This window comes from Coloeus monedula, assembly GCF_965178545.1.
Source record: "Coloeus monedula genome assembly, chromosome: 1".
In the NCBI taxonomy this organism is placed as follows: domain Eukaryota; kingdom Metazoa; phylum Chordata; class Aves; order Passeriformes; family Corvidae; genus Coloeus; species Coloeus monedula.
The window spans coordinates 13,305,168-13,360,727 of NC_138781.1; the positions used below are offsets into that span (position 1 = coordinate 13,305,168).

Here is a 55,560-nt window from a genome sequence, read left to right on the forward strand (position 1 = left end):
ACAATAGAGAATTTTCAGAAATAAATGTCTGTCTTCCAGAAGACTCCTACTCCTACTCCAGAAGACTCTCCTACGGAGAACGGCACTATATGCTCTAAATGAATCCCTTTTTAAAAGCTTTTTTTAAAAGCGCTCATCTCTTCAGTTGCGAGCGCTCTGAGCAGCAGACTGGGTGTCCGCAGGACGGTGCGAAGCCCAAGGGCTCCCAGAGCGCGCCCTTGAGCCCAGGGCACGTGAGCACGCTCGGCTACTTCGTCTCCACAGCGACTCTACTTTGTTACCGCCACTTAACAACTTTGTGTTGCGCCTTTCTGCCAAGGGCCCCAAGGGGACGGCGGGCGCTCCGCCGGGGCCGGGGCCCTGCCCGGGACCTTCCGCACCGGAGCAGGGTGCTGGAAGCTGGGGCAATTCCCTGCTGGGGGCCGGCGGCGGGACGGGGACACTTCCACCTTCTGAGGTAAAGGCGACCTCCTCACACGAACCCCGGGAACGCCGCGCCCGGAAGACAGGCCCGTTCCAGCGACCGTCCCGCCACCTCCCGCCCGCCCGCCGGGACTCCATGTCGGGAACGCGCGGGACGGGAGGGGTCCCGCCATAGAGGTAGAGTGGCGCGTGCGCGGGGACCGCCCCGCCGCTGGGAAGTGCGGCCGCCCGCGCTCGCCGTACATTGCGGGCTGTACCAAACCCCGCTGCTCCGGCGGGGGTGGGTGCGATCGGAAAGTGACGGAGCGCCGGGACCCGTCGGCTCCAGCCCATCCCGCGGCCGGCGGAGAGAGCCCGGCGGGGAGAGCACGGGGACGGCGGCGCCGCGGGTGAGGCGGCGGCGCGGCGGCAGCTGCACCGAGCGGGGCCACGGGGCCGCGACCCGGCCCCGGCAGTGGCGGCGCCGGCGGAGGGGCGGGGCGCGAGCGGCTTTGGGTAATGGCAGCGCTGTGAGGACGGAGCGGGGCAGCGACCGCGGCCGAGGGCAGGAGCGAGGGAGGCCGGGCGGGGGTCGCTGACTCGGGCCCCGGGCCGCCAGGTAACGCCCTCGCCCGGCCCGGCGCGGCGCGGCCGCCGCGCTGAGAGGAGGGAGCGCCGCGCTCGGGGGGAGGTGGCGGTCCCGACCCCGCCGGGTGTGCGCGGGGGCGATCGGGCCCTGCCTCCCGTCCGACCCCGGCCCCGCCGCTGCCCGCGCCCTGGGCCCCCGTGCCCCGGCGGTGTCCGTGCGGCAGCGCCCGCTCGCCGCGTGCTGCCCCGGGTCCTACCCTTGCCCCGCGGGGAGGGCGCGGTGCGGCCTCTCCGGCGGGGCCGCTCATTATCGGCTGGCTGAGCCCTAAGCCAGTTTCGCTTTTGTTTTGGTGGAGGGAGAAGGTGGGGAGCAGGGCACGGGGCGGGGGCGGGCAGCTCTGGTCACCTGTTTCACGCGAGTGCTCCTGCCCGTGGCTGTGCACCTACCACGGGCTTGTAATGTTGCTTATCGAGATGGTTAAATAGGTTGGAAATTTGGGGAGTTCTTTGATGCTGGACAGAATGCTATGTTTATTTGTGTGAACAAATATATGCAGTATGACAGCGGTATGTTTTAAAGAATGAGGCGATAGAAGCGACATCCTTTCATTATCCTGCTGTGTAAATATATTTCAATAACATCTGTGTACTTTAGGGCTTATCAAACAGGTATGGCCTTCCAACCCCCTGAATAGTCTAAACCCTAGGGTAGATATTCTGCCCTGCTATAGTTCTTACCGTGATCAATACAAGACGTTTAATAATTGAAGTTGGTGAGCTTGTGCTTTGCTGACACTGGAGCACAACATACCCCAAAAAGCCCAGTGTCTTACAGTAAAAGTTACACCATATTTGTTAAAATGTCTGTAAAAGATGAAAGAGAATGCCAAATAACAGTTATGTTAAACTCTTTAACTCCAGAGTACTTAAATGACCATATGGATGCTTTACATATTATTAGGTTTTAATCATCCTGATCACGGTGTTACTAATTCATGACAGTGGGATGTGCTGTGGGGAGGACTTTTTCTTCACCCTTCCTTCTTTCCCTTGGTTTTGCTTGTGTTTGAAGAAAGGGCTCTTTTACCTTGGACGTACAGCGTGTGTTTCCAAGACAGCAGACCTATAATACAGCACAAGTGCAGCTTCATTACCACAAGCACTTATTATGATTCTTAATGTCTTTTGTGGACCATGATTATTTTTTCTTGGGGTCGGCTAGAAATGCTCCCGTGTTTTCCAGAAGAGGGTATTAGAGCTTTTTGAAGATTACCGCTTCCCCTCCTGGAAGTGAGCTGTTGTCTGCCTCTGCTGAGGTGCATGTTTCTGTGAAACATCAGTGTGTTTTTCAACTTATTTTCTTTGATGGATCTTTGTTTTGTTGCTTCTTGCTGATTTTTCTGTGTAAGCTTCTGCCAACATATGGACTGAATTAATAACCATGTTACAAATATGACAACATTTACAGCAGTTGAGGAGTTTGGTTAGTTAGTCAGGGGGGCAGGTTGCATGCATCCATGCTAAAAGTTGCATCTGATTGCTTTCTTCATAAACTGAGAAGTAATATATCCTGTAAAAGCCAGTAGTGGTTAAGGTAGTAAGCTGGGTGGTTAATAGTTTTTTAGCAGGACATTTGATTCTTTCCCTTACAGAGGTCTGCCTCTTGTGCTTAAAGTCTTTCACTAGCATTCTGCTTTTCCTTATGACCTTGAAAATTTGGAAAGACAAGAGTCACTTGTCCATCTATTTGAAATGGAAATAGAAGTATTCTTTCCACTTTTTATTGTAGTCTTACAATGCCATGATTCTGAGCAGGAACTAGACTTGCTTTGTGCGTGGAATGTCACACATCAGGTCCTTTCTAGATTAGGTGCCTAGAACAGAGACTAGTTGAAACAAAGAAGAGGCCTTCACAGTTGTCTCTTTTTTAAAATCAGCTCACCTTTTCCCTAGTTTTATTCAGATAATTTAATGCTGAGTGGTTTTTTCTCCAATAAATCTCTTCTGGTATTTTTGGTATGAAATTACTAACACAGCTTCTGAATTTTCAAGTCATGTCTTACATGAAAGATTTCACTATTTGTCCTATTGCATAGTGCAGTAAGCTGCACAAGCTCTGCATATTGCCCTGTGCTCTCTTTTTCACATCCTGATCAAAGCTTTCAGGTTTTGTGGCTTTTCAAATGTAACACCAGAAATGTCTCATGAAAGCCTGAGGTGAGCATAGGCTACAAACTGACAGTAGGAATTTCAGATACTCTGGTAATAGTTATTGTGTTCTTAACCCAAATTTTCTTAGATATAGGTAAAACAGTCTTTGAATAAATGTAAACAAATCAAAATATACAGGAAAGTTGTTTTCTTTATATGATATGGTTTAATGAACCGCTTGGTGAGATAATGAACTTCACAAAGCCTGATGGTGTTAGATTAATAGATGTTAAGTTGTAAGCTTCTCATGCAACATTAATGTTCCATTCCATAGCATTAAAAATGAGGGATTGTGAGCTTTATTTTGGTGGGGGTGGATGTTCTCTGTGTTGCTCTATCATAGTGGTGTGACAGTGTACAAAGTTTAAATTGAAAAATTCGAAGGAAATGTATATTTTTTAATGATTGTGCAATGTTGTCTGACATGTTTAATTCTTCTACAGATTAACACTAAAGCCCCACAATGTCCTTGAAACCACGAGTAGTTGACTTTGATGAAACATGGAACAAACTTCTAACAACAATTAAAGCTGTTGTTATGTTGGATTATGTTGAAAGAGCAACGTGGAATGATCGCTTCTCGTATCCTTTAAGTGAAAAATCTGACTTAATGTGTTTGTGTGATGTGTTTAACACAGAGTAAACCTGTGTTACATAACAATTTCAGTGATCTTGAGTAGCTTGTTGTTAGCCTGTACCTGTTATTAAGACTGTGAATAAGTTGAAAGGGATGGGAAATTCTGCATATTTGGGAAGTATTCTATGTGAAAATCACCATGCTGATAAAAAGTAAACTGTCCTCAGCTTTAGTCACTTTTGGTAGCTGTAATACTTAGCTTATGCTAAAGCTTTTCTTACAGGTATTGTAAGAGTGTCCATTGAGTGTCCCCTATTCTGACAGTGAGGTTTTCTTGTATGTTTAAATGTGTGTGTGTAGCAGGGGAAATACCCGGGACAGAGAATGCACATCTTTAAATTTGGGATGTGGAGGATGATGAAGTTGTTCTGCATAAAGATGTCTCCCTCTTCTTTGCATTTCTAACTGCACTGATAACTACCATACTAGGCATTTCTACAGCAAGGGTTTGTTAAAAAGCCTTCTTTCTTTTCCTCCACTGTTATTGCCTCATTACTCCTGACAGTTAAACTATGTTTAAAAATAACTACTATTTCTGCATTCATATGGTCTTGCTTTTCAAGTCACAGCTGTACATACATTGTTGTAGTGAAAAGGTTTGTGTTTTACATGTAAAATGGACTTGTAATATTTTACAAGATTTAAGTTTCAGTGAACTTCTTTTAAAAGAAGTATAACTGTTCTAACCAATTATACTGTGCCCTGTGTCTATGTGTTCATTAGCTATGGTGAATAATTGGAGACTTTTACAAGGCTTTGCACCTGTTCTGCAGGAATTCGTTACAGTTTGGTTTATTTATTAGAGGGAAGAATCATTCAGGCTTATTTATTGACTTGTTAATTCTTGTGGGTGGAAAAAGAAGCACCTGAGAAGATCTTTGTTCGTAGGTTTTTTTCAACACAAGCTTATCCTGCGTGCAGGAGCTTGACTCTGAAGTCTCATCTTGTTCTAACATGTTACCATTTCTCAGAATTGCTTTCCCACATGCCTTTGTTTTGAGTGTGTGCATGTGTGTATGTACATAGCTCATAGTTCTTGTGGAGCCTTTTTGTGGTATAATAATCTTTAAGAACTCTTTCATTTTAAAATTTTGTAATTAATTTCTGGGGGCATGACTTGCCAACTTGTACTGAAGTCAAGTTCAAGTAACTTCAGAATTTCCAAACATTTTGAATTAATGAGGTGGGCACTTACTTGCTGAGAAGTTGTGCTGCAGTCATTTTTTCTAAGCAGTTTTTGAGGATTACATAATTCAGTCTTTAACAAGTGGTTAAATTCTGTATCTTAAAACTCTAAACATTTAAACAAGGGCATCTAAAATAGATTTAAATTAAGATAATAATTGTTGCATGAGATATTGTATTGATTCCTCTTGTCACACTGTTTCACTTAGAACTTCTTATGTGGAGACCTTGCACACAAGTCTGCTGTTGATCCTCTTTTGGGATTTACTCCAGTTGATTGAACATCAGAAAAGGATTGCTTATGAATAGCAGATTCAGGAAGCAGTCCTGGAATAATCATTTGGCATGTAGTTCTTAAGACCTAACTTACTATCATCTCTTAATTATGTTCCTTGGAAAGTGGCACTATTAGTGCCTGATTTAGCACAGGCACGAGCCTTTTGGCTTGTTATCTGTGGCTGAATGGCCCAAGGAGTTTGTGTGACTTGAAACTTCCTGCTTGAATGCTGGTTGTTTAGTACTTCTGCTTCCTGTAACCAAACTGCTTTTTAACACAAACTGCTTAATGGGTATTCAATAACTTGGTGGAACTGGTAGTTCTGTACAGCTGGAATGAAAACTTTTTCCAGATTTTATATAGAAAGAAGACTAAAATGTTAATAATATTTTTAAAAAGATTTGGCATTTAAAAATACGTCTTCTTCTTTGTTAACTTTTTATTCTCTCTTAAATTTAATTTAATTGGAGTAATGTTTCTAAACATATACAGGGACTTTAAATGAAATGTTGTATTAACTTTTTCTTATTGATTAGTCAGCGCAATGGAAAGGTGGCAAATTATTTGCACTGTTTTAATAAAACTCAGGTTATTTCATTGATTATAGTATCACTTGATCTTTGTACTGTATAGTTGACACAGTGATGTGGAAACAAAGGATAAGACACAGCACAGAATCGTGGTTTCAGTCTGCAGCGGTGTATTCTAAGAAGTGTTAGCTTTCTCTTGTGCTGTTTGAGGCAGCTGAGATCAGTGGAGTATGGAGGCTAATAGTATTTTAGGGATAACAGGCTTGTACTATGCATATTCCACCTCTAGAACTAATTTTTGCCCACTAGTTCCCCAGAATTTGTTTGTCTCGAATATAGTGTTTCCTTTGTAACTTAGGGTAATTTTATTGTTAAACGTGGCTTATCTTTAAAAAAACCTTTTATCTCATACTTGAAATGCTAGAATGGCAATGAGCTGGGAACCACAATGGTATAAGAGTTAAAATCTTCTGGAAAAGATCACTTGAAGACCATATGTCACTTTATTTAAACTGTGAGTCATCCGGAGCCACCTTTGACCTTCAGATTTCCTTTTAAGATTCTCTGCAGAAAGAAATGTGTATGAACTTGTTTCATTGTCTGCTAAATGAGTGACAGTTATGTCTGTATTGGAGGGGTTATTGTGAGTACGTTGTATCACTTTCAAGACTTTGCTGTTAACTGTTCAGTGGGCATGGGAGTGGTTTTTAAGTTAAGGCTTGGTTAGAGAGTGGTAGGTAGTTCACCTGTGCTTTGGTAACTGCCTTTTACCTAGAACTTTTTTGAAAAGGTGGGACATCAGGCTCTTCCTGTTGTTGTCTTTAGTTTTCCACCCAGTAAGTTACAAATAAGATGAACAGTACCCAGGGGTAGCTGTACTTCAAACAGAATTATTTTAGAAGTATGCAGCATGGCCATCTGGGTTTTTTTCCCCATTTTTTCTCCATGTTTCTTCTCACTTCTCTAATGAACTGTTTTACAAGGATCCTATGATGAACCAGAAACTTAAACATGTATCTTTAAGAACAACTGGCCCAAAGAGAAGAGTAAGTTAAGTTCATACGGTCATGATTCTTTCTGACTGAATCCTCAAATCCTCTACAAATTTTGGTTCTGTTACAGAAGATTGATGAATAGAAATTTCCCTAAACCTTGCATTGGTCTCCTAGAGAAGTCTTAACTAGATGCTTTTTTAACCCTGAGGACAATATTTGTGAGCTTGTATAACCTTGGATATAGTATTTTCTGGCTGACAGTAATTTTGTTATTGTTCCTTCAGTTTCCCATTGCTGGGTGATGCCCCTCAAATAACAACTACCAAAGCACTTAAATCACAGAATGGTTTTGATGTTCTTGTTCTCAATATAGAGTGGAGGCCCCTAGGCAGCAGTTTGGCTGCAGCTTCCTCTGGCCTTTCTCACCCTGCAAAAGTGCATGCTGAACTGGAAGGACAGATGGTTTTCACTATTAAAGATAAATTATTGAACAGTAAAGGCTTCCTCCTGTTCTTCTAAGGGACAGCAGCACAAGAAAAATGTGCTCTAAGTTTATGGAGTAAAATACCAAGGATGATTAGTGATTCCTTTCCCCTCAGACTTTATTTTTTTTGTTAAGAGAGTCACAACATTTTGAATATGACCCTTAAATTTGGATTCTGGCCTCAAAGATAAAATGAATAAAGAAACAGGTACAAATTGATCAAGAAAAAGCAGTTTTGCTACAGTCAGCAGTTTTGTATTTCAGTCTCATGAAAGCTTTTCTTTTGTAGAATTCCAGAGAAACTTGCTATCCAGCAAATAGTACTTGGTTGATACAGGAAGGTGAGGTGCCTGTTCAAGTGCTTCTGTGATTAAGCTCTTAGGTTGCATATCTGCTGATATTAAACACAGTGGCGTATGTCAAGGAAGAATACTAAATTCAGCTTTCTTCATTTATAAGAAAATTTATTCTCTAGAAAAAGGAAAGGCATGTTTGGAAGATGTGCATTTTCATGAAGGAGCAGAGATACCATTTGTAGTGTTAGGCGTGGTTATTAAAACTAAGAAACTTCTTTACAAGATAAATTCAGAAATACTTGTTTGCTGCTTTCATCAAATAAACTGCTGTTGCTATTTTCTTGTGCTGCTGTGGCGAAGACTGCCTCTTTCCTCTAAATTTGTTGTAAGTTGTTCTTGTAGTAGAGATCTGTAATGGTTTTGGTGACAGATAGTGCAGTTGTAGATCTAAAGAGAAGAGGTATGTCCCCTTTGCTTGTGAGTAGCTTCTGAAGATTTCTAATTCTGAGTTTAATTTCTCAAAAATATGTTTGCATAGTGAAGAGGCTTGTGGTTTGAATTATACTGAGGATGCATTTGACTACTCGCCATCCTTAGACTGAGAAAATTTGTTGGGGAGGGGAAAGTGTAAAAACCAATTATTCTTTACAATCTCTTTAATAGAATCTTTCATTCTTCACTGTGTGAGTTTGTTTTGATACTTTATTGGTCATAACTTTACAAGCTGGTGTAGTGCAATGGTAGCTACTGTTAAAAATTTTGCCTGTTTTGTTTCTCGGTGTTTCCATTTGGTGCTTCTTGCTGTTTTAAGGAGAATTCTAATAAAAATGATCTATATGAATGAAATAACTGTACTCAAGATTAGATTCTGATTGGGCTATCTGAGATTCCAGTTGCCAGATAAAGGGTTTTTTCCTAATTAGTTCTCCTAATCAGAATCCTCTTTGTTTTGAGTAGTAATTCCATATAAAAAATGAAGCATGCATTTGGACAAGCTGTGTGATGAGAGCTTGACACTGTTCTGTAGATTAAGCAGGTGACTCTTCAACTGCCTGTGTCTTCTACCTGCTTTTGCATAGGTATGTGCTTTTTTAGGGTAGACTAGAGGAAAGCAGATCTTGTGTCTTCTCTTAATTTAAGTGATATACAATCATTGATTTCTGTCATGGCTGGCTTTAAAAAGTGTCGAGGCTTAGTGGTTAAGCATAATGTTTTAAAGTAATTTCTACAGAACAGCATGAGGTTGTTCATGTGAAGCTTGACCTAATCCTTGCTTGACTTTTCTGAAAGCAAAGTTCTTAGTCATAGCTTCTCTTCCTCAAATTACTCTTAAAACTTGATATAAACCAAAGGTGTAGCTCTGCAAGGTAGTTCAGGGACAAAATCACCTTAAGGGTGGTTTAGCAGTTTGCTGCTGCCCATTTAAGTTAGCAAGTACGACTGTTTTGTGTGGCTGTGATCTAAACAGGATTACTGAAATTACAACAATGGTTAAAAGAATACAAACTTTTTTATCCACGCCGCCATTGTGATTATTTAATTTTCAGTGTTCTCTGAATTGTTTTACCTGTGCAGTTGAGGGCAAAATGCAGGGATAGTAAGTTGTTTTGGACTCCAGGAAGGAAAACTTGAAGCTGGCTTCACCGTGTGTTTGCTCTGCTCTGTACTTGGCTAATCATGTTCTTAACCTATTTAGTGCTTCTTTCCATTATATGAGAAGAGTTTAGTTCATGTTGGCTGCAAATACAGAAGAATGGTGCATAAAAGCTGTTTTTCCACTTTGAGATTATTGAATATTGTTTATAAATGGCAAATAAAGGGTAGAAGCCACATCAGTATGGGGCTATCAGAAGTTTCAAGATCTTAGCTCTAACGTTCCCTCAGCATCCACTATTTAAAATTTAATATTGATGCTGTAAACTTGGATTCTGTACGAGCCAGTACTTACACTAACTTCAGAAAATGTTCCATTTTGTCTTTTTTACTTGAATGTAAAAAAGACCCCAAAACCTAAACTTCTTGTGTGGGGAAGAAAGGGTTCTGTAAATCATAAATTTTGTTGATATGTTTTCACACTTTAATACAAACCTTGACTTTGAGCCCAGAGACATTTATGCTTTGTGTGTGGCCTATCCTGAACCTCTTGGAGAGAGACTTTATACTGAGACTAAAATTTTTTTGGAGAATCATGTACGCCATTTGCACAAGGTAACCTGTACAGTTACTGATGTCCATGTAGGTGTTCTTTGTCCTTCTTTTGACTGTTTGTAGGTTTTTATGAGACTAAATCACAGATGGCAGAGTTACAGAGACACAGTACTTGTATATATGAAATATGTAACACATATCACACAACAATGTAGGCAGATACAGATATGTTGATATGCAACACAAAATAAATAATTTTCTTTCTAAGCCAACAGTTATGGTTTATGCAATATATTCATTGGCTTGAAAAGCAGGTTCTTTTTTTTCTGTTGAATGCTTATAGTCAAACTAGTTTGAGGAACATCTTCACTTTGAAAATGTACTGTAGTTTGTCATTAGCCTTCTGTTTCAGCAGAAAAATATCTACTCCAGAGTCTTGGAAACTGATTGTATATACTCTGTTAAAAAAAAACCAAAAGAAAACCTTCTGAAATATGTGGGAAATAACATAAATGCTTGGGAGGAGAGGAAATAATGGCTAATTATTTATTATGACAAATAACAATATTGGTATATCTATATAGCTGTGAGTTAACTTCTGTTTCCTCAGCTAAGACAGCAAATTTAATTAGAATCATGATCCTCGTGTTTAATAGATCAGATAGATGAACGGTGCCTCCTTCTATATCAGTAAAAAGAGAGGTAGATTTAAGTAAGATGCTTACCTGTCTTTAGTGTCTTTACAGGGGATAAAGCATTGCAAATTCTGGATAGCGCTGCTAAATGGCTTCATGCTTAGGTACCTGAGTATTTGACAGGATAGGCTGGGTGTCTTAATAGGCAGTTCCACAGGTTACAGAGAGGATGGTTCTTACACTCTGATATACTAAATCAGTTCACTAAACTAGCAGAGAACTCTGCCAAATAAGTTCTTCCTCATTTATTTAGTGAGCTGAATGAGCTCACTTAGGATAATCAGGCAGGTGCCAGCACAGTAGAAGCTGTCGGAAGTAGCTGAAAGCATACATCCATTTTTGAAATAGGCTATCCACCACTCGCCTCTGAAATAACGTTGCAAAATCTTTGCAAAATGCATACTGCAGTGGAAAGCATTCTCAAGTCTTTTTTGTCTACCAGTTTTCCTCTTTCATGATTTTTTTTACCTTTTTTTTTGATTTTTTGCATAGGCTTCTTTGCTGCTTGAGCCAGATTTTAAAATACAAACTCTAGAGAGAATTAAAGTTGAATTCCTAGGATCTCATCCCCCCTCACAAATCATACTAATTAGTGTAAATTGTTGAATTTACATTGTTGAATTAGTGTAAATTCTCTGAAGTATGAATCTATTTTGAGACATTCAGTAGCTTTTTAGATGATGATTTGCTTAAATTTCAAAATATTTGGGCCTAGATTTGAAAAACTTATATGCATTTCACATTTATATGTATCTGTGCTTTGTTAAAATTGTTTTATTCTGTGATTCCTGGTAAGTATAAGGACTTGTCCATCCAGTAAGGCATAGTGGTTTTAAGTGGTTATCGTTGGTCAGTTCCTCCAGTGTGCAGTGCAAGTGGCTGTGTGAATATAAAACTGATCTGTGTCAGTGAGAGAATGGTTCTGTGAGTTATCCCACCAGTATGATGTGAGAATATGAACCAGGCTTATTCAAGTAGGTACTTCTGAAAAGATCAATAGAAAATAATACAGTAGGGAGATGGCTATTTTTAAATGCAAAATCAAGCAAGTCCAGATGTTGTAGCTGGCTTACCAAAACTTGGTAGTATTAAGATGTGTTAGCTTTTTGGTCATTGCCACAATTCTGAATATGCAAATACTATTCCAAAATTATAATCCCATGATAACTTTTTAAGTATGTGTGCTATTTTCATACTAATTCTAGTGTGGGGGGGTGTGCCTTCACAGAGAGTTCTGGAAGCTGAAGAACAAGTACTGGTTATGTATCACAGATACTGGGAAGAGTATAGCAAAGGGGCAGACTATATGGACTGTTTATACAGGTAAGCTTTTTAAAAGAGTTGTTAAACTTTTGAAATTATTAAAATTATCTGCAGCTTAAGTTGAAGAGTGTTGATTAAAGAGAGCAATAGATGAATATGCCTCAGGTCAGTTTTGGAGCGAATATAGTTATGGTAGCAGAACATGAGAAAGAAGGAATAATGCCTCAACAGGTAAGTATCCAAGATGGTTCCTAAAGTTCTTTCATTACTGTTGTATTCTACTTGATGTTGCAGTGCTGAATGTGTTGGTGCTCATCAGCCCTGCAGCGTATAAGCTCATAATTCTAGGAGTTCTACAAGGATGGCACTGGACTGCAGTGTGCGGTTGAACCAGCATTGTTTGATTCAAAGCTTTGCCACATACCTTGGCAAAACCACAGTTCTCCCTTCTAGTGGGGCCTTTCAGACAAGGTGATGTGCTCTTTATTTTCAGGTGAATGTTTGAGCTGCAGGGATTGGAGAGGGAGTGAAAACTTCTCCTTACTTCTTTTCTGAGAACTTAAGAAACTAACAGTTTGTATACAAGCAATCCATTTTACTCTCTTCTCTTTTTTTCCAGTAGATTACAGCCAAATCTATAAATAACACAACTAAACCCTTTTATTTTTATAAGTCTGCTCTTTCCTGAGTTGTGAATGTATTTCATTGCTAATAATGGTAGCTTGAGCATAGAAAACTTACCCATTTCTGAGTTGCTAAAATTATAACAGTGTTGATATGGCTTTGGATTTACTAGGATTTGGATTTTAATCCCACTGGGACTGTAGGTTGAACATTCTGATGTCTATTATGCATGTGATACCCAGTAGGTAAATATAATTTAAGAGGCACTTTCCATTGTACTTAATTGATGGTATGATGTGCAGATTTACAAAGGATTTCAGGACCTTTACTAGTAAGTTAGGAGATGTATGTGTGATCTTGTAAACTCTATTAAATTTTCACTATCACACTGGGAACAGATGTGATGGAGTCTATCCTGAGCTTGCAAACTTTAGTTCCATAAAGTGTCTGACTTAACTGGAGAGTAGATAGAGGAAAATACACGACAAGTACGTAATGTGTATACATCTCACTGATTGTGCTTCATGTGATGGTTTTTCTGAGAGCTTGTGTGCCTCTGGTCATAAACAAACAAATTAAAATACTTCTCCCATGGTGGAACTTAATTTTTTGTTTTATTTTTAAACAAGTGAGGGCATTTTTTTCCCAAACAGATATTATGTGCATAAACCAACCTGTACATTTACATAAGCTCATATTTCACACCAACTCGCCCATCCTAACTCTTTTTCCTGCTTTGTATATTGTGTTTTGGTCCCAAAAATGTACTTGTTAAGGGTGTTCTTTTAGAAGTATTTTCACGTCAAAGTTGTAACTTCGTTGTTTGTGCTGAAATTCTGAATTTTGTCATATCTCTTAGAAGTCTCTAAAGGTATAACTTTGTGAAAGAATGATCTTTCTCTTCAATAATAAAACATACATTGTAATGGGACCTAGAAGACCCCACATGAGGACAAGAAATAATTCAGTGCTTGAGTAGTAGAATCGTAATGACTTTCATGCACTGGAAGCCCTTCATTAACTGAATGTCATTATGTCACTCTTTCATTTTTTGAGAGAATATTTTGGATGAAAATACTTGTGAATACCATAGGAAGATATTCTGCTTTTTATAAAGCAGTTGGAGTTCTTTTCTTACTTGCATGCCTGCTCTCAGAAAAGTACCATAATTTAGTTGACTCTCTTGTATCCCAGGTTCTAGTTTGTATAATTCTTCCAGCAATTAAATTAATGTCTACAGCTAGTAATTTGAAAGTTATTTTAAAATAGATTCCCTTAAAATTTAATTAGGCTTGCATCTCTGCTTCTAATCTGATAGGCAGTATTTGAAACAGTACTAAAATGTGAGGCACTTTTGAGCAAAATTCATAAAATGCAAGATCAATCACTTAATTGGCAAATGAGTTAAATCTTTTCTTTCTTCAGTGTTGATTTTGATTTGGTTTTTTTCACCCACTCTCTTCAGTGCATTTTGGTCGGAAAACAAACCTGGATTCTATTTGAAAAGTAAAACCCCATATGTGCATGACTAAACCAAGGTGATAAAACTGATGGAATAAGGATCACTGAAAGAAACTTTTTCAATTGTTGTTTTTGTTAGTTCTGATGATAAAAATAATAGATAAAAACAATGCTGGACATTAGGCCTTACTAGTGTCTTGGTGCTGTAACTGGTGTCATAGGTACTTTTAAAAAATCTTATTTCAAATCATTGGAGGGTTTTCTTATCCAGCAAATTGAAATTAAGTCATTTAAAGAAGAAGAAAAAGAAAGAAGTATTACAATTATTCATAATAAAATCCTGAAAACTAAACACATATGGTGCAGCTTTTGCTTTGTTCCATTTTGTCTTTAAAATATTTGTAATAATACCAGCATATCAAGGTATAGCAATTTTTAGTTTTACATGCTACTCTTAGTTCTCTTTCTGTGTGTATTGATGGAAGAGAGGGGGTGAGTGAGGGGAGTGTGGAGCTTTCCTTTCCAGCAAGTTTAATGAGAAAAAGCAGATTGGCTGCTTCCCCCATGTGCCACCAAGGAACATGCCTGCTTACTGCTGGTGTTCCAGCTGTTCCTGATGTCCTCACAGGTTTATATGACATGGAGGGCCTGTAGCCTTCTCGAGAGATCTGCATTTGCAGTTCATGGTTGGTATTGATGGTAGCACTGGGGTTCACAGTACTCTCTAAGAGTCTGAAAGTAGCTCAGGCCACTGTACTCCAGTTTGTCATCACTGCACTATGACAAGTCTTCCTTCTTTGGACTCTGTGGTGTCCTAAATTCTTTCAAGTTCACAGGATTTCACAGTGTGTTCCTCCTTTGCTCCTTTGCGTGGCTTTTGCCTTCATGCCGAGAGTGTTCAGACATCTCTAGTCTGGTGCAGCCTCTGAAGCCTGAATCTCTTAAAGTGCTTCAGTAATTTGGCTCTTTCCAATGTCTGAAACTGGGAATATCAAAACTTCTGGTTAGGTCAGAAATTAAGAAAACATTCTCAGTTGCCTCATTTAAGCATTTCTAATATAAGAAATATTATAAGTGGAGTTATGAAATATATTAGAATTTTTTTCACCAGTTATCTGGGAAAGAAAAAGAGAATGGTTCACTTAAAAAATGTTGTAATATTTGTTTTCTGGGAATACTGAGAATCGAGAAGGATGTTTTAGCAGGTCTTGTACAGAATCCATTTTGTGTTCTTTAAAAAAAACTATGCATACACTAGTAAATACTGAATTTAAAAACAGCATTTATAGCATTTTTTCTTTATAACTGTTAATTAAAATAATTTCTGCAAAATCTTCTCTTTAAAATTTGTAATCTGGCTGTTAGTTAGTAATCATGACCTGACTAAGGGATCCTAGATAACAAAAGTTCGTGCTGTTAAAATTAGCAGTACTTCTGTGTTTGTCTGAGAGAAACACAAAAGAATAAATGGTACAGGTTGAAGAAAATACTTTTAACTTAAAAATATCTGATAGTAGGAGTGTTATTTCTATCATTAAAATAAGCTACTATCATTCTAATACTAATCTGTGAATTTAGCACATATATGTATGTATGAGTAACATAGCAGTGCATGTTGAAGGGTTGGATTCTTACACAAGTATATTGCTCACCAAGAAAATGCTGACAGTGTATTTCAGGCTCCTGTTTTATCTCTCAATTACTAACACTACTGTTTTAATGTGGTATAAGTTCTTTTAAATTGAAGTCATTTGTATTGTAACATTTTTCTACAAATAGCAATGGCATTGGTTAAAGGAGATTCTATTTTGTGATGTGGAAGACATTCCACAATTCTGATTTTAATTTAAAAAGCCCAAACTTTTTGCCTGTTTTGATTAGAATATCTTTATTTCTACAGGTACCTCAACACACAGTTTATTAAGAAGAACAAACTGACTGAAGCTGATCTTCAGTATGGTTACGGAGGGGTGGATATGAATGAACCTCTGATGGAAATTGGAGAGGTAGGTATCTCTGAAAGTGGAATCAGATATAAACTGTATTCAGAAGTGCTACAAGTTCAGGTTTGTCCTTTGAAATTTTCACCCTTTTTTATGTCACAGAAATGTTGTGGAAGATGTAAGCACTGTCCCCTTTGTAAAATGAGATTACAGTTTTGGTGTAGAAAAACAGAGTGACCTGGCAGGGGAAAAAAGCGAATATGAAAACCATTGGAGAACTTGAGTTTAAAATGTGATAAAGGACCTCTTTGCAAACAAACTTTAGATTCTTAAGTGATCCTGCTATCTAGAAAACTTGTTGAAGAAGCAGTGTCCTTTTGCTTTTGGAAGCCCTTGAAACATTACTTTTTAGGCTTCTATTTCTTGATGTGACAAAGTGTAAAAGCTTTTTTTGAGAACCTCAAGGCAGTAAAGTTAATATCTGTTCATGGCTGCTGTAGGATTAGGTTTATGGCAGTCACTCCTTTGTCCTGAAAAGTAATGAAGACTTGAGTCCTACACTCATGTATTAATTTGCAGGACTGTTTTTGGTGAATTCATTGCTCCATTTCTTGACATACAAGGCACTCAGCAAGTTTATCAAGTCTTTGTTTTGAAAGCATTTTCTCTTTCCTTATGGTTCCTGTAGGATTCTATGTTTTATTCTTTGGATTGTACAAGGGGCTTCGGCAGAAGTCAAAATACTTCAGTTGCTCATCACTTTAGAATGGAAGGAATTACCATTTATGCCTTTTTAGATGACTGAGATGATCTGGCCTTTACCTACCCAAGGTCAAACATGTTTATTTTAAATGTAGTTCTCTTCAGTCTCAACATGAAGTTACAGAAATATTGCCCAGTGTTTTTAGAAGCCGAACTTTACTCTTTGTACTGAAGTCTGTCTCAACATCACTCTTCTGTGGTAATGAAACTTTGAGAGCTTTTCAGTAATCTTAAACAAGTATATTCTTGCTTAATTCTTCCGAGGCGTGTAACAGAGAGTGGACATGGGTGTGAGAGATGTGTGGGCACAGTTTCAAACAGTTCTTCATCCCCACAAGTGCTCCAGACATTCAGTAATTGTTGTACTGGGAAGCGTAGAGATGAGATGAGATCAGTTAATGAAAATAGTCTGCCAGTGCTTGCAGGAGATACTCTGTACATTATGCATGCATGGTGAAGGAGACTGCTTTTCTGAATTGAGGTCCTATCACTGATTTCAAACTCCTGTGTTTTCAATGGCTCTATGGAGCCCTGAGCTAGGAGGTGTTTAAGGTGTTTTTTTGGTTTCTTTCCCCCAGAAATAGATTCTGGGAAATTGAGAAAACTGCCACGTTCACTATTGCCAGTCTAGTTGGAGAAGTAAGATCAGTCCTTATCCGCAAGAGGGAGAAACTGTCTTGAACTAATACATCAAGTTGCTGGATTGATCTGTCTATAGTTTATTTGACAAGAAAATTCCAATGGGCGACTTGAATCTGCTTCCCACTGGTAGCTCATATGTGAGAAGGACCATGCTAGAGACCACACTGCAGAAGAGATCTACCTGAGCTTGTTTCTCTTCACCTCATAATCACAAAAGGTGTCAGTTCTTTTCCATTTTTTTTTCCTCTCCCTTTCTTCTCTCTCTCCAGAGCTGGCTTCTTTAAGCTGGCTTCTTTCATTCTTTACTGGATGCATTCCTGTTGTCTTACAGAAACTTAACTGTTCTCCAGCTACTCTTGACAAGTCAGGACAGTGAAAATCACTCCTAAGACAACTTTGGTTTCAAAACATGATCTATCTTTGGATTTATAAGCAAACCTTTACCTCTCCTTTAACAGTTGTGCCAGGTTTAACTTCTGAACCCTGTATTGCAGCGTGGGTGCTGAATAGCTGGGACAGCCAGAGCAAGTTCATTTGTCAGCTCTTTAAAAGGAAGATTTATTTCATGGAGTGGGTCAGATTTGTAGCTGATAGCTATGTGCCTGCTTTCAATTAAGACATACCTGATGGATAGTTCAATTTTTAAAGCTAATGACCTGTTAGTTGTGTCAGAGTTTTCTTAGAAGCAATATTCCCTCTGTCCTTACTAAACTTTGCAGTTTCATTTTTTCCCAGTCTATTACTTCCTGGCAGATGTTTTTGGGGGTTTCATATGTGTGATTATTCCCTGTATATAAGGGATCATGTTATCCCTTTTGGGCTTTAAATCTGACTTTGACTCAAGTGTAAAAGCTCATTTGAACTAATGCAATTGTGTTTTTAAAAATGGTGTATGTTGGGAGCAACTACTTCACCCATAAGAATTTGACATATTTGAGTCCACTTGACTGATTCTTCTAATGAAATATTAGGTATAGGGTGGCCTATCCCTAATGTGAATGGATTTGAATTCCATTTGAAGCCAAATCTTAGCTTGCCAATGACCTTGCTTAAGCTGTAAAAATCTTAGTTTGGAGATGTTCTTTGTGTGCTGGATGAAAGGATTCTGTGTCTTTGGCTCTGACCTCTGACAAATTGGCCAAGAGAAATTGTCTTTTGTCAGGTGAGGCTTATTTTGCAATCATTGTTAGAAATACTGGTGTTTGTGCACATTCAGACATTAGGGTAGGAAGGTATGTTACTTACCTATTACTGTGCAGATGTTTTGTTTATGTTTACTGTCAAAATCTGCCCTTGTAACCAGCTTGCTTGGGGTCCTTATATGCATTTGAGAATACTTGATGGAGTGGAACCAAGGAATGAGTTCTATTAGATGTGTAGGAAGAATGTAGGCTGGAAAGCCTGCATTCAGGTACTGCCTGACTAGAGAAAGAAGAGGTTGTGTAACAACTGAATTTTTAAAATCCTGAATGGGGAATTGTGTCATCTTTGGTATTGTTCTGGGTTTGGTGTGGTGGTTTTCAGGGTTTTTAAAATGTACTTTTTATTGATATAAACTTGTGTTGTGTTCTGACAGCTAGCTCTTGATATGTGGAGAAAATTAATGATTGAGCCACTGCAGGCCATCCTTATTCGGATGCTCCTCCGAGAAATAAAAAAGTGAGTGCTTGATTGTTTCTTGCTTTAACATAATGTGGGGGTATTGCAGTTTTCTTTACTTTGAAAATCCGTGGACTATCATAGTCTTCTTTTATGTTTGGTTTTTTTAAGGTAACTTCTTATCTGATGACAATGGTCTATCAGTTTTTCTCGTTGTAACTGTGTATTTGTGGCTTTCATGTGTAGAAAAAAGCAACTAATTCCCTGTAACCTCAGAGTAGTGATCTTTTCTGTTTCAGCAACCCTTCTTATCAATGGGATAGGGGAAGAGTTAGAATAATTGTCCAGGCCCATGCCTTTTGCTGTTTTCACCCCTGATGCTGACTGTCTTTAGCTTCTGTACTGTCAGTAAACTTAAGAACCAGGCCTTGGGCAAAGATTTGCCAAAGCCAGAGAAGCTATCTTGTTTTGCATGGAACTCAGAACAATTCTTGTTCATCTGCCAAAAAGAATTAGGTCTGGGGCTTCTGTTTTTCAGATCAGTACCTTCACTCAACATTTTTGATGTTTGACTTGAATGAAATGAAGATAATTATTTTTTGCAGTTTGAGGGAAAGTTATTTTATTTCTGAATACTGTTTTTGACTTCTAAACAAAGCCAAAGGACTTGGGACTTCTATTTAAAATTTTTGTTTAACTTCTAAAGGATCTTCTTATTATGAATAAACAGAAATTTTGAGATCTACTACTGATCTTGTGTGTAGTTCCATCAGTTTCCACACTTCTACCACTATTTAGGGTAACTCTGGAGTTGCCTAATGACTGGGGGTTTTTTTTAAGTGATTACTCAGGTGACCAGACTAGTGTAGGTAAACTGAGGAGTGAGGTAATTTGGCAGATTGAGGTTGAACATGCAGTTGGTCAGAAAAAAATTTGTAATGCATTGAAAAACTAATTTTAATATTTTATTTGTATTTTTCATTCCTGAATGAAATATTTGACAGCAAAGGAACTGATATGATGTCTCTTTTGGATGGCATTTCTGAAGCCAGGAAGTATTTATTTGTTTCTGGTTGTTGAATCATGGTTCCTTTGTAACCAGGACTGATACTGCTTTATCCATTTTTACTCTAACAATTTATTTTTACTAAATGGAGATTCCCTAATTCATGGTGAAGAAAATTCTCCTTTGTTACATCAAGCATAGTGATGCTGAAGACTTGTCTTAGTTATTGTATGTATTTCACTGGTGGGTGGGAGTGGAAATGTGTGTGAAAACCTTTTTCAGCAGACATCTCATGCCCCTAAAAGTAAGGGTTTGTATTTAGCTTGAGGCTGACTGCAGACCTCCCAAGGATGTTGAGATCAAGGCTGTCACTGGCTTTGGAGGCATTAGCTTTTGAGACTGTAACAAGTTCATTATTTGTTACTCAACTGTTTGGAAACTTTAAAGTAAAAATTCAGTCATCGTCTCTAATGGTTGGATCTGGATTTTTTTCCCCATTTTTTATTAAGGAGTCTTTTGCGTGGTCTCAGAGATGTTAATTCAGTTCTGCTTCTCAAAATATACATCTAAAAATTCATATTAAATTTCTTCTAGCCACTTTGTGATCTGCATATCTTTTAATGAATTACGTAAGAGAGAGCTACTTCATTTAGCTGGTTTTTTCCTGCTATCATCAAATGTAGGGCTTCCTGTGGGGATTCTGAGGATGGCCTTTGCATGTAACAGTAGGCTTGTTGCTGTTCTTTGCTGTAATTTCAGTGATCAATACAGCTTTTAAGAGGCAGTTTTAAAGACTCTGCTGCAAGCAACTATTAAATGTCTTTTGGCATTGAGTTCAGTAATTCAGAGATTAAACAAGGTCTTTGAAAAATGGGTATCCATAAGATATATCTGTCAGATGTGCAAGAATATGCATGGAAATAATATAACCTAAAAATTTTAATAAAATTACTAATACATGTATATGCTTAAAAACTCCTCTACTCTATGCCTTCCTCATAGTACTTGTGTGTGCAAGGTTCAGTTTATTACAAAGCTTTAAAAAAAATTAAATTTATGTAGATGGGACAGTTGAACTACTTCTAGGCAGGAGGTTTGTGTAGCATGCAACAATATGTGGAGTTGATAACCAGCACTGTAGTCAACTGGTTGCATATAAAAATGGCTTTCTTACTATACTGGAAAAGGTAGGGAACCAGAGCCACAAATTCTTCTTTCAAATGTTACTTTAACAATGTATTTAACTGGATTTTTAAAAAGGCTTCTGACTAAAGTCTTGAGCACACCAACTTTTTAGAAGCTATAAGCTTGTGCAATACATTATACATTAAAATTGACAAACTTTTTTTGGTACATAAAAGTAAAGAAATGCAAGTAGTGGCATGTGGCTCAGCTGAACAAGATGGCTAAACTGATCTAAGAGTTTACTGACACCAAAAAGGAGCAGGCTGTGCTCTACTGCCTTTCATGTGCTGAATTTGGTGCTCACCTAGCTCAACTGCTAATGTGACAGAAAACCATCTTGACTAATGTTTCTCCAGATTGGCACAATGAGTCAATTCAGCAAAGCATTAGATGAATGCCAGAGCAATGCAAGAGAGATGGAGGCCTGTTACTGAGCAAAAGGGAGCAGGATTAGCCCCCTTGAACAGCAGAAAAATCTTAAATCGCTTAAGCTTGTCTTGTCTGACTGCACTCCTAATATAGAGTTCTGAGTATAACACTTTCTTCCCCCTCCCTCTAGCCCAAGCACTCCTCCTACAAGGCAAGCTGAATATCAACTTAAGCATTTTTGTTTCAACACAACAGGAAGCCGACAAGATCTTGAATTGTGAGAAAATTCATCTATGAAATTCTTAAACAGAAATAATTTGGAAATTACTCAGGTGCTATCTCATGACAGTGTGATTAGTACAGACTAACCGAGAGAGGCTTCTCTACTAAATATAACTAACACCTTCTAACTAACTGAACCTATTCCTGTCTAAGCTGATACATTAGCTATACCATTTGTTTGAAGTTAAAGCTACTGGAAGCTAACTTTTCAAAAAATGTTCAGGACAGGCTCATCTAGTTCACAGTGAATTCTGTAGGTAATTGGCCTTGCAAGACTCTTGGTCTGACACAGCAGAGCACTTCTTTTGAATGATGGAATCTTCTTTTAATGAATCAGGTATTTATTATTGTACCTGAAATTTTAGAGATGTTCTTTTGGACTGTAGTAATACACTGTACAATACGTGTTGAACATCCACTCCTAGCTTGAGCCTTAAGATGGGAACAAGATGGAGTTAATATAAATCAACACAACTTTCTTGTGCATGTGTTTTGTAGCTTTCTCCGTTTCTTTTGAAAAAAGAAACTTGTCATCACCTGAATTAGTGGAACTTGTGTTTCTAACACTTTATCTTTTTATCCCTTTCATCCAAGATACTCTGTGACATCCCTGCTTCAATCTGTGTTGCTGTTGCTCTGTGACTTTATGCATCTGTATTGCTTGCTGTCTGCTGCCAAGAAGGAAAATAAACATTTCATAGACTTCTCCCTTTGCAGAATCACCAATTCCATTTTAGTGTGGCAGTTACTCTTACTACTACAACTTCTGTGAAAGTTGTTCTTAAAACTTTTGTCGAATATTGTTGAAAGTAGTCATTTGCACTACAAATTCCTGGGAGCAGAGTGCCATTGATCTAAATAAAAACCTGAAGTGGCTGCCAGAGCAGGCAAGGCCTGTTCTATGCTGGGTTTTTCATTTATCACCTTTGTGCCACCTGATCTCTGCCTCAAAAGCTTGTTTCCTTTTTTCCAGCTCTTCTGTAGCACATATCTCCGGTACCTATACAGCTTTTTCCTAATGTACATTGTCCTTTGAGTTTCCTGGGTCTGGCCATTGCTGCCCCTTCCCCTCCCACGTGTGTATGGGCTAAGGCCTGAAGTGGCCTGTGAACCGAGTGGAGGGAAGCTGGGACTTGAGCTGTTCCTCCAGTAATGCTGCTTGTGTTTGTGTACCTGGTCCAGGGTCCTTTCCAGGTCCAGAGCCCTGCATGTGAGAGCTGGGCTGGGCTGTCTCTTGCCAGAGCCCTGCTTTGTAATATGCTCATATGCTTTTAGTTCTGTGGCCTCCTACACTCCATGGCATAGCGCTGTATTCACAGGCTGCATGCATCCTGCAGCTCTCCATGCTCCTGGGCCCCTCTGGGGTGGAGTTGCAGGCCCGGGGCAGATGTTTCACTTTTCCCTTCTATGATTGTGCTGCTGCCTCTGCCATCATAAACCAGACCAGCAGAGGGATGTTGGCAAGGATTCAGGGCGTGTGATTACATGTACCCAAACAGGGGTTTATTCCATTGGTTCAGCTCCCACCACCAGAGGAAATCATCTGGTTCCCTGGGTGAAAAAATCAGACCATCCCTGATGGAACCCATCAGTTCAGTTCATTTGTAATGGGTATTAAAGCTGCATAAACCATACAGTGACTGCTCATAATCTGTTAAGAGAGCTAATTCTTTACAGCCATCATAAAACTTAAGTTTTCAGATCTGAGAAAACAGTAGTGTTTGAAAGCAATATCCATAATTAACAGTGTTAAGAATAGATGAAGATGGTCTGGCATGCATAACACAATGACTGCTGGTGTGGCTGTCCTGGTAAACTTCCACAGCTCATGGGCATCCTCTGGAGTTTTTCCTGATTACAAACCAAAATAAATGACTTCAGCAAAATTACTTCTCTCCCATTTCACCCCAGCCTAGATGGATATATGGCAATGTTTGTGTTTGGTGCTTAATCATAGATATACCTCTGTAGATCATATTTTTGCTCCCATTTAACACCTTAGGAGTTAGGGAATATTTTTTTTACTTTGTTGTAAAGTGCATGTGAAAAGTGGTCTGTTTTTAGAACTTTTCATGTCTTAAGAGGAAGTCTCTGCTGTTTTGAGTGTCGGTCTGTGATTTCCAGTCTTTGCAAAGGACTGAACACTAATGTTTTTAGCATGCAAAACACTTGTTTTAATTACTTCTATTTTCAACTGAATGAAATTAAAGATAACATTTTCTTCTACTCCTTCATTTGAAGCTAAGAACTTGACTGGAAGATGTAATGTTTTGCTTTTCTGATGTATGATTAAATATTGTGACAATGGGCCAGGTGTGTTATTTGTTCCACTTGAAATGTACATGTTGAATAGTAGATATTCAGAAAAGAAAATAGCATGCTTCTTGTTGTGATGCTGGTAAAAATGATGGATTTTTTTGAAGGGGCAAGAGTGTGAAGGTAGTCTATATAATAAAGGCTAAAAATACAAGATGGAACTTACAGTAGCTCTTAAACTACTTGCTTAGAATATGTAATTTGGAATACTTATATCCTTAGCAAACACTTGGAAATTTCATGACCTTCAAATGCTTTTGAACAGTTTTGAATTATTATCTCAACAATTTAAATGTATATGAGAGAAGTGCATTTTTTATTTTAAGATTAATCTTATTCAATTTTGCCAATTTAAGCAGAGAAGTTTACTGGAAAATGTTTTAATCCAATTTCTTTTTCATTTGGCTATAGATGAGTTACACCAGATGCCTGCATTCTCATAAATGTTTGCTTTGCCTGTTTCAGTGATCGCTGTGGAGAAGACCCAAACCAGAAAGTAATCCATGGGGTTATTAACTCCTTTGTTCATGTTGAACAGTATAAGAAAAAATTCCCCCTAAAGGTAGATGCACATTTCTGGTTGTGTATTTTAAATTTTGAATGTCAGTCTAGTACATGCATTATTTTTCCTTTAAAAAAAATTCTCTCTTATAGTTTTATCAGGAAATTTTTGAGTGTCCTTTTCTGAATGAAACAGGGGAGTATTATAAACAAGAAGCTTCAAACTTATTGCAAGAGTCAAATTGCTCGCAGTACATGGAGAAGGTAAGAGATTCTTCAATACATGTGCAATAATTAAAATCATTTTACTGATGATACATGTTGTCCTTTACAGTTCTCATAGTTGTTCTTTGTATAATGCTTTCATGCAGTTGAAATGACACTTTTTAGTGATATGGTTAATCTGAACATAAACTGCAAACCTTGCTATGGATGGACAGTCAGTATCAAAGTATTTCATAATAAATGATGAATCAGTGTCTTGAAAAGTAAAAAAAAAAAAAAGAAAAAAGACAAAAATTAAAACACACATCAAGTTGATCAGAATTACTTCCTCACTTCCATATTTTCTTTTAGTTTGGAGTAGGGTAACAGAGTTCTAGCATTATGTGGTTAGAGAAGACTCTAACAACCTTTGTTGTTGCAAAGCATTATTAAAAATTGCATAGGTGGATTTTCTTTCATTTTGCTTTGTGGTGTATGAAGTTATGTTGTGGTTGAATTATTTGTAATTCTTATACCTTGTTTGAGAAAACTAAGATTGGTACAACACTAGGAGTCAGTTCTTGGTCCTGTACTGTCCACACTAGCAAGGTAGAAGAGTTGAGAAGAGGGCTGTGAAATTGCTTTTAAGCTAATGGTTGCACACTTGTGGTGTAATTCAGGGACAGGCTAAGACTTAAACAAAACCGAAAGCAATTTTGCCTATCATTAGCAGTCTGCAACTGGATTACTCTCCCTAGACTCCCCTCATATTCACAGGATGTAAGTGCTTTTATGGCAGTATTCATATGACTTACCTTATGATAAAGCCTATTTCCTTCATTGAGTTATAAAAAGAATTCTTATTAGTAGCTCAGATGTACTCCTGTACCTATTGAGCAGATGCTTATGCACAAGCAGATAGATTTGGAACAGTAAAGTGATTCTTAGAGTTCTTTTTTTATTAGGTATTGTGGTAAAACTGTCTCAGAAGTAATAAGAAGTGTGATAAGAGAAATTGGGAAGGACTGGTCACAAAGTTAAAGGGAACAAGAAATTCTGAGATGAGAACTATGGAATCCTGTTAGACATCTAATAATGACAGAGCTTAGTACTCGGACTAGATTATATTCATTGAGAAATAGCCTGATTCAGAAGAACAATTTAATTTTTCAGCATCCTGCACAAGATCTTTTGTAACTTTATTTCTTATTCTTGTGTCTCATTCTCTGTACATACACTGGTTGTATATTCTGGTTCTATATTGGTTGACAGTGTTTCTTCAACTCGCAGTTCAAACTCTTGTCTGCAGGTTTTAGGTAGATTAAAAGATGAAGAAATGCGATGTCGGAAGTACTTGCATCCCAGCTCGTATGTCAAAGTGAGTCATGAATGCCAACAGAGGATGGTAGCTGATCACTTGCAGTTTCTACATGCAGAATGTCACAATATTATCAGACAAGAGAAAAGAAATGGTAAGTCTCATCGGTCACAAAAAGAGTGAAATGGGCTTTGTTTTATTCATTTTGCATTGCAATTTCCTGTCTTCTTTCAATGACCTTCTGTGCACATAAGCATTTTCAACTAATGTTACTTATCTAGAAATCCCCATTGAAGCCTGGATGACATTTTTCTTTTGTCATGTAATTCATTCTTATTCTTCCAAGTATATAGTCAAAACCTTCTTTTTACTGTTAACAGCCTTTCTTTCAGCTAGTGCTCTTTCTCTTTCCTTGTCTTAGTCAGCCTAAAAACACACTGAAAAAACACTGTGTCCTGTAGAATTGATCATATTTTATGGTTGTGTTTTCATTTGTAAGCCAATGGCTCTGTCTTTACAGATTTCTTCATCATCACTTAACAGGTCAGGCTTACAAAATATTTTGGCTTCTTTTCATAGCCATTTTTTATGGTCCTGAGTCTTCTGTGACCTCTCATCCCAAATCCTTTTTACAGAAGGAGATGTTCTTATAGTTATATTCCCTGCCTGACTAAAAAAACCATGCTTCCTGATGACTACATGCCTCTCACCCTTGAAAGAATGCTTAGTCTTGCATGGAAGATGGTATCTTATGTGAAACAAATTATTTTTCACAGTCAAACTCAAATTGTATCTAGTAATAGTGTGTTCTGTTTCCAGGGTATTTTTCAAGTTTGACCAGAGCTTGGATCTGTTTTGTTTGGTTTCTTTTTTTGGGCTGTGAGGAGGCGAAATATAATAAAAATAGCAGTTGCTTGTTTAGAGCTTTTCTAACCTGAGAGAAATTTCAAGCTACCACTGGAGGCAAACAAAAAGTGAAGAAGATACCTAAACTGATTTTATTCAGCTACTGCTAAGGGAGATATAGGGAGGCCAAGGTTTAAAATAAACTGGCACACTATTTCTCCACACTAGTCCACCTCTCTTCTTGGAGTCTCTCCTAAAGAAGCAGTACTGGAAGAGTGAGGAAGTCACAATGGAGGACTCAGTAAATACTGATAATAGCCCTACTCTTTCATTTTTTTCTTTTGTCAGTGATCCAGTGTATGTTAATTTTTTTCTTTCAAAACATTTGATCTCGTCTCAGTCTTTTAAAAGTTCTGTGTGAAATTATGATACTGTATTAAGTGTTAATTTTTAGTGTTTCTAAGCGTACTCTATAAAAATGTATCTCTGTTACAGACATGGCAAATATGTATACTCTACTTCGTGCTGTGTCAAGTGGTTTACCTCATATGATTCAGGAACTACAAAACCATATCTATGATGAGGGCCTTAGAGCAACCAGCAATCTTTCTCAGGAAAACGTGAGTTTAAACAGGCAGCTGAAATGACTATTTGATTAACATTCTTAAGTGTTTGCCCTTTTCCTGTTAGTCTATCCTGGTTTTTTCCTTTAATTTTGCCTATATAAAATTGGTTTGGAACATGATAGATAAATTATAACTTCTCATCAGCATGGTTAGCTGTGCCACACTTATCTGTTCTGAGAGTTGATTGTTGTAATTGTTGTTATCTAACCAGAAACTACTGCAGCTAGATATTTCTCATTGTTTGCTTAATACTGTCAGGGCAAAAAGGTCCTTCTGTTCCATGTATGTATTTTTTTCCTGAATGTCTCTTAAGCCAGTGGCATTTGCTGTTCTGGTATGTTAGGAACCAGTGATTCCATTTTGTAAAGACTTGATATCAGTGTGGTGGTTTTCATAATGGCTTTGTAGTCTCATATTGTCATTTCTGAAAATTACTGAAAATATTATATCTTACTTATTTTCCTAAAGTGTGTTAAACGTTTTTTCAGTTCATGTATATTTAAATCACTCAATTCCATTTTTGTTTCTCCAGCATTGCTGTTCAGAGACAAACAACAAGCTTTCATTTGACATTGTATTTGTGCATGTGTACATCTTGCTGTCTCGATCTGTGCTCGCTTTAGAATGCTGACTTTAGCCATCCAGTGTTTCTGTCTATAATAATACATAAACACAAGCTGTTGTACATTCACTCTGTTACTGACTGCACAGGAATGCTTACTGTTCTGTGACTCCTCTGTGCTTACTGAAAAGGGACTGAAGTCTTTAGTAGTGTAGTTTGCTTTCAAATTATTTTTAGGTTTATTGAAATTATTCTTTCAAACTAATGGTTTCTACGCAGGGAAATAAATACAGACCCATGAGGGTGATGACAATTCACAACCTTATGTAGATAATTTGAAAGTGTGAAATACTTGTTGTATTGTATAAATTATGTGCTTTAAACCATTTTTGATGTGTGACCTGAGAATGCACTTGGGGAGGGAGTCATGCCGCAGAGCCAGTGTCTTGCATGCTGTTGCACTTGTGCCTTTCAGCTTGTCTGTGTAGGGACCCCTCCAGCTCATGTCAGTCATTTCTATACAGAATGTGATGCTGGAATGTAGTGCACAAAATTCAGTTGGTAACTGTCCAGTGTAGGAAAATGCAAAGGGATTGTCCAGATTTTCTGTCTCTGAAGTCACTGTGTAGAAGCAACAGTTTATTATATCAGTTGCTTGATTGCTGTATTTATGTTAGCATTAATGATTTTTCAAAAGGCTATTAAAGGATTTTAGGGCATGTTGGGAAAAATTAGATGGCATGAGAGCAGTATAGACTCAAATCTAGGTTGGATAGCAGGACTGTAAATGTAGCCTAGACTTTTTATTTCCAAAATGTGCTCTAACACTGTAGTGTGAGAGTTAACAGCAATGCAGAATCTATCCTCTCAAAACTCACTGTAGTATTAACTTTTATAAAAAAGAACAACTAGGAAAAAATCTACAACTAATGTAGATATGTTTGTGTTAGCTACTACTACTTTTTTCACTAACTTGCTTTCTGTTCTATCTACCTTCTTTAGATGCCAACTCAGTTTGTGGAGTCAGTTTTGGAAGTACATAGTAAATTTGTTCAACTCATCAACACTGTTTTGAATGGTGATCAACACTTTATGAGTGCCCTTGATAAGGTAACTTTTACTTAAGTAACCAAAGCAGTGGAAAACAAAATCCAGGACACTGTTTCAGGCTCACCAAAATTCTTTGAGACATCACATGTTCAAAGATAGTTCATATCCAGTTTTTCTAGTTTAGAAATGCAATGGAACAAAAGACAATCTGATGCTAGGAGAAAAGATGTATACAAAGGAAACCACTTTACGCTTAAACTTTTTCTGAAAAAAAGACCTTTATTTTTCTTTTCATCATATTTTGAAACAAAAATGGTGCTGATCTGTTTAGTGTAAGTATAAGTGAAGATAATAAGTAGACAACTGGTGGGGTTTGGGAGGCTTGGTAATTTTTATATGCATTTGAACTTGAATTTGCTTGCTGAGATAAGGTTTATCTCTGAATGCTCATAGAATCTTTGTTTAGATTTTTTAAGTTGACTACAAAGAATATCTGGAAACTTACTTCAATCACTGTCACAATAGGTAACTTTTTCCAGGAGAGAGCTACACTTGAATTTAAATTATATAGGGAAAGAGGCTTGCTGCTCTTTAATTTGAAATGCGTAGCCATGCAGGTATTCAAGATAACAGTTCTAATTATCATAAATTTTAATAATAATCATTATTAATTATAAATAATAAATAGCTTTCCTTTCTATAATTTCCTGTCACAGGATGCATGCATATAGATCATTGCTCTTTTGTGCTGTTTACAGTAGTTGCAGTTTGTAGTTAGGGTCAGAGTCTAAGCTTTGATGATTTTCATCTAAGGTTAATCTGAAAAGACATAATGGAGAAGGTGACAGTGATAGTACCAACAGTAGTTACCCATCTGTATTTGTGGCATTGATAAAATAATTATTTAGCATTTTAAAACAAATACTTATTTCAATACCAAATATGTTTCTCTCTCCATTGCAATTAATGTCATGTACCAGAAGGTGGAGTAACACAAGACTGAGAACTTCATTCGTTGGCGCGTAGGCAACTTACTTTTTATTAAATACATCAGTTCTTCACTTCAGTGATCTTTCTTAAAATAAATACTTAAAATATTAATCTGCTGTTAATTTTTCATGGTGGATATCAAAACTGCTATTGCTGCCTCCAGTATTATTGCAAAAGAGTGCTCCAAGCTTTAAAGAGTTTCCTACTTCTTGTCAAGTCATGCATTCTTTTCTCACAGGAATTCTAGGGACCTATTATCAAATTTTGTAATGTTGAGGTATTGTACAGAAGAGTTCCTTGTCAGTTTGTCTTTATAATAATAACAATATTTTCCTTTTACAGAGGAACTATAATTCCTAGGAACTATGATCATGCAGTATTTTTGGTTCACTCTTAGTTTACAGTGTTAATTTAAATGTGACGTAGTTTAGAAACTCGATAATTGTGATAATATTTTTTTCATTTCTAAGCTGCCATTATCTCTTTCCTTTTTAATCATATTCAACTCTTCTTTAGCCACCATATTGTTTGTGCTCTACTGCTTCAAATTTCCACTTTCAACAATATATTTTTCTCCTCTTCAGTGTATGAAAAAATCCCACAACCAAGAGCACTTTCATTTCTTACTGTTATGAACACACCATATAAGTTTTTCAGCTTAACATACATTCTGCTGATGTGCTGCTGCTCAAATCTACTTTATCTGCACTCATTCCTAAGTTTCTTTCCATCCGTTCTTTTGGACCATAATATTACTGTATATCTAAATCTTCATACTTTTGTGAAGTTTCTAATCAGAACTTAATTTGTTCTTCTGTTTTCTGTAATTAATTTTTCTTCCTCTACTCTTTCACTTTTACTTAACTCTCAACTTAAAAATGTTTAACAACCTCACAGAGCAGTAATTTAAATCTTTTTGTTAATTGTTTCTTTTTTGATCCCCTTTTGTGTAGTTCAGTTTTATAGGATCTCAGATGGTCTTTGCCCTGAGCATTTTCTCGATTTTTTTTCAAATTTCATTTAAAAAAAGGTTTAAGTCATTGACAATTTTTCTCTTTGCTGCATGTTCCTATGTAGGCTTTGACATCAGTAGTCAACTATCGGGAGCCCAAGTCGATCTGCAAAGCACCTGAGTTGGTAAGTGATACACACAGAAAATGATAATTCTTGTATATAACCAACAAATTAATTGCCATAGGGTCCTTCCCATGCATATCACACAGGGTCACACTCAGGTGTGTATTTCAGTAGTAACAGCTTAAGCTGCGCACACATTTTGTGAGCGTACAAAATTGCTATGATTCTAATTTTTGATGTAGACTGTATTTTCTGTGGATGTGAATGTATAGTTTGCCCACGAATACAGCCCTTGTACAGAATGTGAGACTGTAGACTGTGACTTATTTTGTGTTCGAACTATTGTAGAAGTTTGCAAATACCTTGGCATGCCTTTGTTCTCAAGCTTGGCAAGTAGGTTTGGGTTTGATTTTTCTTTTTCTAATTTGAGCTGGCCAAATACTGTGACAACTTGTTAAAGAAATCAGCAAAAGGAATGACAGAGAATGAAGTTGAAGACAAGCTGACAAGTTTCATTACTGTTTTCAAATACATTGATGACAAAGATGTATTCCAAAAGGTAACTTTTTATATTCAGTAAAGGTTAAAATGTTACATTTAAAGCATGGTTGAAGAATGTGGTTGTGCTTCATAAAATCCTCATCTCTGTTTTTTTTAATGCAGTTCTATGCCAGAATGTTGGCAAAAAGATTAATTCATGGTTTGTCTATGTCTATGGATTCTGAAGAAGCGATGATAAATAAACTAAAGGTAAGGTAATATTCTTCTAACGCAGAATGAACAAATGTAGGAGTATGTAGTGTTGAGAGGGAGCAGCAGAGGGTGCCAGAGGTATCTTAGCAATTGGTAAATCTGTTTCCAATAGCTGAAAGGAAAAACTAGTTTTTGGTAGTCTGTGAAAGATAAAAGTCTGAGTATCTCCTAGGCATTTGAGGTTTTTATGAGGTTTTGGATAGTTTTATTAGCTGTGTTCAAATAATTCATATTAACATCATAAAACTACCAAGGACTTTCATAAACATGTCTTTCAATTTTATAAAGCAATATCGTTCACATAGGTCAATGTATATAAAGTGAAACTAAGAAAAACATGATGATTTTGTTTTACAGTGTTTGTTTTTTATTGAAACTAGTGTTTTCTGTAACTATGACGACACTTCTGCTGACTAGATTTTCATATTGTATTAGTGAGGGAACATAATTTATACAATGAGTACTGTTTTGACTCTGAAACCTGTTAAAATATTTCTTCACAGCAAGCCTGTGGTTATGAATTTACCAGCAAGCTCCATCGAATGTATACAGACATGAGTGTTAGTGCTGATCTCAACAATAAATTCAACAACTTTATCAAAAACCAGGACACAGTCATTGATTTGGGAATTAGTTTTCAGATATATGTTCTACAGGTACTAATGTATGTTTATTACTGCTGAGTTATTTGTACTTATTTTTAATGTTTTGATAACAAGTGTACAGTTTTTCTAATTATGAATACTTCTTTATATGGAAACTGATGGCATGTGATTGCTGTGAAAATGCTTACTTTCCTTGTGTTTCATTGTAAAATTAACCCACTAGGTCCCTAAACAATAGGGATATAAAATGTCAGTCTCAATTAATACCTCAGTGGGGTATGCAGAAGGTGCAGTAAAAAATGATCAGTAAAACTTCCAGAGTCAGTTGATTGTCTTATGATATAATGTACACTATACATCCATTTAAGAGTGTTATTTTTTTCTTGATACATATGTTGTATAAAAATGTAATTGGTTTTTTTTTCCAATACTTTTAGGCTGGTGCATGGCCTCTAACTCAGGCTCCTTCTTCTACATTTGCAATTCCTCAGGAACTGGAAAAAAGTGTACAGATGGTAGGTTAGTAGGAGGCTTCCTGTAAACATGTGGAAAATGTATAATAACTCCCAATGAAAGATCATTGTTCTAACAGAGAAAAACTCGAGCTTCTTTATTTTGATTGTAAATCATGACTGTCGTGTTTCCAGTCCATATGAAATGTGGAAGGGTTGCCCAAATACTTTACTGAATTTTTGTATGTATTTGCATAGCTTTTTCACATCTCTCTTCTACACTTTGTGATTCCTGAGAGAGATGCTAATAAATAAGATCAAATGAACTAGGTTGGTTCTTAGCTTCAAATCCAACTCCTAATATTTAGATAGAAGAAGATTCTGTTTGTAATATTAAATCTGAACGGTCTTAATAGGAGATTAAGATGCAAATACAGGTTTCTTGTTCCCTGTTTCATAGAAGCTGTTCTAAGTCAAGCTTTGTGCAAACTTCTTTAAAGCTAATTTTTTGACTCAAAGCAGTAAAAATTTTACTTTAGCCAAATATTTTCTTCTTATGTAATTATTTCTGCTTTGTAGAGGTGGAGTATTTTGTTGCTTTTGGTTATATTGTTTTATTCTAAATGTTACTTGTACAATGTTTGTTAAAATACAAAATATTTGTGTTGAGCTTTGCTAAGGTGTATTTAATGGTGAAGTACAATTTAGGCAATACAAATTTTGTATTATTGGACATAAGAAGAGGGGGGAGTCTTTGAAAATTGTCTGACAATGCCTTTATTTACTGTCCAATTTGATCATTGGACCCATGGAGAGAGTTCTCTTAAAATTCTGGCAAGGATTGAGAAAGAAAGAAAAAATTTTTTTGCAATTGCACTCCAAAATACGTGGGTACCTCTGTAACTGGGCCACCTGTTCAGCAGCTTTTTCTGAGACTCCTGGAGCTTCCTGTAAATGTATATTTATCTGAGTAGTGTACAAATACTGGTTTTCATACTGTGCAAGCTTGTGGGTGGAGAAATACTAATTCTTAAAGAGGTCAAAAGTCCTGTTTTTATATTTTCCTCCAATGTGAATCAGAGTTGCCAGACCAAATCAGAATAAGCCAAATTGGTGTGTGTACACACTGTTGGCATTGTGGGGTTTAGGGAGTTTGATCCCACTTTAGGGAAAGATTCTTTGAATCTGCTTAAGTTTTTCTCATTACCAGAGGTAGACCTTAAATTAGGATTCAGTCATCACTTATCTTCTAAAGGAAAATGCTGTCATGAGTTGATCTGCAATGTTTGTATGCGGTGTGATGGACATAAAACCAGTATTTCTTCATTAGGGTGGTAGGATGGTGATAAACTATTGTGAGTAGTTATATGTGTGACTAATTGATGTTCATTTTGTTTTGCAGTTTGAATTATTTTACAGTCAGCATTTTAGTGGAAGGAAGCTTACTTGGTTACATTATCTTTGTACAGGTAAAAATAAGTGCTTTGCTAAACTTATGACCTGACAGTTACTTGCTAAAAGTAACTAACATGGCTAAAATGGCAAAAGACTGGGGAGTTGGAACATTATCTTGTATATAAAGTGAACAGACATATGTTGTGTTATAAATTAATATTTACTACTCAGAGTTTCCAAAATCTGTTTTGTAAACTTACATACCTGTGATTTATTAAATCCAAGTAGAACTGGAGTTGTATGTTCTTAACTGCAAAAAAGCACTGCAGAACTGCTGAGTTACTAACAATTGCCCTGAAATTGTTTCTATAGTATAGATGTCCCTTATATAAATATTAAATAATTTTAGGAATGCATATTATACTATGTTACTCAGGTATGTAAGTATCTACATTAATACATATTTATATTTACTGTAAAGGAATATATGTTGAAAACACCTTAGGAGATATATATTAAATTAGTTTATTTTAGTAAGTGTCAGTCAATCATGTTTTATTTTAAGTGCTTTCAGTATCAGGCTTTAACAACTGAGCACTGCAACATATCACATGGAGGTGAAAACCGTACTAGTATACAACAATGTAATATAATGACAATCTTGTTCTGATAACAGAAGGTTGCTGTTAACTCATGCTCACCTTAACACAGAAAATCTAAATCTGCTTTCAGGCAGATTTCTTCAGTGCTTTTTGTTTTTCATGAGAATTTAAAGAATGTAAGAATATGAAAAAATTTTGATGGACAAGTGTTTTACTTTGTTTTTAAATCTTTCCTTTAAACAACTTTCCTGTTAATCACTATTCTGAAATTCTGTGTAAGCTATTAATGGAAGTTTGTGCGTTGCAATGTGTTGAGGCTACTTGGAATTTCTCTTTTTTTATTATTATAAATTACATTGCACTATTTGTCTAGTATTTGTAGTTAATCAGGGTGGCAGCGTAGTTGTGGGCCACATTGTATATGTGTAAATTCACGACATCAATTGTCATCATTCCATTTCAAGTGTTAAGTACAGACTTGGGTTGAATGTCTGGAAATGTATGAGGAGCTCTAGTAGTTAGGCTTCAGATGACTTTTCAGCACCTTTCATCAGTTTATAAAATACTACTTGTATCATTACAGGTGAAGTAAAAATGAATTATTTGTGCAAACCTTATGTAGCCATGGTCACAACATACCAAATGGCAGTGTTGCTTGCCTTCAACAACAGTGAGACTGTCAGTTACAAGGAGCTTCAGGACAGTACACAAATGAATGAGAAGGAACTGACAAAAACCATCAAATCTCTGCTTGATGTCAAAATGATCAACCATGATTCAGACAAGGTATGCCATAATGATATTAAAAAGTTTCATGTTTTCAGTCTTGTCATTCTCATATTTGTTGAGGACTTTTTTTAATACCATTGTTTACTTTTATTTTTCAAAGCTTTATTTTTGACCCTTGTGAAAAATTGTAAATCCCTATTTGTAAGGGAAGAGACAGGAGGAAGTAGAATGCCTGTCATACAGGCTTTCTGTGCCCATAGCAGCATGGGCTGCTGAAAAGGTAATAATGCAGGGACTGTTTATTCTTTCTGTTGCATTGCTTTCAAAGTTGTACTGAATCATGGAAAGGAGCCTGAGTAGTGATCCTAAAAAAATGTTTGTGGGATTAAGAGACTGAAAGCAACAGCAACCATGTTCTTCCTTGCTGACAGATTACAGGAGAAAGAGAGCAAGGAGGACTTCTGTGAGAGGATTTTTGCTGCAATTTTCCAGACTTACCGTTCCATGTGTTTCATGGAACTCCAGTAATATCTGAGCTTTGTTTGTGGTTAAGGCAATGGTTGATACTTCTTTTTCTGACTCTGTCTCATCCTTCTGTATGGCCTATGTGAAACCTTTTTTCCCATACAGCAAAGGGCACAGACTTTTCTCTGTTAAGTAAGAAACGCTACAGAAGTGCCTGTGCATTCCATACAGACATGAGCTGTGCTTCCAGCTAGCCCAGGAAGCCCACTATTCACACAGTATCAGACAAGAAACTGAGCTAAGCTGTTCAGTTCGCTTACAAGAAGAAATCCAAAGCTGCTCTGATAGCTGCTTTTGTTTTTAACCAGGAAAATTTTAGAAAATGGAAAGTGAGATCACAAGGAAGATCTGATGCTTGGCTGAAGCATAGGACATGCTTCCAATATCTAGAAATGAGCTCAGGTTGGAACAATTGCTGGGAAGATGTCTGTTAAACCATGGGTCAAAAAATCCACTGGGAGCTATTACAGAAAACAGTGAGACTTTTCATAATCTTAGAAAGTTGCCTGTTATTTAAAGGATTTACATTTATTTATGTCTGTTGTATAAGGTTCACCCAGAGTCTTAAAGCTTATGTCATAGAAGAAGGAATAATACAGCTTTCCAACCCTTTTACTTTTTAATGTTTACCACTGCGTTTTCCAGTTCTTCACCTTCCAGACTGTTCAAGCATCTTTACTATTTCTGTTTTCTTTGTACTCAATCCAGCAATGTGATAGCAGATCAGTAGACAGTCTATCAGCTTACTTATTAAATAAGCAAGTGAACTTTAGTAGCTTAAGCAGTGGAATTCAATACACAAACTTCTCTTTACCTGTATCTGAGCCAAACAGAGCAGTACAGTGTATTAAACATTGTAGTTTGCATTTGCTTGTTTGTTCATTTTTTGAACTGGTGTGGGGGAAAGAGCATGAGAAGCTTTGGGCAAAATCTTCATTGGTTTATTAGAATCATGCTTTTTGAGTTCATGCTTAATACACAATTTATTTTGGTTTATATTGAACCATGTCAGCAGAATAATGCTAAAAGTTAATGTTAGCCTATTTTTTGTTAGTTTCTTATTTTTAAAGCTGTTGGTCTTTCCCCTTTCACGTTATGTTTTCTATACTATGCCTGGTATCCTGATTTTTATATATATTGGAACAAAGACTATTTGTTGTAGAATATGAAGTTAGAATTAATATTGGTCTGAGTGCATATTTAGATAAATATTTACAGTGTTTACTAAAATGCTTGTGCTTTAGACAATTTGGCAAGATTCCAAGGTCTCAGAACCCCAGTAACTTTGTTCTGCTGGAAATTGGTAATACTTACAGACTCTTGCCTGGAAATGTCAGAGATCAGTCCAGTCATGCTGTGTTGAATGTAAAGGTGTTTTTACTGCAGGGAAATAAATATATATATATATATGTAGATAAGAATTGAGATTCTGACAGGAAAAAATTAGAAATGTGCAGATAGATGTGCAGTGTAGAAGTTGCAGTTTGTCAGCTGTTTCTGCTGTAACATAACAAAATGCTTAGATGTTTTTCCTTAAATTCTGGAAGACAACTTCTGTAAAAATTGTGAAAGCAGCAGCTCCCCCTTGGGGTCCTGTCATAAATGAATGCAAATCCTACTTTCTTTGCAGGGAGAAAATGACTTTAAATGGAGAGTGTTTGCTACTAAGATGAGCTATCAAAGTATTAAAAGAGAAATTGCTTGTTAACAAAATTCCAGTATGGCAGAGTTCTTCATAGTGTTTTCTGAAATAGACTTAATTTATAGGTTAGTTAAACTAGCTTTAAAAATTAACCTGGTTCAAGTGGCATTTTAGAATTTCCAACTACAAATCTGAAATTTTTTGTACGTATGTAAGTCCCTAACTGTGACTTTTCAAAGTAAATTGTTACTATTTTCTGGTTCCATTCCTGATTTTTAAAAACAATTCTCTATTGCAGGAAGATATAGAGGCAGAGTCTACGTTTTCATTAAATATGAACTTCAGCAGTAAACGAACAAAGTTTAAAATTACCACGTCAATGCAGAAAGACACACCACAGGCAAGTATTCATTGGTGTTTCTAGCCTGAATAGCTTAGAAAGCTTCTTTTTCTAAAATGGAATTTACTGCGTTAGTTTGGTGTAAGCAAATATCAGATTCACTAAGATCTACACAAGAAAGATTGACAAAAGAAATTTTGTAGCTTAAGCAACACACTTTTTTTGTACTTAAAATATAGGCAAGAGAAGATGAAATAGGGAACAAGAAAGTAGAAGAAAAAGATAAACAAAATGTACCAAATGATATTGATGTTTAGTTTATCTCATGAGACTTTTTTGTTGCTGGTGTTTATAAAAGCAACTTATTGGAAGAACAGCAGAACCAATCAACTGTTTTCCCATGTTCTTGTGTCCTTTGGCAACTAAAATCAACTCCTGTGTTGTTTATCTGTGTTCTCAGTGTATCTCCTAAGACACAGGATTTTGTACAGGATAGGTATGTGCAGCCAAACTCAATACAGTATATTCAATTCTGCTTGCTTTTCTCCCTAGAAAAAATGTTGGTTTAGATACCTCTCTCCTACCTTCCTACTGACTTTCATGAAACCTTATATCCTTGATTTATGGTCATACTTTGCTTGGAATTGAACTTCACCTGCATTTTTGTATTAGTTCACCACTTTTAGTAAAGTAAAAAGTATGGATTCAAGATACTTTTATGCAGTGTTTATTGGTCTTACTGTATTTTAAGCATTGCTGTTCATCCTGTATCACAGGAGATGGAGCAGACCAGAAGTGCTGTAGATGAAGACAGGAAAATGTATCTTCAAGCTGCTATAGTCCGTATCATGAAGGCACGTAAAGTGCTGCGACATAATGCTCTTATTCAGGAGGTAAGGAAAGTCCTTCTCTTGAGCTTGATTTCATGAAAATCTTCAGGATAGTAGGGTAAAACATCAGACTACAAAACTCAACCATGTGGAAACCAGTACTCCAGTGAAATTAGTGAGAATTTCCCTGGGGCCTACTTTGAATTGCAGTACTGGAGCTCTAGCTGGGATCCCTCAATCGTGTAAATGTGTCTTAGCACTAAAGCATTAAGTTCTTGCTCTTTCCTGTTAGCTGGTTCGATGCCAAGAGATGTTGTATCCTGTAAAAATTATTGCCTGAACTATGGGTTCAGTTGAAAACCTGAATAGGGATATTCTAGTGTGGAATTTCCACAGAAGTACTTAGCCAATTTTGTGCTCTAATCATTATTTTATTACAACTCATGGCTTAAATTTTAAAAGTTGTCTGAGTATGGAGACATGCACTTTTTAATCTTCCTTTTCCACAAAGTGGTACAGCTCTCTAGATTTTTTAGATTCCAGATTAATGATCTGTGAACTGTCACAGGCTGGCTGGGAAGGAAGTGCTGTTTCTTTTAGTTTTTCTCCCACTTTCCCATCTGCTGGTTGCTTGCCTAATTGTATTTCTCATTTCAGCCTAACACTTGCTCCTTCCAACCAGTTCCCAGTTTTACATGTCTCAACCTTCCAAAGTGTTCTTTCTTCAGTTTAATTCATTCTTGTGTCTCTGAGCCTTGCTGGATGGCCTCAGAGCAGACTGGTGGGAGGGGGAATAAAGGTTCTTGCTTTATTCAACCATTTTGAGCATAGAGGTGAAGAAACGCTAAGTAATTTGAGGTAGGGAGGAAACAGTTTACCACACCCACCACTTAATTTTTATTTATTAAAAAAAAAAAAAAAAGACAGCAACAGGGAGTTTGTAAGCCCAGAAGATGCAGTGTGAGGCCTCTTAAAGGTTTTGGATATTGAAGAAGTGTTTATACACAAATAGTCTGAAAGTAAGCTTAATTTAAGAAATCTGATTTTGAATATCTAAAAGATGAGGCAGCATAGGTCCTGATTCTTCTCAAAATCTTTATTTGGTTTCCCATTATTTAAATCATCCATGCAATTATGATGAAATCATGTAAGAATTTGTAATTAAAACTAGAAAGTGATAGGCAATCCCTTTCATCTTTGAAAATACTTCTTTCTGCCTACTGTCAAATTATTAGAAAAGTTTCTTAAAATATACTTTTCTTTACACCAGTTTATAAGGGTGAAATAGAATACAGATTTTTATGTTTTGACAAATCCTTTCTGGTTGTTTCTTCCTTTCTGTAACGGAAGGGCCACTTACCTTATCTGCCCTTGCTGTGTTTTGTTCTTGCAGTGCTATTGCAGAATAGTAACATTAGGACCTTTTTTCTTCAGCTTTGCAAGAAAGGTGGATATTTTGATGGTTACTCAGTTAAAAACGAAATAGAGAGTAAAGTTGTGATATTGTTACTAATGCTGGTTCCATTGTTACTTCTATCATTCTGGTTATATTCTTATATGTCATGTAACAATTAAAATTTGCTGTTTGACTTCTTGAGTAAGAATGAATCTTTCTGAAAGGAGTCTGTTTACTATGAATAGTTAATATTTTCTCACCTTGTTAATATTTTTTTCTTAGCTATAGTAATATATACTGTTATATATACTGTTAGAGAGATATTTGAGAGACTCCTAACCCTAATGTAGTTAGCTCTAACACTTGGACTACAGCACCACACATTTCATTCTGGGTAAGGTGTCCAAGAAAATATTCCAGGTCCTTGGTAGACCTGTATATGTCAGCATGTGGTCTTTGTGGAATTGTTAATTGTGTTAGCTACGCCCTGATTATTTCAATTCTAGCTCAATGTTGCAGTAGCCTGCAGGATGAGGTAGCTTTTCCCATAAAATAAGTAAGTCTGGAAGAGTAGGAGAGAGGAGTCATTCCCAGAAAATTTTTATTCTGACCATCAGGTATTTCTTCTTACATGTACTGTCTTTGGGAAAAAAAAAAACCACCACCAACAAAAACCCATACCAATACAAAATTCTCTCTTTTGTTCTCTTTGTCTTAAGTAAATACTTGAAGTGTGGTGATGACAATCAGCTTCATTGGAGGGCTAAGTTAGGTGAAATCTGAGCAGATCTCTTAGCTTGTTAGCACCCAGTTTCTCCTCACTTGTTACTGCTGTGGAACATACCAGACCCTTGGCTGTTAGCCCAACAAAATTCACTCTTTTGAGCTTTTTGTTTGCTTTGCTGGGTGAGTTCCACCTGGTGAGTTCTGTTGGCTCACAGAGGGCCCCAGCAAACTTTAGAGCTGGGACAAAGCCAGCCATGAAAAGTTGTAAAGAAAACAGGATATTCAGCTGAAATAAAAATAATTTTCTTTACAGAAGAAATTAAAAACTACAGGCAAAATATATTGTGCCGCTTGAGTAGTAAGATCTTTTGTTTGAAAAATTTTCCAACTTAAAGATTTGCACGTTCTGTTATTACACACATTTTCCTCCCCTTCTCTACAAGAAAATGAGTAAAACTGAGAACTACTAAGAGAAATCTAAAGTTTTGCCTGCAGTGGCAATTTCTTCCACAATGCAAATATAGATTTGTTTTTACAATAAATAACTTCTTACTGCACATATTAAAAAGTTCCAGCATAGCCAGATGGAACTCACTAAATTGTAGGTCTGTCTTCAGTGACTGAAGAGAGGTTCATCCTGATTGTCTCCAGTTGTATAGGAAAGGAGGTTAGTGGTAGGGGAACTCCACTGTGGTGGTAGTGAAGAAATGTGTTAATATTAGATAAATTTTTAACATGGATATTTGTCTTCATTTGTACTGTGACAAATGAAGCAAGCAAGAGGAATGAAGAGATCTGCAGCCAAAGCAACCAGTGAACTGAGCAGTCAGTTTCAGTGTCTTGACACTAATGCATAGAGATGCTTTCTTTGTTGTTATAAATTAACTATTCCAGGGTTATTTAATTCTGGTTTTAAATGAAAAATATACTGAATTTGCCCTAAAACCTTTAGCAAATATTTAGATGACATTTATAACAGTGAAAAATAAAAGTAACACAAAAACTGTGTCTTTCTTTTTTTCAGGTAATTAGCCAATCAAGAGCTAGGTTTAACCCAAGTATCAGCATGATTAAGAAGTGTATTGAAGTCCTGATAGACAAACAGTACATAGAGCGAAGCCAGGCCTCTGCAGATGAATACAGTTATGTAGCATGATGTTGCTGTCCTGCAGGTATGATTGTAAGGAGATCATTGCTGTCACTGTTTGGTGTGTTCCTGTGGGACGAGGCAGGCCTGTGCCTCCATAATTGGTCACTTGGCAGCCCCTGTTTTTCTGCTGTTTACAACATCACCAGTGCCATGTCATGAGCGTCAATGAAAATGCCTATAGATATTTCAAGCTCATGTCATTACGACATTTCTTAAAACTTTACTAAAAGAATGAGTGAAGTATTGCTGAAATGTGGAGAATTGGTTGGGTACCATGCTTTTTTTTTCCCCCCTCCCCTTTCACGTTTGCAGTTGATGTTTTTTAATGTATCTTAAGACAAAGTAAAAAAAAAAATCACACAAAAAACCTAAATATTGTAATATGACAGATAACCTAATAATTGTATCTACATTAAAATGTAAAAAAATGACGAACATGATACTGCTGCTTGTCAAATAAAAAAATAAAGTTATATAATGTGTCTGGAATGATTGTAGAGCTGGATATAGCATTAATGTCTGTAAATATTATTCAGGCCAGAAGAGTAGAAATAATGTTACATGTTTCGGTTTTGGATAACCTCAGAAGTAGGTCTGACATAACAACTAATTTATATAAAACTGAATACCAGGTATGTCATGTTTGATGTGATTATAAAAAGTATTTATGGTTAAGTGCACATCTTGTTTTCTTGAGATTAGGCTAATTTACATTCTCAGTGCCTGAAGGCCTCCCCTGTGTCTGTTAATCCCACACTGCAGGAATAGTTACAAGAGAAAATAAACTGACGTTTGAGGGAATTTAAGTGGTGTAGTTCACAAACAGTTAGGAATAGTTATCATGAACATCAAAGATAGAGTTCAATGGCTTGTGAAACCACCTTCTTAATGGAAAAGCATACAGCAGACTGGTAACTGAAAAATGTTTTTTCTCCACTGTATTAGGTAGAAACACTACATGGATGGGTATCTATGTTTGTTTCCACATAAACTCATACTGCTTGTTTCTTGTTTTCCTGCCTGACTCCTATGGTTGTTTTTATCATGTTTTGTTTTCCTCTGCCCCAATTAGATTTCCAGCTGTTGGGGTGAGACAAGAAATCCACAGGCTATTTCATGTCCTGTGTTGTTCATCAGGGTTGGCATGGTGACTGTTCACTCTCAAACAAGCAAACTATAATTTTAAAAGGTATTAATTCTACCCCTGGAAGTGAATGGAATTTAAGAGCATTGAGAGTTTGAACGCACTGAATGCCTGCTGCAGAAAAGAGCTTCCTCATGGCTATGCCTGCAATTATGATTGACAGGATAAATATTAAGTTTAAATGTTCTATTTTTGCCAGATTTATTTGTGTGCATATAAAAATACATATGTAGATATTTACTATTTGCAATATTTTTTTAGATTGTGTAGTATCACCTACTAAAAATCCATACATCAAGAACTAATTTTAAAGAAAAAAAACCTTTGGAGGGAGCTTTTTACTTCTCTTTTCTTTTTCTAGTCCTTCACTAGAAAGAAAGGTTTCTCTCCAACTCTCAGATTGTTGCTGTCTCTTATTTCTTAAGTGGTATTGCATTCATATGCTATCTAGAGGATATAGGAAACTTTCTATGGTTAACTAGGAAATGCATCAAGAAGTGGTGCTATGTTTTTCTGATGTGAATTTTGCTAAGGATGAATAAAGGGCAATAAACAATAAAGGACAGTAAATATTCCTTCCATATTTATGGTGTTTTATCCCACTACACTAAGATCTAGATTTTTTTACATGGATTTATGTCTTAAAGAAGTGAGGTTTTTTAACTGATTGTAATATGGTGCAGTAAATCATTGTCTCAAGTGTTAGTTTAGATTTGTCTCTGTGTGGTGGGAGACAGCACAGGTACTTATACTGTCACCAGGTGTAGTAAACAGGAGGTACATCAGCATAGATTTTGACTGACTTTAATCTATTTCTGTGTGGAGCATTTCTGTGCTTTATAAAAAAAATTAATTCAATACATCTTAGGACAAAAAAGCGGGGCAATATTCTATTGCATAATACAAAAAAGGGGAAAAATACTGCCTGAATGCTGAATTATCAGATCCTTTCTCCAGAAAACAAACTAACACTGACACCAAAGTGTCTGGAAACAAATGTGGTTTATCTTGTACCTTGTATTTGAGTCAACAGATCTTAAGCTTGTTTATAAAAGGGTTAATAAAAGCTTTATTTAAATATAGATTGCCAAAATTTTAAGGCTGAGTTTGAAGAAGTCTTGACCAATTTATTTTCAGAATCATATCATAGACAACACAAGAAGTTCACTGTTCTAGCCCAAATGTGCAAAGTTTTAGCATTACCTTATCTCTGAATTTTTGTATACCTAAACCATCAAAAGTAGTATTTTGGGTTTTAGATAAGCATGCTGCTGAGTTGAGACATGTTTAGTGAGTTAAAAATATTAATCTATTGCAGTGCAGTTGGCATCCCCAGACACACAAACTCAGTGTTTTCAATGCCTCTTAGGAAATGTGGTTATAGCTGGGAAACATTTTGAATTCTTCTTTATAAATCACACCTTCTCCATCAGGAAGAAGGTAGTGCAAAATTCAGACCCCTGTAGCTGGGTTATGTCACTGAAATCATTGCTGGCACACAGAGATGCAGTTTATAGTGTAGAACTTCAGCCTGGCAACCAATACCTCTGGCAAGTGTAGGTTGAAAATATAAAGTGCTAATGGGTATTAACATGAGGGGCAAATTGTAAAAAGAGAAGATAGCTAAAAATGCCATAGTTTTAATATTTTACTAGAACAAGCTGGTGTAACTGTACTGCTTTTTTTGTTTGTTTGTCATAAGCCCTTTGACATGTATGACCTGCTGGTATATAGGAAGCCATACAGCTGAGTCTGGAAACAATGGTTTCATACATCTCACATATCCCTAATATCAAAATGCACTTTACCTCTGGTATTGAGCACTACTGATCATTCTTATACTAACTGAAAAGGTATTTCTGTGATGTTTTAATTTGTCTTGAGATTGATTGTCTAGTTCTAGGAAAGAAAAGTATGTACCTGCATTTTAGTGTGTTCATACACACAAGGCAGTCAGAGCTATGAAAGGTATTTAATCTCCATAACATAAACTGTTTGCAAAGCAGAGAGTATCATTACTTTCAATGAGTACATCACCTTTCCAAAAAGCAGAGTACAAAATTGTTCAATGGAGAAATAAATTTTATAAACTGGTGTCTTTCAGTTATGCTTAGAAAGACATGTCTTATCCTTTAAAAAGTTGACTTTAAAAACAAGTGCTGCAACACAGTATTGATTATTGAGTATAAATTCTTTGTACCCTAGGACAAATATTTTAGGACCGTCCTTGCTTTTTACAAACATGGTAAGTACTTAGAGTTAATTAATCTAGGATATCACGATACATGCTTTATTTTTCAAAGCCTGCTTTTATTTCTCACACCTAAAGTCCTTTCCACCTTTTGTGTTTCCCCACAAATTACTTCCACCATTCATGTCTACACTCTTTTTAGGACCCCTGTGACTGAAAGCTGAGTGGTGATTTAAGCAAAACTGAAATACTCACGTTTGGTTGTTTTGGCTGGAGTAGCAAGCAGCTGACATTAACACCATCATAAGTTCTTCCTTCTCAGCTGGGGAAAGTGCTGGGCACATGCATTACTAGTCTGCTACAGTATCAGGTACAAACTACACTTGAACCACGGGTGAACTTGGTGTACGTGAACCCTTTTCTAGAGCTTCTGAATTAGCTGGAAATCCCTGGTATTTTACAGAGGAGTGCTATACCAGCTTTGTGTGTCCTTCCTTCCACTCTTCCACTGAGATAAATAAAATCACACACTGGTGTTCTGTAAAATTTGCTCTCAAAATCTTTGATGTAGTTGTATACACGTATACATTGTATACCATGAACAGAAAATCATGTATTTTAGGACTACAGAAAGTAATGTACGACAGAACACTTGCCAATGTCTGTTAGCCACTGGCAAAGTTGACAAAGGCATCAGTTCTTTCAGTCTGACTCTTATCCAACCAAAGATTCGATACATTAGTGTTTACAGGAGCAATGGATGCATAAGGAGATTGTTACGCATGTTGCCATCTTAAAGAGGCCTTGTTCTTAACATAATCACTGAATGGCAAACGCTGTAATTATCACCTTTTCATGGAAGCTGGTGCTTCTGATGTGTGTCAGAGGCTTTTTCCAGCAGCTGAGATCAGTAGCAGCGTAGCTGTCAACAGTTAGTAAAGAGGACTGATGTGAGGGCAGTCTTGAAACTTGGCAGGTTGCTGTTGCCCGTCTTTTAACGTTGGTTATATAATTTATAACCTACTAGATGTATATGATAAAAAGTGCAGTACTTCTCTGGTAGTATTTCACATTATATTGGACAGTTTCAGTTGAGTTTCAAAAGATGTACTTGGTCTGTTTTCTTAAAAACTCTATGCATGGATCCATTTTCCTTTCTTCTTTCCAGTCACCAGCTCAATAGAATTTGTGGTCATCAAAACCTGAGTTTGAGAGAATAAAAAAAAAAATGTCTGAAACTCGTGATACTGTGTACTCATCTCTATATTTGAAGCCAGTTAAGGATGTTTTATGGCATTTGCCTCCTTCAGAGTGGTGAGATACATGGAGTGAGGTACTGCCTGGAGCTAATCCAGAGGAAGCTGTCGTTGGAAGGGTGTGAACGATCTGCTGATCCTTATGCTTTGGAAGTTAATGTAGCGCACAGAATCCAGCACATCACATGCTCTCTTCAGGGTTTGTTCTCTTTTAAAGAGAGGCGAAAGCTTTGATGCCAGTGGGCGTTCAAGAAACGTAAGACTTGGCCTTTTTTGAGTCTGTCTTCATTCTTTCCTTGACCGCAAGAGTGCCCCAGTCTGAATCAATAAGGCAAGCAGGGCCTGTCACCTCTTGGATTTGCACAAACTTAAACTGGCTTGAAGGTAAATCAAAAAGGGTGAGCTCTTACCTGCTTCCCAAGGCTTTTTGTGTATTTTTCATTCAATATCCAAAGGACTAGAAAACAGTAATTTAGAAAGGGACCTGTAATTTAGTTGTTAATATATTCCTGTGGGAGCTGGGGCTGGGGGTGGAGGTTCCCATCAGTGGGTTGGTAACTGAAGAGCCATCTGCTTCTCAGTGCAGGAGGAAAGCGGCAGTGGCCAGAATTCTGTATACAATCTGCATCCTCTGTGCTGGTTGATTTTCATAATAGACTTAGATGATAGCTAGTAATCTAGATAGCAGTAATGAATATTTGAACATTTAAGTTTAGGGGTCATCTCACCATCTGGCAGCTCAAAAAGACTTGGAAATTGGTCTTTCAAACCTACGTTCGTGTTTTTGCCCGTATGTTCTGTCTGACTGCCATCTGAAGCCATGAAAAGGAGTCATGTGAAGCTCATCTGTAGCCTTGTCTCAGTGATTCCAAGTGAAATTCTCCCTTCCCCGAAGTGGGTGTCTGCTGGCACATGTTTTAGTGTACTGGTAATGGTTTATCTAAGCCTTACGGTGGCCACAAATTGAAGAGAATAGATGTACACCCACAAAGCATTCCCTGCTTAAAATCTGAGTCATGGCTGTGAATCAGAGATGTGCCCATTGCAGCTGGTGAAGGAGATTTGGGAAGATGTAACATTCCTCTTGGGAACAACAGTAGTCTGATTTTGGGCAAAGGAAATCACCCATCTCCATGAAAATAGGTTCTAACATTAAAAAACCTCTACCGATGGAGAAGACCCCACAAATTAATACCTGTCATCCATCCTGGAAGAGTTAAAGGCCAGACTGGATGGGGCTCTGAGCAACCTGGTCTAGTGGAAAGTGTCTCTGCCTGTTGCAGTGGGGATCCTGCAACATACATATATCAAACCAGGAGTCCCGTGGAAAGGAAATATATATAGACAGACAGATTCTTGCTAGCTGTTTCAGAGATGTTTATTTCCCCAGCCCCATGGCCGGGGCTCTGCCCAGGAACTGTTCCAGTCACGGACCGAGGGTCCTTCTGCCCGCGCAGGGAACACAAACCAACCCATGGGAACGAGGCTGAGCAGGGGCAGGGAAACCCCGTGCCTGTGCCCTCAGGGCCCCTCTCCCAGGGATACACGGCAGGGGAGGGACTCCAACACCTGCCCATGGCAGTGAGATTGGAACTAGGTGATCTTTAAGGTCTTTTCCAACCAAAACCATTCTATTATTCTATGGTTTTTGAGTGAAGTAATTGAGAAACTGCACTGGCTGCTCCTCAACCCTCTTTCCCCAAGGCAGTAACCTTGCCTGTTTTGGATGCTCTCTCTCTTTTAGAGTGCTGGGCATTCAATTTTTTAAAATATGTATATTAAAGGCCATGTGTAGTTTGACAGATAAGACGGGAGAGAAATGGAGCTTGCGCCACTGAGCACGTCTGGTATTAACTCAGTGGGAAGGGCCGGGGGGGGATGTACTCTGGTCATGAACGACAGCCTGGAAGTTGGGGCAGCAGAGTGTGGAGTTTTGCATGTGGACTGACAGACCCTTTGTATTCTTTCCCACACCCAGGCACAGCCTTTGAAATGCAGACCTGACAGGCAGAGCTGGAATATCTGCTCCTTCCCTTCCTGGTACAGCTCCCGTGCGCGCAAGGGCCGCGTGTCGGGACAAGCCTTGCTTTGCCAACAGAGTCCATAGGGAGCGGTAGCGCCGTCACCCTTTCGGCTGCAGGGCTGACTGGGACGCGGCCGTGGGGATTTGCAGGTGGCAAAGGAGGCTGGGATCTGCATGGACTTAATTTTAATACAGGGACAAAGATCAGAAACTCTGTGCATGAAAACGCCGGGAAGCATGGGATAATTCTAACTGTGTATTAGCTGAGGTGGCTCAGGAAACTGTAGGTTATGTGGGTTATTTACAATGACAAAGATGAAAATATGACAGGTAAAGTAGCTGCTTTATTCTCAGATTTGCTTTTTTTGGTTGCTAGTTTATAAATCCTTTTGTAAAATAAAAGCCTTTCAAAAGGCTTTTGAAAAGTAGCTGTTCAGGAAGTTTATTTTGGAAGGGTTTTTTTGGTGGAATATTTAATCCACATTTCCTGCTGATGTGCACTCTGGGCTTTGCATCCTTCAGAATTCCCTTCCACACTGTCTAAAATGGTCGCTGCAACAGTGGTTGGGTGGCTGAGCTCCAGACACAGGAAAGTTGTTTCTCTCTTCAGGGGCTGTTCTTGCTGTGTCCACCTCCTCACTGTGACCAGCTCCTTTCATGCCATATCCTCCTAGGCTCTGGTGCCTACATAGTACATTTTGTATATGGAAATTGTACATAGCACCTTAACACTTCTTTTAAAAATCTGTGCTTACAAAGGTATGCCACAGGTTTCTACTCCTCTGTCTGCTTCTGTAGCAAGTGGTTTGGTCTAGCCTGCCTTAGAATGTGATTTTATTACTCTCGTACTTATGTGAACTCTTGGATACTTAAACCAGGTTTGCTTCAGGAGTTTGCTATGGTTGTGTCTGTTATTTAATTATGAAACTAAAAATCCCATTACACCTTGTCCATACAAATTAAAGTTTTGATACCACTCCTACAGAGCACTGAAAACCAGCAATTAGTGCTTCATGTGCTAGAGAGTAGTATTTTGAATTAACTTTTTGTTGTCTTTAGAAATCCCTTGGGGGGATATATTGTTCATTTTTGAGTGTACGATATGCTTGTGAAAACTTCCACTTAGCTGCATGCTAGTTAAAGTATGGACAACTGTGCCAGTTTGGACAAATTTGGAGGAAAATATCCTCTGATAGAAGGCAGGTTACAACCAGCCCTCCCCCACCAGGTTCAGGAAAAAAAATTTTTCTTCAGAGGAAAGTGAAAGGTAAAAAACCCATTTATTTAACAAACACACAGGAAAAGAATAATAATGCTAAATAATGAACCCTCTCACTGTGGAGAGAAACCTGGGAAGATTTCAGAGTCCTTCTGTAGGTGTGGTCTCTCTCCTCCTCCTCGGAGCTGGGTCAGTGTAGGCCCACCTCTGGGGCCTCGGTGGAAAATTCTCCCGATGTGTTCTGATGTTGGAACAGTCCAGAAGAGAAGAAGGGAAAAACCGAAGTCCCAGGAAAACAAAGTTCAACTCTCCGTCTGCCTATGGAGAAAAGGAGCCGAAAGCTGGCTGGAAAGCAAGAAGGGCACTTCCTCTGCTCTCCTCACCGCAGCAGGACACAGAGGAGTGCCTGTCTGTGTCCTTGAACAACTGCTTTGAAAAGTTTGCTCATTTTTTTTCTCCCCCCTCTCTGGCTCAGTTTAAAGGCACAGAAAGGCACAGGATTGATTTCTGGGCATAGAGCAGTGATAGGGGATACACATCATAAAGTCACCCGAAGACAACAATGTAAATGCAAACTCCTTTTCAAGCTATCACCTGCAGTGATGGAGGAAGCAGCTGTGACAGGACATCTCCGTATTCAGACTCTACTGGAGGCTACAAAGGCTTTCAGAAATTTTAGAGCAGTTACATTCGGTGACAACTGCTCTAAAATTAGTATTTTTAAGTTAAGTTGCAGCATGGAAGGGAAATATCATTCCACTCTTCTGGTTTTGCACAACGAGATTGTTCTTTGCTCAACAGGAACATTGGCTGATAGGGGAAATTTGTGGAAGGTGACAGAAAGCTATCAAACCTGCTTGTAGCAGTTCTCATCTTCCCTGGAGCCACCATTGCAATGTGATTCCCCTGCTAGCTCCGAGCAGCAGAATTAATTGTGGCTGTGGGAAACATGGGTGCTTTCCTCAAAATGTTACAGCAGAATCTCTGCTGATTTAGAGACTTTCCAACCCTAGTGACTAGGGTGAGGGGACCAGTGTGGCCATATATTCTGCTCAAGAGGTGGAATATTGGTGAAGACAGATATGCAGAAATGGAATTGTATTGCTTCTCCCTGGTCAGATTGAGGCGTTCGAGGTGCCTGAGCCTGTTCCTGGAACAGAGGCCCCCCCGCTGCAGCCTCCTGCCAGCAGAGGTAGCTGTGGGAGCTGAGCTGGGCAGAGGGAGCCTCGCTCGGTCCTGCGGGTCCCAGCGGCAGCTTCCCACAGCAGCAGCCAGCTCTTCCTAACAGTGTGTTCTAGGAGAGGAAACACTCTCCATTATGGAGTCAGAATTTAGCAGTTGCTGCAGCAAGGTCACCTCTCCGGGGCCCAGCAAGGAGAGCTTGGATAGCTCAGGGCATGAACAGAGTGAAACTTGTGCACACGTGCTTGGAAGCTGGGAAGACAGAGTCCAGCTGCTGCCACACTCTTAAAATTTTAGGGAGTGGGCTTGGTATCTTTGGGACTGTCCTGTGCAGGGCCAGGAGCTGGACTTTGATGATCCTTGTGGGGCCCTTCCAGCTCAGGATATTCTATATGATTTAAATGTTCCTAATGAATATTAGGACCCTGCTGTGATGCATTTCTGCTGAGACAGCTGCAATCTTTTAGCAAATTTGGGTGGGAGGAGAAAAAGGGGAAGGTGCGTTGCATCTCAATTAAATACTTTCTCCATGCAAGGACAAACATCTTGCAGAAAAGTGTACTTTGCTTTTTCATTGGAATCCTGGGTGGAGGTAACCATTTGTTGTTGTAGAAAGAGGAGGCTGGGGGAGCATGGCAGCTTTTGAAAGGGGTTCATCATCCTCTTGCCAAGACAGAGAGAGAGAGAGAGAGAGAGAGAAGGGCAAAGAAACAAGATGGGTGTGAAGCTGTTCACACTCAAATCACTGTCAGAGTAGAAGGGCCCTATGAAGGTGAGGAAAGATACCCTAACCCTAGGGTTTAAGGGTGTATGAAATAGGGATTGTATGTATATGTATTGAAATAGGGTCTATGTATAGGGATTTAAGGATGTATGAAATGGAGAAATAGGCAGATGCAGTGACAACAGTGCAGGAATATGTTGTGTGTTTTGATGTGTGGTGCATCAATTTTGTATAGGGCAGGAAAAAAACCCTACAATTCATCAGCTGGGCAGTTTTTAAGCACAAGTAGTAACTGATGTGAAACTCCATAATATACTCCTCTCTTAATATCCTCATTCCTTGTGTTCCTGTTAGCTGCTTCCTCAAACCCAAAGCTTCTTTCTTGGAGTTTTGTGTGGAGTATCTGACAGTGTGAGTTTTTGAAGCCTTATTGAAAATAAAGGGCTCCTCAGCTGGGGATGTTGTGTGTGAGTTAAATGGGGGATCTAAACTTGGCTTGAGGAGGAAGATAGAAATAGTGAAAGCAATGTGAGTTACAGGTGCAGATACCAAACTTTCTTTCCCAGCATTTTGAAATGGGTTAGCAATGCTGTTATGTGAGTTCCAAGTGAGCAGGAGAGAACGGGAGAAGCCCTGAAGCAGAGAAATGGATTGGGAATAGAGCCAGAAATCTATACTTGTCTTACCATTTGGAACAGGCTGCTGCTAACTGGGGAGGGGGGGAGGTGTGACAGTAGAAAATGGGTATTATAAATCCTGTTATTTGAAGGCTGGTGCTGTACCTCTTAATGCCTCCTTACTGTTGAGATTCCTGTCTGAAAGCTGTTTGCTTTTTTTTACCAAAGTCTTTATGGGTTTGTGGTTTTTTCCTATTTTTTGTGGTAGAAACAAATATTAAGAAAGGATTTTCAGATGCCTGAATGTAGTAATCTGTTTGGAATATATAGGGCAACCTGATAGTAAGAAGATTTAGATATTTTAACCTTTAATTTTACAGAATACTTGTCTTCATAGATTCATCACCATGGTGGGCGGTGCTGTGGATCTGAAGAAATGTGGGGACTCATCTGGGAGCAGAATTTTGCCCCAGGCAGCCAGGAAATGGGAGTTTGCTTTCACTCTGGCCTGGTGGGGTCCTGAATTCCCTTGTGTTCAGCAGCTTCAGTAGCAGGATTGGAGAGGCCTCGCTCCCGGGCGAGCCTTTAGCAAGGTGCCCCTAAGAGGCTGCTTTGGATTACCTCGGGCTCGGTGTAGAGAATTGAGCCTGGTCTTCTCCTTCCTGGGTGTGCACTCTAATCCCCAGGCTATTAAGTAGAAGGGATAGGTGAGAAGGTTGCTGGCTTCCTTTGACTCTGTTCTAAAAGGAAGTATCTGCCATCAGTGCACTTCATGGGGCGCCTAATCTTGTTGAGTGTTCTGAAACACCCTTCAGACAGAGCCCCTTAGGGGACGTGAGGTTCTGGAGCCTGCTCAGGCTGCAGTGCTGAGCTGTTCAGCCCTGCTGAGACTTAGGCAGCTCTGGGCACGCACAGAGGTGAGACATCACCTATCCGGAACGTCTGGAAATCAGAAAATATAAGGTGCCTCTGTGTGTGAAATTTCAGGATCACGGTTTTTGTCACTTGTGGGTTTAGCTTGAAAATATAGCTCAATATTTTAATTTTGAATAAACCTTGACCTAATAAAGTCAATCTCCATCTCTGTGAGAAGCAGAGATTTATGATTTTCTTTTATAACTTGAAGCAAAGGTTGAACAAATTTTCATGGGCAGCCCCATTGTTGGATTAGTGCCCTCATTCAATCAGAGTGTGCAAAACACAAACCCTAGGCAGAGCTAAACTACAAAGCAGAGGAGATTTTCACAATGCTAAATGGAGTGAAAGCACCAAGGGAAAAATATCTGAAATCCTCTTATATGATTATTAAAACAAAAACACACACACACCCCCTTTGACTGGGGTGCCACAGGGAACTGGTAAGAGAACAGCCTGTTCTAGTTGGATGCTTTGTTTGATAGCAGATGGAAGCTGTAACAAAGCAAATATCCCAGGACTCCTGGTAGGTCTCTGTGGAGGAGCTGACCATGAGTACATTGGCCCCTTTCTCCTTCCATGGCTGATCCCAGCTACCTGGCAGCTCTTGTCACTACCCCTCTCTAATAACATGTTATCTCTTTTCTCCCTTCAGGTTATTAGGAAACCTCATGCTCATCTCTTCCTAACTCTCATGAGATTAATTTCTCAGCCTTTCCACCCAAATATATTTTGTCATCTACAATTGCACCCATGTCTGTGCTGTGGATTCCACTGGATTAGCATTCCCTCTTGAGCATCTTGCTTGCTTGCACTGGCCTTCTTTGCATACTCACTTTTAGCACTTCCAAGAGACAACAGTAGGGGCATTTTCACCAGAGTCTAGCTAGCATTATTACAGACTTTTAGAAACAGTTTTAAAAGACTTTAGGATTACAACCTTATTTTATGGCTTCTTTAGCAGCTGTTCAAAGGCACCTGATTTTCAGCAAAAATTGTAACATTAGTAACAGTAGCTTGCGCAGTGGGAGACTGGATTGCTGAAGTTGTATGAAGCTGTCTGAGAGCACATGGTGTGATGGGACTGCATAGTTTACATTTCAGGCTGTTCCCATTAATGTTACTCTCCTTTCCACTGTGCTGTATGGAACCTTACAGGTGAGGAATTACTTTAATTTTGTGTAAATTGCATCTAGTTTATGGGGCTGAGGCCAGTGATTATACACAGAAGATTACATATAATATACTGAAATAAACATGCATAAAATTGCACAAGAATATGAAATCCTAGGTGAAAGGACCTAAACTGAAAATAGAGAGAATGAAGCTGAATGGCAGAATGAATACCATTAGATTTGCCAAGCCAGGTTCATATGCATTCTCTTTCCCAAGAGGAAATTGATAGGTAGAAGAGAGAATTTAGCCTCCAGGCTTTAATCCCAAACTTATTAGGCAAATCATAAAGATTTGATAAGAAACATCTACCAGGTACTATGAATCTAATAATGAATCACCTTGATCTGCCACATACCTGCTGGTGGCTTGGAGCATGGTGGCAGTCTCTGAGTGTCTTTACTCCTCTGGATGTTTCCATGAGCATAGGGAAGCAGTGGTGGCTTTCTAGCAGGTGGAGTAGGTGGCAATTAATTAGGCTTGGCCTCTTGGATCTGCTGCCAGCATGCAAAAACCCCAGGCAATGAGTATGTTAGGTCTTACTGTGGATGAAGACTCCGTGGTGGTACCTGAGCCCATCCTGGTTGTGGAACCACTGGTAACACCATTAATGTGAGCCGAAGCTCTCTCCCTGGCTTAGCTGGGAGTAGGATTTCTCCTTTGGTGCAGCCTGGCGAGGAGGAGATCCTCACGGCTCTGCTGCCATAACTGGCACCTACAAGAAGGTGAGAGGCTGCCGCCTGAGCCCTGAGAAACTTGGTAGAAGAGCTGTAGGACTGTAGAGAGTCTCTTTGAGCATCCTAGGGTTTTGAGGGACGTGCTTTGATTTAAAAATATTTGAAGGATAAATACAAAAAAGGGGGGGGGGCACATAAACAACATATAAACAATATGGGG

The 55,560-nt window shown here is 38.2% G+C and overlaps 1 protein-coding gene across 5 annotated transcripts; it reads left to right on the top strand.

Annotated features, from left to right (window-relative positions):
• The first annotated feature begins 214 nt into the window (after positions 1-214).
• Positions 215-43,507, top strand: CUL2 (cullin 2). 5 transcript variants are annotated; one of them, XM_082303395.1, is made up of 22 exons: positions 215-457; positions 3,645-3,783; positions 9,711-9,813; positions 11,677-11,771; positions 15,697-15,802; positions 18,720-18,802; positions 21,493-21,579; positions 24,366-24,462; positions 24,555-24,665; positions 25,915-26,077; positions 27,265-27,389; positions 28,960-29,067; positions 31,075-31,134; positions 31,505-31,633; positions 31,738-31,824; positions 32,331-32,483; positions 32,870-32,947; positions 34,287-34,353; positions 35,465-35,667; positions 38,076-38,177; positions 38,894-39,010; positions 42,094-43,506. In XM_082303395.1, the coding sequence occupies exons 2-22, from the start codon at positions 3,665-3,667 to the stop codon at positions 42,223-42,225; spliced, it is 2,325 nt and encodes a 774-aa protein (XP_082159521.1). In that variant the 5' UTR covers positions 215-457; positions 3,645-3,664; the 3' UTR covers positions 42,226-43,506. The 5 variants fall into 5 exon arrangements, with proteins under 5 accessions (XP_082159521.1, XP_082159520.1, XP_082159519.1 ...); XM_082303394.1 differs by lacking the exon at positions 215-457 and adding an exon at positions 466-600 and having other exon boundaries at positions 42,094-43,507; XM_082303393.1 differs by lacking the exon at positions 215-457 and adding an exon at positions 675-812.
• Positions 43,508-55,560: the final 12,053 nt, after the last annotated feature.

Bases quoted from the DNA above. Each gene is read 5' to 3' on its own strand.
- CUL2 (XM_082303395.1), top strand. From the start codon at position 3,665: ATGTCCTTGAAACCACGAGTAGTTGACTTTGATGAAACATGGAACAAA. The intron at 11,772-15,696 runs GTAAGCTTTTTA...TTATTTCTACAG, and splicing joins TATATGGACTGTTTATACAG to GTACCTCAACACACAGTTTA. The intron at 34,354-35,464 runs GTAAAAATAAGT...GTATCATTACAG, and splicing joins GTTACATTATCTTTGTACAG to GTGAAGTAAAAATGAATTAT.